The sequence below is a fragment of the Lichenostomus cassidix genome, chromosome 2, assembly GCF_008360975.1.
Source record: "Lichenostomus cassidix isolate B80296 chromosome 2, HeHo_3.0, whole genome shotgun sequence".
NCBI classification, from domain to species: Eukaryota; Metazoa; Chordata; class Aves; order Passeriformes; family Meliphagidae; genus Lichenostomus; species Lichenostomus cassidix.
The window spans coordinates 4607683-4679558 of NC_139482.1; the positions used below are offsets into that span (position 1 = coordinate 4607683).

At 46.6% G+C, this 71876-nt stretch overlaps 1 long non-coding RNA gene across 2 annotated transcripts; it reads right to left on the bottom strand.

Moving 5' to 3' along the window:
- Positions 1–31190: 31190 nt before the first annotated feature.
- Positions 31191–55168, bottom strand: LOC146440746 (uncharacterized). Of its 2 annotated transcripts, XR_014849657.1 has the most exons (5): positions 54969–55168; positions 49323–49493; positions 34767–34857; positions 33446–33778; positions 31191–32545 (listed from the first exon to the last, which is right to left on the bottom strand). It is a non-coding gene; the product is annotated as an uncharacterized LOC146440746 (long non-coding RNA). The 2 variants fall into 2 exon arrangements; XR_014849656.1 differs by lacking the exons at positions 31191–32545; positions 33446–33778; positions 34767–34857 and adding an exon at positions 42934–44511.
- Between the last annotated feature and the right edge of the window lie 16708 nt (positions 55169–71876).

The following is a 71876-nucleotide window of genomic DNA, read 5'->3' on the forward strand; positions in this document are numbered from 1 at the left end:
CAGCCCCCTCCTCCTGCCTGCACACAGCCGTGGCTGCAGTGAGGATTCAGATGGGGCACATTCATTCGGGTTTAAAAAGCTCATCTGGCTTTGCCTTAAATTTATGGGGATCACAGTGAATCAAAGAGCGCAAGGCTGGGAGTTTAAGAAGTGTTTTGTTCCTCTGAATTACATGAATCCTAAAAGATCTCTGGCATCAAAAGCACCCATTAACCCCAGCAACTTCGTTATTGTCATAAGGGACTTGTTTTTACTCTCTGTTGCACTTCCCAAAGCTTAAAGTCAACAGAGACAGGTCTGTTGACTCCGCTGCACTTTATTAGCCTGATAGCAGAACCCATGACCATCCTCTTTGGAGTGATTACAGAAGACTTGAGATAGAGGGAGAAAACTTACAAGAAGACAAATACGAGTAAATACAGGTAAAAACGTGAAAAAAATTACATTAGCCGGTGAATCCTCCTGGTAGTCCTTGTGCTCTTGCAGTCACAGTTTCTTTTTTGTAAAGAAGTTTTCCTTCCCACTTTCTTGAATGATGAAGAGGAAAAACTCACTAGTGACAGCCAGCAAAACAAGGTAGCAAAAAGTACTGTCCTATCCCATGCAAATAGAGAACAGAAAAAGCAATAGTTCTAATCCCCCAATTACTTATAGCCACAGTCACTGGCTGCCCAACATCTTTAAACCAGCAGCAATCCTGAAACTCAGATCAATACTTCATTGTTCTTCCTGGAAAAAAAGAAAAAAAAATCCAACATTGTGTTAGTGTAAACCAAAGAGTTGCAGGCAATAAAAGGCTGTTTTGGGGATGGCTGGCATGGAGGTTACAGGCGACAGCTGGTGGGTGTCTGATGGGGCTGCCCTTTCTAGCTACCATCTGGACTTTGCATAGGACAGGCGAGAATAAGCTACTTATACCTTAATAAGGAAAAAGCCTGTAAAAATGGGATGGGGGGTGGTGGTTTGGCCGCGAGAGCACTTTGTAAATAAACAGGAACGCGAGCTTGGGCTTTGCTGCTCCGCCCGGGCTGAGACAGGGACAGCAGCTGGAGACTGAAAGCACCTCGAAGTTGCAGGGGTATGTAAACGCTCTGTCCCTGATGAATTAGCGTGTGTGAGATCTGTTTAACAAATTAATTTGGTTGTTGTTATTGCTGTTTAATCACAGCAAGGACAGGAACACCAATGCACTGACAGGGCTGATTCTTCCACCCAGACAAACAAAAGGCAGAACTGTTGCTGCAGTCCATTGGAAAGGGGTGGATGGTGCCAGGGTTGAAAAGTTAGAAGGAAATGATGCAGGAGAGAAATGCAGGATCAACACCAGCACACACAGATGTCTATTTACTCTCCCTTTGGCAGAAGGGTTGCATTTAGGTGGACCAAATTTACTCCCTTTACTTCAAAAAGAGTAATTTTACTGGGCCTGGCATTTCCTCATAGCCACTTGGCACTGAACAAGTAATGTAAATTAGACATAAATAGACAGTAAAGTCACTTACATACCAGTTCTCCTGCAGGAGAAGTCTAAAAGATCACTAGGAGCTGTTGACTCCAACCCTTGGTTCACCTTGGCTTGAAGGTGACCAGGGTGAAGTTATCACAGCAGCAATTCTGAGAGCTGTCAACCTAAAATAGAAAGGTTTGGCGGATCAGCTCTGCCCATTCTGCCTGCAGATATTTTTCATTGCCCCACCAGCCCTGAGGACACTTGGTCCTGGCACTGGTGGCCAAACTGGTGGTGGGCTGAGTCCAGCCCAAGCAGCTGAGCTGTGGGTGCAGTTGCTTATCTGACAGCAGGGATGGAAGCTGCGACAGCTCTTCATGCCAAAGCTCATCTGTCATAGCCTAATTTGCTCCTCTGCATCCCTGATCTGCTCCCCTCCCCTCCCTGCAGCTGGCCAAGAGGAGGCAAGGCTTGTCACCGTGCCGTGGTGGCACAGCCCCTGCCTATGGCAGCCCCTTCCCGTGGGAATCCCCGGCTGAGGAATTGCAGGTGCTTTCCAGTCCTTGCAGCGTGGCCTCACTGGGAGCCTGGATGCACCTGATGTCCCTTCTCCAAGCTCCTTCATCCCATCCTGTCCCATTTATTCCAGAGAGCGCCATCACATGGAAGGCTGTTTCCCCATTTAATACAGATGCAGCCCTTTGTCTTTTCCAGTTTTAGCATTTTTGCTCCCTAAACCCTTTTCCATCTAAGTGAACACGTGCTGCCCTGTTGCAATTACCTCACAACGTCATTAAGACGCGGAAAGAGCAACACCAGCAAAACTTCTCCCTCCAGCAGTGCTTAAGCCACTGTCTCAAGCAACTCTCCTTCATGTCAGCATCCAGCATGACCCATTATCCAAACTCTCTGGGCCATAAACCCGAGCAGGGAGCAGATAACCAGCAACATCAGATGCTACTTAAGAAAGCATTTTGTTCCCGATTAAAGCCAAAACATGCGTTAAGAGCTACTGAGGGGAAGTCCAAGAGCATCTGATTTTTCTCTTTTGCTAACACACTCAGAGGAAGAGGTGACAAGTTTGTGGAAATGGCTGCAATTTGCAGTCTAACTCGGCTCGTGCATGAATAGGAATTGGAAGGGAGGAGACAAGCTAGCAATGCACTGCAATGATGCTGGAGGTTATGCAAACCAATTAGCTCCCTCATCAAAAAAGCAACTCCATCCCTATCACCACACTTTTTATTTCCTAAAAGCTAGGTGGTTGGGTTTTTAGTATTTTTTTTTAATTCCTTCTCGTTAAATTTCCTGGGAGAAAATGTACCTGAAGATCCAGACAATTGCTTCTCCATGCTCTCACATGATTTTGCCATGAAGTAAATTTATGGGTGTCAAATAAGTTGCTCCTTATGCCAATGTCACAGAAATACGAGTGTGTGGGAGGGCTGGTGGCTTCTGCTTAGTTGAGTTGCCAAAGATTGTGCTAATTAGCAATTGGAAAGAGTTACATTTTAGAGGTGTGGTGCGATCCAGGGAGGCAAGTCTAGGCTTGTCTGGAAACTTGTAAAGGCTGTTCTGCATGGGCCAGCTGCAAAGGGACTTTGGGTTTTTGAGGGACCTCCAAAAATTTTTCTGGCTTAGGTTCAGGTGTGTGTATCACCCAGCCCTCCGTGAGTGAACTGAGTTTGCAAGGGCTCTGACTGCATGTCCAGCTGCTGCTGCTTAGGAGTCAGAAGTTGATGGGAGCTGTTTTATTTTGTGGTCCCTTCACAGCTCTGGGCTCCTACTAACGCTGGTGCCTGTCTCAGGGCTGGGCTGTCCATCCTTTTACCTCTTGTGGTTATCCACAGTGGTGAAAAGAAGCAAATCACAGGTGAATGCAGCAGTGACAGAAAGAGGCTGACATGGACCTCGGGTGATTGGAGGGAAGTTTTTCACCAGCCCAGCTGCTGTGTGTCTCTGCCAGTGGTCAGCTGAAGTGGATAAATTTTATGTCCCATGTGTGAGCTGGAGCTTTACCTGCAGCCTGAACTTCCTCATCCTTTCCTACACCTCAGACATAACCAAGAAGGAACTGTTTTGTCTCGCTGTAGCCCCAACAACCCCCATGGGAGTCTCTAAGATGGGAGCACGCTCTGGAACCTTCTCCTTTGTAAAGGCTGGAGATGGCAGAAGGAGATCACAGAATCACAGAATTACCAGGTTGGAAGAGACCTTCAAGATCATCGAGTCCAACCTCTGTCCCAACACCTTAACTAAAGTAAACCATGGCACTGAGTGCCACATCCAATCTCTTTTTAAACACGTCCAGGGGTGGTGACTCCACCACCTCCCCAGGCAGACCATTCCAATATTTTATCACTCTTTCTGTAAAAAAGTTTCTCTTAATATCCAACCTATATTTTCCTTGGCACAACTTAAGACTGTGTCCTCTTGTTCTGTCAGCTGTTGCCCGGAAAAAGAGACCAACCCCCACCTCACTACAACCACCTTTCAGGAAGTTGTAGAGAGTGATAAGGTCGCCTCTGAGTCTCCTTTTCTCCAGGCTAAACAACCCCATCTCCCTCAGCTGTTCCTCACAGGGCTTGTGTTCCAAGCCCTTCACCAGTCTTGATGCCCTCCTCTGGACACGCTCAAGTATCTCCACGTCCTTCCTGAACTGAGGGGCCCAGAACTGGACACAGAACTCAAGGTGCAGCCTCACCAGTGTCGAGTATAGGGGAAGGATGACTTCCCTGCTCCTGCTGGCCACACTATTCCTGATACAGGCCAGGATACCATTGGCCTTTTTGGCCACCTGGGCACACTGCTGACTCATGTTGAGATGCTTGTTCCCCTGCATCACTGTGGCATCACTCCCTGTGGTGGTCACAGATCCAGAGCTGGAATTGCTGGGTTGCAACAGCTCTGACTGCTTAACATCTAAATAAAACCATCCCAATACCCCCAACACTAGAGAAGGTGTTTCTCTTTAGGGAGAGCAGCTAATCCAGAGTCCAGCAGCTCCAGCATGAGGGAAGCCTCTGGCCATACACATAGTCTGATGTGAAGTGCCTCATGGTGAGGGGAAAGCTGGAGCCCAGCTGAAAGGACAGCGCCTGAGGGAACACAGTGTGTCATCCAGCACATCCCCAGCTGCCAGAGCCTTTGGAAAGGCCCTTTTCCAGAGGATTAGCATGCTGATCTCAGCTCAGGGAGCTCTTCTGAGCTGAATGGGCTGAGGTCTGGACTCCAGAGCAAACCAGCAGCAGATTTGAGGTGAGAGGGTCTGTGTGGAAGGTGATGGGGGCAGAAAGAGCAGGTTGGGAACATCATCATCACAAGTGAATCCAGAAGGAGATGCATGTTGACAGCCTCAGTGTCTAGCTTTCGACAACCGATTTGGCAAATTTGGGCCTGTGCAAATAACTAAGAGCAGATGTGTCAAATGGTTTTTATTTCCTAGAATTAACACTAGACACAAGAACACCAAAGGAAGTGGCCTGCATATCCCTGCTGTGGGAGTCCCCTGACCCTCTCATACCTTCTCTTCGCCATTCCCTGACCTGATACAGCTCCCAATTGCACTGTAACAAATGAGATTGGCTGGAGCCACAGCAGATATCAACCAGCACACAGGAGAGCCGAGGAGGGCTGGCTCTTTTCACACCATTTGCTGTGTACACGCAGATAATGAGTTTGCCTGGGACTTGTTTTTATCTTCCTGCAGCGAGTCCTTCCAACACGGGGGGATCACCCTGCGACACCACATCTCCCCTGATTTCCGCTGGAACAGAAATGCTTTCGAGATCCCATTTATAACTCTGTTCGCACAAAATGTGACAGTTTTAGCTGTGTTGGAAGACCAGCCTGACCCTGGCAGCCGCTCGCACTGTGATCAGAATAGTTATCAGTCAAACCCTGGTGTGTGATGTCTGGTGGCAGTGAGGATGGATCTGCTCTTGCAATAACGTGATCCAAGCAGCGAGAAGCAGCGAAGCACAGCCCCACAGAAACAGACAGGTGGAGGAGGAATCGGCTCAAAGTCAGGCACAAGTCTGAGCTAGCCATCCTGGACTGCCCTGATGGTCCACGGGGAAAAACAGGTTCTCTCAGGGAGTGACTCATCTCGTACTAAAATAGGTCAGAGGAACTGCTCTCTGGCAGCATCTGACTCCTCTCCATAGGCTGTAAAGGGAACCCAAGGGGGTCTAGTTCAGATTTAAGGAAATTATTTTCACTTGTCCAGCGTTCATCGGTATGAGTCGCAGCCAGGCTGTACAAACTTTTCCGGAGTCAGTGGGAGTTGTGTCAAAGGGCTTTGGACCTGACACTTCATGGTCTGAGTCAGACGCTGCATTTCCCAGAAAATCCCTGGATTTAAAGAGCTGGGCAGGGCTGAGCCAGAAGGAAAACATGCACCTTGACCCCGTTTTCTAGAGAATAACGACAGGCAGCAAATACAAACAGGGAAATTCTGTCTTTTATTTTAAAACCTTGAGCAGCGTAAGACACCGCAGAGTTCGGCGCGGCATCCTTTTTTCCCCTGTTATCTTTCCAGTGAAAACGAGGTCACACTTTTCACTGTCACAATTCCTGGGGCTCTCATCAGCTTTCAGCCCGATGCATTCTCCTTCCTCTGGATTTTCCCCTTGATCTGAAGTATGTTGAAGTCAATGAAAATCGACGATGCTCGTAAGACACACCAGAATTCCTTGCTGGGAGAAGGGCACCAGATTTCTTGCTAACTCCTCCCCTCACCCTCCCTCAGCAGAAGCCGATGACAGGATTATTTTTTATCAAGATGCAGATACTACACACAACCAGCACAAAAGATCAGTGATTAGCCTTTGGATAAGCAGCCAAGATTGCTTTTCCCTGACCTTATCAATCTGGTATTTGAATTTCTATGGAGTTTTAGTGAGTGGGTTTTCTCGGGAAGCTGAAATGCTTCCTATTAACCCTCATGCAAAGTTCCTGCTAACTTCACTGGAATTAGTTTCTCATTCAGGATAAAACCAGATAGCTGTCCATGACTTGTCTGAGTTCAGGAAGGCCTTCAGGTTCCAGGGATTTCCTTTTCCTTCCTTTGCCCCACATTTCAACACAGCCCATAAAATGAGAACGAGCTATTTCCTGTGTAGTAGAACAGGAACAAAAATATCCAAATGCACGTGGCTCTCTACCTACAAGCTGCAAGTCTGAGCTTCCATGGGAGCTCCAGGGTGTAATTCTGCTGCTTAAAGGCAGACATCTGGTCCTGTCTGAGACGCCTGAGGGCATCTCAAATGTGTGCACAGGGCTGGCAGGTACAACACAGGAACTGCAGGAAATTCTTCTAGAAATCCCCACCATTTGGCAATCAAGCTCCAGAGCCCAAATAACCCATTTTTTAATTCAGCCTCAGCAAATGATGGTTCTTTTAGGCATCCAAAAGTGCAGTCTGACTGGGCATCTCCTGATAGGTCTTGAGAACCTGGTGATCCTGTGAAGCTACAGATCTGTGCAAGAAGCGAGAGATCTGATTCCCTTTAACACTCTCCTTAAAACAAATTTTCAAACTCAGCACTGAAGTGCTCAGACAACAATTTCTTAAACCTGCAAGGGAAAAAGGGATTTTTTTTTCCCCTCTCCCTGTGTCTCTCCAGTACTGTTTCACTGACTGAGCAGGATACTTTTAAAAACAATTTCTGCTGGGGGCCAAGGAGCCAGAAACCCACAGCCTGCTTTGGGTCCACATACCTAGGACCATCCTTGCAGTTCCTGGGGCTTTTTGAATGCTAAAACCCCATCAAGTCCACATGTATCAACCCACAGGGGTTTGGAGGAAGAGTATGGGGCATTTTGGAAAGGCAGATCCATGTAATGTGTTCTGTTGAAAGCCAAATTCATCCCTGTTGTCACGACTGGACCAGTGCTGAAGGGCTGAGCCAAGTCCACTGCAAACAGGAGCAGTGAAGCTCAGGGAGCTCAGCATGAGGCATTTTGGCACAAAGAACAACCTTTCACATGTTCACCATTCCACTTTCCACCCTCTGAGGTGCAGCTCTCCTCACAGCATCACTCCCAAGGCTGTGGCTGTGCAAGGCTGCAGGTCCTTTCTCTGGCAGAAGCAGATGCAGGACCTAGAGCTGGGATGAGCACTTTTCACAGCATTTGGTGTTTTTCTCACCTACTTTAACCCTAACTCTGCAAGGCAACAGGAGCACTGCATTAATTCTGGCCAGGCTTTGCCCCTTGGTCACTTGGGGAATCCAGGTGTTTTGTAGAAGGCAACAAAAGCATTGTGGGGCTCCCAGGGAGGAAATCCCACCAGGTCTGGGTGAAGCACGTGGATGCCAATCCCTGCTTGCAGGCAGAGGTGCAGATGAGCAGTTGGCTCTCAGATCTTGAGGGAGAAGCACAGGAGCAGCCACAGCAGGGTAGCAAAGGGAGCCCTGGCATGTTGTACAAAGGAGAACAGGGTGAAGCAAGCATTAAGAAGTCATGCTGTGGATATAGAAAAGAGCCAGGGGAGGGTTTGCTTTCCCAGTCAACAGGTCTTATCTGCACATTCTGCTTTGCTTCAATGTGGAGGAGCTTCCCAGTGAGCCCCTGCTCCTGTCTCCTGTGCGCAGGCAGTTCAGAGGAAAGCAATGTGTTTATTTTTAGCTTTGTGCAGCAATTAGGCAATGATGGGGGGGGATGTTCTCAGGAAGAAAATTTTTGACAGTTTCCTTAAAAAGATAAGACCTATCCCGTTCCAGGAGGGGTTAATAGCACAGAAAACCACTGGGGGATTTTCACTCCGTGTCATGTTCTTGTGAAAGTCACCTACTGACACCCTTGGATTTCGGCCAAGTGCCTACCTGAACAAGAAGAACCTTCTTCCAAATGGCCCATCCACCCTAGGCAGGTATGTTCCCTCCAATCCCTAGGGACATTGGAGACAGGTATTTCCTGGGCCTGGCTGTGATTCCCCAGTTCCATCACCTGCCACCTGGAATTCTCCACCCCACCCCTGCAGCTGCTGGTGGGGTCCTGTGGCCTCCTTGAGCAGCTTCAGATAAAACCAAAGGCTTTGCCACAGCTGGGAGGTCTCCCACAAAGCACATGAGTGCTCAGCAGATCCATCTACTGTGTGACCTTGGGGAGGGACTGGTAACGCCAGGGAAGGGAGGAAGGCAATTGTCTTGCACTGGCACAGCTGCTCGCTCAGGGAACATCTATTCACACTGAGGAGCAAACAGATGGTTTTCTCCCACTGGCCAATCCATTCTTTCTTTTCCTTCTGACACTGCCAAAAGGGGTCACAGCAAGAATGGTGATTCTCTGTGTCTCTAATGTATGTCCATTGTCCTCCCTGTCCTGCACAAAGCAGAAGTGACCGAAGTCAGATGGATAACAAAGCTGCTTGACCTATTGCATGAGTAAAACGTGCAGCTTTCCCTGTCCAGCCCTAGATCTGCTTGTGCCACGGCTGTTCCTGGCTGTTCCCCTGCAAGGCCATGCACGAGGGGAAACGGGAGGCTGGTGACAGAGCCAGGGGCTGAATCGTATTTCAGCAGCTTGGGCACATCCGTGTGCTCTAAGCCAAGAGGAATGCAAACTGCTCAGCGATGAGCAACTGCTCCAGCAGCCCACAGCCAAAAGGAGACACACTGGGGCACGTCAGGCACTGACCCAGCCCACCGTGGAGGGAGCTGTCAGACTGTGTTATCACAGGGCCAAAGCTGCCTCTTCCGCTTGGGAAATTAATGTCGCTGCTTTGGCGTGGTGCTCATAGAGAGGCAAGAGACCATTACCCGGCAATTACGCTCTATCTCACTGACGTTATCTCTTAATTGCACATTTGCAAGTGCTTCTCCTTGCTGGGTGGTTGCAAGGAGGAAGGTGAAGTGGGGTTGCCTATCTGGGAGATACGGAGTACCCAAGGGACCTACACCACTGCTAATTCTTGAGATATAGCAGTGCAGTTGCACTGCTGCACCAGTCAATAGCTATCCCTGCCTTTTCCCTGGAAAGAACTTCAGATTGTACAATTGGTGCAGACCTGGTCATCCAGGACTTGACCAAAACCCTCAGAGTGCCAAGGGCGATCAGACATACCTTGACAACATAACTTTTTATGAAGAAGCACAAGAACAGCCATTCACTGCACAGACACTTCTATCTCCTTCCTTTTCTTTAGAATTTTGCACCAATCCATGGCCATCCAGGAACATCTGGTCCATGATCACATTGCACAACATGCCCACTCGCAGCTTGACGTCGCCTGCAGAAACAGAACTCAGAACCACCCATCCTGAAAGCCATCTGACACTGCAGCAGAAGAATTGTCACTGGTGGCTGCCAGAACACGGCATATGACACATATTTTCAGGGCTGTCTCTTCCCAGTGTATGGCAGCAACACTCACAAACATCTGCTTGTGCATTACAGCATGGCTCATTTTTAAAGACTGGGCCTTGGATCTTGAAAGACAGTTTGGCACATAAATCTGAGGAAATCATCCAGGAATCAGGTCTCTGGGTACTTCAGCTGATGTGTGTGTGTGTTCCTTAATTCCATGATCTGTGCTCTCTCTACTAGACTTTGCCACCTCTCCATTTTTTCTGAAGGTATTTTAGGCCTGGAGCCACAGTTTCTGTTTAGGACATTGGAACGTTCTACAAAGGAATTAATTTCAATTTTTCTGAGTATTGCAATTAGCTGGGTGCCTTCAGCTTTGGTTAACTGCAAATCCTGATAGTTGTTTCAGTTGTACATTGAGTTTTCTGTCATCGGTGTTCTGACATTGGTACAAACCCATAATATAGGTGTCTGGTTAAAGGTGAGCCTCAGTCACATGGGACAATATTTCCAAACACTCCAAACCTGAGGCCAGTGTTGTTGTGATGACACAGGAAAACCCCAGAAACACCCCAATAACGAAATGGAGAAGGTGTGTTTGGCTGTCCTTAGCTCTCACAAGACTGAGCCCAAAATAACCTTGGCTCTGGGACCTGAGATTCCTCTGCTTGCAGAGTTTCCTGGTACCAAAACCACCAAGAGATGGGGACATGTCACACCAGAAGGATGAGGCTGATTGAAATTGTCACTAATGTGGCAAAAGCTGAGATCTACAAAATGGACTGTCATTATCAATGCTATTTGCTTTTCATGGTAACAGTGTTATTTTAATCAAACCTTTGGTGGCCTAGAAGATTGGTGATCTTTTCAAGTGCTTTTTGAGTTCAAAACTAAACTGAGAGCTACATACAGGCTCAGAGGGAATGATCTGCCTTCAGCTCCCTGGTGGGACATTGCCTGATGCTTCTGCCCTGGTGGATAACTGGTGTGGCCACACACCTTCCATGTTTCACTGCGCCTTAAAACCTCTCTGAGATGATAATAACCCTTTTTAGCTCAATTCTTTTGTTTGGTTGGTTTTTTCCCTTCATATGTTTGAAAACTAATTATGCTCAGCATTTTTTCCGCCGTGGTGCTATTGGAAATCTGGTCACTGCAGAGTCCCTGGGCACACGTCAGCGCCTCGTCACAACCTGGAGCGTTTTCTGCCAGGAATGATGAGATGCGACAGTTCCCATTGAAGGGTATTCCTCCCAGATAATTCCAGTTTCCAAGGTCCCGGGCTTTGAAGATAAACTTGTTGCTTGTTTGGTTTCCTAGCAACTTGTGCTCGGCGGCAGAAATGCATTCCTTGGACCCTGAGCTCGCCGATGCTTGGAGCTGGGATGTGCTCTGCTCCGGGGAAAGCAGCTGCCTGAAAACACAGGACTGGAGTGAGAAAGCTGGGGCTGGATCAAACCCTCTGATTAGATCCACTGGTCTCCCCCAGACTTTGTTGTTCGATAGAATTTTCGTTTTCAGTTAAAACAGCACATCTGGCCAGCTCTGAAGGTGGAGGTAACTTGGGTTTGGTTGGTTGCCTAGGTTCTTGCTGGGGAATTTGGCACTGATCCCACGACGTGGCTAAACTGAAAATCCAGAGTCAAACATCACAGCCTTTACTGGAGCTTTATCTTCAGGTGAGAAGCCCAAGGATCCATTTTGCCATGAAACATGATGAAGCAAATCATCACCACCAGTGAGATGTGAATCGAGAGAAAAAAACAGATTTGGTCACCTGTAAGGTACAGTCTTAGCCTTGGTATTTTTATAGAGATGTTGACAAGAACACAGGGCAAACCCACCTTAATTTGCACATTGCCTGGTTATCAATAATTATTTCATTCTTTTTTTCTTGTTATTAGAAGCTCAGCCCCACTGCAACTTTTAACTTGGGTGTTTCAGGTCAAATGTCCCAAGGAACCTTTCAAGCTCAGATTCAGTTTCATAGGTCTGCATCAAGGTGAACAAGGGGCAGACCTATAAGATACTGAATTTGATTCTTTGCATTTCTCTTGATGAGATGTTTTTGCAGGCACTGCTCACTGGGTGCCTGGTGCGAAAAGATCTCCCTGCCGTTTGTGTCCCTGTTAAGAAAGTAAAAGATGATCAGTTCTCCAGATGAAGAGAATAATAGCAAAAAGAGCAACGTGTTGGTATCAAAGAGCTTTCTAAAAGACCCTGAACATCTTGAGGTCTCAGTGTGTGAGGTGATGAATCAAGAAAAGGGAACAGGACAATCCTGTGCCAAAGCCACTGTCACCTAAGTAGCTGTAGCATGGAATGAAAAAGTCTCTCACTTTTTAGACAGGGAGGGCATTTCTAAACACCAGTGAGGTCTTGGGGCTGAACAGGGTCTTCTGAATCCCAGTATTACACTTTTATATAGCCACCTTTTCTGAATTTGTCTAATAAATTTAATCAGAGCTGTCAATGACCATAAGAAGATTTTTGTCCTATTTCAGTTAACCCAGGGCATTCTTTCCTGAGGGTAATCTTTAGTGAATATAGCACTGCATTGTAGTCCAGAGAACAAACTGAACGTATTGTTCAGTTTGAATTATAGCATATTACTGTCAAGGGTATTCCTTCAAAAAGCTGACACCTTTTAATTACATCTGTGAGACTCTGAGAAAAATGGTATCCTGGGGAAAAAAATTGCTTGGCACCCACTTTGTTAGTTTTAGCCTGATGTTCATTTCTAGCCATTCATATAGGGCTGAGTCATACAAGAGAAGCCTGTAAGGGAATCACAAACAATCTGTCTGGCTGGAGGAAATCGGGAGCCATTTCAAGTGTGCATTGCCTCATTCCATAGTTAGTGGCAGGGGTTATTAGAGACCCTGGAGAGTCTGAAAATAGAGACGGCATTTTTCTACCTGAATAGTTCTGTAGATAGACTGGAGATGGGACAAAAACAAGTTTCGTGTGAGAAAGACCATCCCAGGCAGAGCCAGAATCAGATGTACCATCAGAATCGGATGCAATCATCCCTCACCCGCCCAGGGCATCCCTAAATCTCAGCTGACAATCTTTTCCTTCTGTCTTTAGGCAACATTTTTCACCTCCCCTGAGCTAGTTTGAAACCCTTAATTCCATTCTGCCTGTTCTTCCAAGAATGTGGTGCGACAAGTGGAAACTCATCTCCACATGGGGGAAGAAGGGGGAGCACTGAGTGAATATTAAAACATTTGCAGTGTGAAATGTTGAGCTATGAACAATGACAGCACACCTTGGGCTAATAGCACGGTGCCAGGGCTGTGCTGGTGTCCCAGGAGGGTTGGCAGCAGTGCTGGGGAGGGGGGATGGATGCTCTGGGCTCAACAGGAGGTGATCCAGGACTGAGATGCTTTGGCTGAAGATGCACAAAAGCCCTGCGTGGTGCAAACCTGCCAGTGCAGGAAGCTGGTTCTCCCTGTACTGGTGAGGCTGGTGTATGCCTGGAGGCAGCATTACAATCCTTTTTAAACATTCATCCACTTTGTGTGCATGCTCTGATTTACCCGTGTTGCTCAGGGACCCTTTTCCTTCCTGGCCCAAAGAGCTCAGTGTGGTGGAGAAATGATTTTGTTCTGCCAATACCATTTGGTGGTGGAGCTGCAAAGCTTTGGTCCTGCTCTGCTGGCTGATGGTGACACAGGATGCCTGTCCTGTCCCCCTTGGCTGAAGAGTGGAAGGGAAGAGGTCAGGTCTGAGCAAAGCACCTTGTTCCTGCTCTTGGTGCTGATAAGGTACCAGAAAGGTTGTGCAAGCCCTGTCAGAGGATGAGAATGTGCCTGAGGCCGTGTGCTTGGTAAGCTCAGGGTAAAATGGTTACTGGGTGATGAGTAGGACATGGGGTAGTTATAGCCTTGGAGGTTTCTGAGGGGTTTTGGGCCGTCAGAGCTCAAAGGGGGTGAAATGCAGTAGATGACAAGGCAGAGAGCATCACTGCTGCCTTAGTATGGAGTGAAAATAGGACACAGAATGCATCCAGGGAACAGGAATGGAGAAAAATGACCCTGGCAAGTGCTGTCATTCCAAGAAATCTGAGTCTCTCCTTCTCACACTGCTGTGCTTCATATGGTCTTAGGCTAATTCACAGGAGAGTGGGCTGTCCAGTGATTGGAGTATCAGTGCATTTCACCAGGAATCTTGATTTTGGAGACCTTGCAACTTTAACCCCAAATCTATTACCCTAAGCCTAGATAAAAGAGCTTAAGATTTGTGGTGTGAGAAAGCTGATGTGCTGTAGGGAAACAAGATGAATCCAGGGTATTGGCAAACTTGGGATGCTCAGCTTCAGAGGAGTTATAAAGTGGAGTGGATAAAGGAGTTATAAAGTGGAGTTATAAAGGCCAGGAACATCTCAGAGAGCTCAGGCCAGGAGAGAGGACACTGCTGTGGTAAAGCATCTGCTACAGGGATGTCTTTGCCAAAGGTGAGATTTTGGGTAGGAGCTGTTGGGGCCCTGGAAAAGCACATTTCCTACTGGCTGCAAGCAGCACTTCCCTATTAAGGACTTACTCCAGCAAAATTGCAAATTCCTGCTGAGGGGTATCCAAAGGGACAACCAGACCAGGGTGCCTCAGTTTGCCAACAGTGCTCAGACCTTTGTGAGGGGCTATGATCCCTGCTCACAGGCAGTGCCAGGTCAGAGCAGACAACAGCTCTCATTCCCTGGATGGATTTGCCATGTTATTTCACTTCCTGACCCATTTCTCGTGCAGTGTCTGGCTGAGAAGACACAATATCCCTGGAGAGTGCAGTGGCTGGGAACTTGGATTTAGGTTGCCCTGGGCACAGCACTGCTCATCTGATGGGTGTGTTGGTCCTGCCTGACCACGGAGTTATGTTTCTCCTGGATGACTTTATGGATGACTTTATCACAGATGAGGGTGAGAGATGTCTGCTTTCTAAACACAAGGGGACGATTTAGACCTTTTGTGAGGGATGATCAACCACAGTAAATAAAGTTGGTGCTTGTGAGAGTAACAATTAAAATCCATTATAACCTGCTTAACTAGTCAGGGACTGCAGTGCCTGGAAGAACTTGCTCTGTCCTCCCTGAGTGCTGTTTTGCTTGGCCCATTTACCTGATTTGGGAAAAGATTGTGTTCTGAGGGGGTTAACTTGCAATTCCTGCTCTCATGACCAGGGCAGTTTCCCAGTTCCTAAGGATGACTGATGTCATAGCAAAAAATAAAAGTTTCCCAAGTGATCCTTCAGAATTGAGTATTTTGATTAATGCAACATGCAACACCTCGTGTTCAGGACAGACAACAACACATCACTAATTAAACCAAACTCTGTTTCAGACCAATCTCAGAACTTACCCAAACTGCCACTCCAAGGCTTTCAGTGGAGACACCTGGAAGAAGGATGAGTTGGTGTGACACCTCCATGCATGAACCTGCCTCAAGATGCTCGGGGGAGGAAACTGCGTGGGCTTCTTGCTGGCTGAAGGTTTGGAGAAGGGAAAACAGGGGCAGAGAGCCCATGTCTGCATGGAAAGGCAGGGTCTGAGCTGCTGGGGCCTGTGAGATGATGACTCACAGGATGGATTTGTGAGTGTGAGCCATGGAAACTGGCTGGCTGTCTATTGCCCCCACTGCCAGGCAGGAACACTCAAGAGCCATCTCAGCCTTATTTTCTCCATTTTTTTTTCTAGAAGAATACATGGCAGGGCTTATCTCCACTGATTATTGCTCTGCTGTCAAGAACTAGAAGGGAAGAAAAGCCATGTCTTTTCCTCTCCCTCTCTCTCTTTTCAGGAAGCCTGATCATGGCCACGTTTTTTGCATGCCTTCCAGATACCATCAGGTGGAATGGCTTTTCCCAGGTCTTTCATGCAGCTCAAGGCATTTCTTTGGCTTTTGTGGCGTCTTTTTGTGTTGCAGTGCTTTTATTTGGGGTAGCACTGGGACAGGTGTGGGGTCTGTCAAGGTTTGCCAAAGCCAAGGGGCCCATTGGGTCATGGCCACAGCATAAAAACAGGAGCTGGGGTTTGATGTGCCAAACTGTGTGCCCATGGGCTGCAGGGTGACCACATCCCATGGCTATTTGTCTGGTGTTTGGGGATGCCTAGAAATTTTGCCCAAGTGAGCAAAGTCCTCAGATTCCACAAGGATGGGAATTTAGGAAGGAGAAAGGGGACACATCATGAGGAGTTTCTCTAGCAAGGACAAAGCTTCCTGTGGTGTCCTGGCCAAGAATAACCCAGATTTTTTGCACAGCTGGGTCAGTGGGGAACAAATTTTTTCAGCACAGGTCCAGGATGAGTGGTGAGGTGCTGGAACAGGCTGTTCAGAGAAGTTGGTGATGTCCCTTTGCTGGAAGTGCTCAAGGCCAGGCTGGATGGGCCTCTTGAGCTACTTGGTCTGGTGGGAGGGGTTGGAACTGTGGGATCTTTATGGTGCCTTCCAACCCAAACCATTCTATGGCTCTGTGACAGGTGCCACGATGTCCATCCAGGTTCCCCTGCCACCACACACACACACAAAGACAGATGTTTAACTTTTCTGTGCTCTCCAGCACACTGACTCAAAATGGGAGAGGTGAACTTAACTTACACCCCATTAGCCACAATAAGACTGGCAGTCATTTGCTCCCTGCTCCTGGAGGAGAGGCAGCATTTTTCAGGGAGGAAAATGCCATCAATCCAAGTGTGAAATACATGTGTTGTAGATACAATACCTATTCAAGAATGGATGCTCTTGCCGAAATGCCATTGCTTATTTTGCTGTGGGAGGTGTTCACTAGAGGTCTGGTTAGTCTTCCCTCTCCTCTCTGTGCTCTCAGTAGCATCTCTGACATGCCCTGAATGACAAAACTCTTGTCCTCCTTCCTCTCCACCACATGAGATGAACCCTGAAAGGAGGACAAGCTGCAGGACTGAAGCTGAGGTGTGGGTGGGTCTTTCTGCTGGGCTCTTGCCCCTCCTTGCCAAGATGGAGCTGGCAGCCAACCAGAGCAGTGTGGAGAGAAGATGGAGAGAGGAGAGCTCTGTGGAGCTCTGTGGTGTGAGGTGAAGCAGGCCTGGACTCATAATGTGACCTGTTTTGTCCAGCACAGTGACTGGTGACACCACATGTCCCCTTGGCCACCCATGGGGGAAACCAGAGAGGTGGTGGCAGGGCCATCCTTGTCCCCATGCCATGATCCAGGGCTATCCATGTCCCCATCCCCATGATGCAGGATGTCACCTGAGCTTACCAAGTCCCTTCTCTCCCTGGTTTTAGCTCTGAGCTCACAGACCCTGAGGCTTCTGTGACTCCAGCAAAGAAGATGCTCAGATTTTTACCAGCTTGTACACAGCAGCCTCATGGCATGAGGGGTGAGCCAGGGACATCCCTGCAGGGCAGGCAAGGCTTCATTCAAGTGGTTTTGGTTTTTGGCCAATTGTGCCATGTCAGTCCCCTGCTAAGTATTGTGATGGAGGGAGCCAGCCTTCAGTTAAAAATAAATATCTTCAGTAATTAGCAGGCATGGTTGGGAGACTCCTGAGCACCATTCATTTCTCAAAGCTTGAATCACCAAATCAGGGCAGTTTTATCCAAATTGCTTTTGGTTACACATCCACTTTGCTTTTCCAGGGGGATTTGCTGCTGTTCACATTGCAGTGACATGGAGGTATTTATGGGCTTAGATTTCTGCTTATCTGACCCACCCCTGCCCTCACACTCCTGGCATGGTGCCAATCCTGAAACACTTTCCCCCCCTCTATTGGTGCCCCTCCAGAGGAGGTAATATCCAAACACAACAAAAACCAGGTAGCTCTCCCAAAGAGCTTGTGGAGATGATTTTTTTCTCAGTTTCAGCTGACTACAGAATAAGCAACACAGTGATTTATTCTCTTTTGTACACATTTTTCAAGAATAAACATCCTTATGGTGCTTAATACAGTGGAATAAAGCATCGCTGTGACCATGTCACCTCCACTAAGGAAATTTCAAGTGGGACTGTGGCTGTTCTCCTAACTGCAGCCAGGATCTGAGTTACTGTCCCACGGGGGCTTGCTGCTGGAAAATAACGTAATTGACTTTGTCCCGTTTCCAGTTTCACAGAGAAACGAGCTGTAAGAGCACACAGGGTACCGGGGCTGGCTGCTCCCTGGCTCTGGGAGCATGATAAATGCACTAATCAGCCCGGGAGTGCACAGAATGTCTCGTTGTGCTTCCCTCCCCTCCTGCCTGGGGACAGCATCATCAGGGGACCTGTGGCTGCCACAGTGGAGGCACCACTGCCCTGGAAAGCCACCAGCTCCCTCCCCCCGGGATCCCAGCATGGCTTTTAACCCAAATAGCTGACCTTTCATTAAAGATTACCTATTTTTACTGCTCCTCAGGATGGGAAGAAGAAAAGGCTGAGGCTTGCAGAGAGGCCAAGATGTTGTTTATAGTGGGAACAGGGAAATTTCTCAGGGCAAGTTAAAAAAATTAAACTTATGGTAAATGAAGGTAGTCCCCAGTTAAGCCTGGACATTATTCTATTTGATCTGTTACTAACAAAGCAGCAAAGACCCTGGGGCCCAAGGGCTGCTGGGTAATTCTACATCTGTGCTAGTAAGTTAAAAGTGCTTGAGACTTAGTTGTGGGCTCTCAGACCACAAACACAGAATGTCCGGTGTCCATTAAACCCCTTAAGGCCCTGAAATATGGCAGCCATATGAAAATTTTGTCTTGGGAATGGCTCCTGGCCTGTGCTAAACTGCAAACTGTCCTGGAGAGCTGTTTGGGACACTGCTGGCTGGCATGGGGCAGCAGTGCTGGAGGCTGTGCCCAGGAGCACACCCTGGCACCAGGGCACTTGCAGAGGCATCACCCCAGCAGATGAACCAGGCTAATGTCCCATCCCTTGGTAGCAGGAGAAAATGAGGCACAGAGAGATGGGGTGACTTGACAGAAGTCCTAAAGAAAGTCTGTGTCAGAGCAAGGACTGGCTCTTCATCTCTCTGTTATCCACAGGGAGGACAGGCTTTGAAAGTTGCCTTTGCCTTCTCCAGATGATCTTTTCAGAAAGGCACTGGATGTGCTTCCAGTTTGGAGATGCTCATCTGGGCCTTTGGGCATCCTGGACTCCACACCTCTGTAGCTGCTGGCACAGCACAGATCAGAGCCAAGCATGGAATTCCCCCTTTGCACCAGGCCCACATCACCTTTCAGGGCTGCCTGTGAACATTTGGGGCCAGCTGGAGGAGAAAGTCCATCCTCAGGGTGACACCCAGGAGATCACAGCTTTCCTGTCTTGTCAGACTGCTTCACATCTCCATTTGCAAAGCAGAGGTTGTCATCTTGCCTTGTGTGTGGGGCTGTGAGGAGTCAGATACAGCAGTGATATGCATCATTCAGGCCATATCTAGATTAACAGGTAATTGCTACAACCAGATTAGCAAGGCAGCAATAGAAGAGGATAAGGAGAACAAACAGGCTGGTGCTGTGGGCTCGAGATCTGCTCCATGTGTAGCCCACAGTGGTTACTCCAGGTCAGATTTATTCCAGTCACCTATATTGAAAATCCCCACCCTGCACACTGTCTGAGGCTGGCTGAAGGACCAGCTACTCATTTTTTACCTTACATTCCTAGGAGGGATTGTGACAGAGCTTCTGGTTCCATTTCCACTGGGGAAAAAAAAAAAAAGAAGATAAAAAATATTAAATTGTGTGCATCTGAGCTGTTGCAAACTGGATCACTCTGGAGTGGGGGAGGCCAAACCAGAAGCTGCTATAAAACAGCATTACTGCTCTGAACCAAAGTGCTAAGGCAGAGGCAGCCAGAAGCACCTCAGGCTTAATCCAGCACTCAGCAGAAAGATTCTCATTTACTGCAGCTCTCCCTGAGTCAGGCCCTGAGGGCTTGTCTGTACACAAAAATTAATCTGGATTAGGATGGGGCAGGAATTTAAGGTAAAGTAGCTCTTCTGGAATAACCTCACTTCATAACAGACAAGCCTCTGGACGGTTTGGTTAGGAAGCGTTGTGTTACATCACATTTGGGATGATGAAATGCATTCTGAAGAGAATGTCCTTGTGGCATTTGGTCACAATTGCGCAGGGAACACTTAAAAACACATCCATTTCCTGCAGGAGGAGAAACAGAGCTCCCTGCAGATTTGGAGTTCTTGCCAGAACAGCTCAGAGGGGTTTCATCGTTCCTCTGTTTCCATTCACACGAAAAAAGTGCACAAAATCTCCCTTGCCCAGCAGAGCAGCTGCCCTGAGAGCAGTGAGGACAGGTGGAGTATCAGCCCAAACATGTATGTGGTTGTTACTTCAGACCTGCTCCACACACACAGACTCCTGCAGAAGCACTTCAGAGAATCAGCTCAGAGCTGTGTCTGAAATAATGACTTCTGCACTAGGGTGGCTCTGCATGGACACAAATGCTCTCTCCAAGTCAGCCTGAATTGCACCCCACTGGAGTGCAGGTGGGTCCGTCTTTCCAGTGCCTGCACCTCTGCTTGCTCTGAGAGTCACACATCAAGTACAGAAAGACTAAATTATATTATTAAGTTGGACGTCATTGAGCAGAGTGATACAACCACAATGCCTGGAAAGACCACCAGGCCTCCACATCCCACTGCCCAGAGGACAGAAAGGCAGAAAATGTCTTGATGGTTGTGAATTTTCCTCCTGCACTGAAACCATTTTTTTATCCAGGATTTTTTTCTCCTACCTGACTGCTCTTGCACAGCTTTATTTCCAACCAGGTTTCAGTGGCCTGTTAAATATTTCTACCAATACACACCCCCTCCCAAAGACTGTGTTTGCGCTCAGCTCGAGTTAATTGTTCATAAGCAAGAGTCCATAGGCACAAAAGTTTCTACACATTATTTTTTTAGCTCCCTTACTATTTATTCTGTGGGGTGATAACATTGGTTTCTCTCTGGCTTTATCAGTCTTGCACAAGGACAAATGAGGAGTGAGAAGGAACCTCCCTTCTCTCCCGTGGTGTGGAGCCTAGAATCAACCAGCCAAGGCAGAGGAACAAGCCCTTGTCAGTCTGTGTACACAGCCTGCCTGGCAGAGTACATTTTCCTTAACATGCCTAATCCCACAAGTATGTGGTGGCTTGCTCTGCAGAAACCTCAGCTTTTCAGGTGCTAGAAAATATGCATGTTCCATGTTACTTGATAGTTTGCTCACATCCCTGTCTCCTGGAGGCAAGCAATTGCTGACCCTCTCAGCTTTAACCTACTCTGAATATACCCCTCCATGCAACACTGTGAGGAATAACAATGTACTTGTGATTTCTTTATATTTTTCTGCTGTAAATCCAGAAAATGAGACCTGAATTATTCTTTTCTGTTTGCAGTGACAGAGATGCAGTCCTTGCTTCCCAGCAGAGTGACTTGTGAATGCTGAACTTTTCCTCAGAAGGCTGGGAAGAACTGGTGAAGTTAGGGTTTGATAATGGAGCTTATCACAACCACAGAATAAAAAGTTATCATTGCTTCCCAGGTCCAACCCCCTCGGGGGTAGAGGTGCACCAGTTAGCCTACTGGGCAGCACTGGGAATTAAATGAGGGCCCTCCCTGTAGGTGGGAAGGAATTTTTCCCCTTCTTAAAAGCCTCTCTGAAGTTTAAAAAAAAAAAAGTGCTCATCCTGGGATGAGGTGGAAGAGCCAAATTGCCACATTTTTGTAAACTCCATGAAAGGGCTCACACAACTGCATCCCACTTTGCACAACAATCCCTGCCCTGTGCCAGACCAGCTCCATCCCCTGCACTGTCATTATCTCCTGGGTCTCCCACAGCCAGGCTAAAGGACAATCTGCAATCTCCCTCATCCCCTTTTCTTCTGGAGCTCTTCCACTCTGTATAAACACCACTCATTGATGCAGCTGTTGGGAGACTTCCCACATCCCAGGGGAGTGCTCCAACCACAAAATTATCCTCACCCTTGCTCTCGTCCAGTGGGTATTTAATTATTCTTACAAAGTGAAGTAATTCCAACTGAAGAAAACAAGAGGCACCCGGGTCAGAGTACCCCATCATTATCACAGTAGGGAGCACTCTCCTAGGACATGAGATTTCCCAATCAGGCGCTGAAAAACACCGGGGGAAGCTGGGAAGAGAAATGTCATTGTTTTCTCCTCCATTTTGTGAATAGTTCCTCAGAATTCGTGAGAGTAACAGGGTTTGAGATAGATATTTGTCTGTATGTGTATGTTTCTGGAAATGCTGAAATGAAATGCTTCAACATTTCCAATTTTCTTTTTTCATTTAATCCAAAAACATTTGAGAATATGCATCATATTTGGCAAATAACTGTGGCCACCCTGAAACCACATTTTTAGCAAATAAATGATTCACTGAGTAAATTTAGCTCATCTTAAATGTCTATTTATATCACGGGAACACACCCTGTCACTGTTGGGACTTCACCATGTTGAGCACTATCCAGAGCTCACAGCCAGACGTGCTCTACCACAAACACCCTGAGAGGGAAAAATAAAGCCCTTCCTATTTGCTTTTTGCAACAGCACAGATGGCAACCTCACTGTCTCAGAAGAGCTGTGCCCCATCCTATAAACCTACCCCAGATACCTCACATCATTTTGGGACTGGCAAGCAGAGCATCATCTTGCCAATCTCTCCACCACGAGCACAGCAAAGCCATCCATCCCTTTTTAGTTCCCTTTCCCCGAAAAGAGTCATCTCTGAGAAACCTTTGCCTTCCACTAGCAATATCCTGCGAATGCAGAATGGGTTAATCCCCTTTAACCAGCATCCCCGTAATGAAAGGTTTCACTCTTTGTCACCTAATGGTCTTGTGTCTAAAATAGCAGCCGAGCTGCCTTCACTCGAGATGTTTTTAATCATTGTGGAATAAAAACCTAGCCTGGCTAGTGCCAACCAAAGAGATGTTTGTCTGCTCAGCAGATTTTATCAAAGCTTCCTTGATGTCTTTGCCTTTGTAATGCTAAGCACTTCACTGTTTGGCATATTTAAAGTAGGATGCGGTACATGTGAAGCATTTCACAGAGTGATGATGTATCGAGTGTGCTTTAGGAAGTAATGAAAGCAGCAGACTCATGATTTTTGAGCTTTTAATTACTTATTAAGTGGCATGACATAAAGGCTACGGGGGAGATTTTTTTTTTGCAGCATCCAACTTACTGACTTTGAAGTCGGTGCCTAAATACCCTTTGTGCCTTTGAAACTTTCCGTCTGCTCGCAGGGGAACGTGCTGCTGCTCTGGGCTTTGTTTCCCGCTGACCACATTTGTTCGGGGGAGAGGAGCCGAGGGATGGGAGCCTGCTCAGACACAGGTCTGTGCCTTTGCCATGGTGGATAAAGATGAGGGACAGGCTAAATAAGTGTCCTTTGACAAAGGATATAGAGAGAGCCCTCAGCGCAGAGCCTGGAGCAATGAGTTCTGACCTGGCCTCAAAAATGCCAGCACTACGGGGGGCAAATAACCATAGCAGCCCCCAGGGTGCTTTTAATGAGCTGAATCACAGTCCGAGTCCAGCTCTCCATCACTCACAAGCCACTGCCACAGCTGGTTTTAGCAGATGTCCCCTCTGACAGCAAGGGCCCAGCAAAGCACAGTGGTTGGCCTCGCCACCATCTCCTTCAGGTCTGGTGTGACTGCTGTGACAAGAATGCCAAAGCTCCGGGAGCAATAAAGTCAGGAGAGGCCAGGAAGAAGAAAAGACCCTCAGATTCAGCTTTGGGGATTTGTGGGTACTTTAGGTTTTTGGGTTTGGTTTTTTTTTTTTTTTTTAGCATATTCTGAAGGGAAAGTAATTCTTCCCACTTATTCCATGATAAACCAGAAGTCTGTGGCCTCACAGAAGGGTTTTTCTGTGATAGTGAGGATAAAGTATTTTTTGTGACAGTGAAGATGAAACCAGATCCTTCCCTTCCCACCATCTTCACCAACACTCATCGTGTCACAGCTGGGATGTCCTTGTGAGCAAGGATCTCTTTGCTCAGTCACTAGGTGACCCAGTACTGAATACACCTCTATTTCACAAGTCCTACTGATTCCAAGAAACCCTCATGAACCATGAATCCAAGATGCTCACTCTGGATCCAGAGGCTGCTAAATTTCTGGGGGTCATGTCAAAGCTGGAGCCACATTCATGAGGAGAAATTCACCCTGCAGCTGCCCAAGGCACCCTCTCATCCTCTGGTCTATGAAAAATAGGTGTCATTCTGACATCTTCAATCAGTATCAAATGCTCCTTTCAAAGAGAAAGAAAACAGGGGAAAAAAGAAGAAAAAGAAGGGGCTTCTGTTGAAAATCTGCCCTCTCCACTGATGGAGAAATGCAGTGCCAGAAGTGCAACGTGTGTATTTTTATCCCCACTGATGGAAAAAAAGCAAAGCCACAACTTCCCATGTTCAGTAAGTGACCAACACAAACACACAAGGGCTCAAGTGCATTTCTACCCCCTGGAAAAGTTTTCTTTAATTAGGACAGACACAGTGCTCAGTCAAAGCGACATCAATGTCCAGGCACACAATTTGATTAACCCACTTCTTACAATCTTTGCTGCTTGTTCAGATATTCCAGAGGGGGAAAAAAAAAAAAAGAAAAAAAAAAAAAAAAAGAGTGGGAAAAACTAAAATCCACTCTGTTTTGAACAGTTGGGGATTTTTTTCTTTCTATCATTTTTCCCCCAAAGAATGACAAATACCAGTGTGATGCTTTTTTAATTTTCTGAGTCTACAGAATGTTGTCTCTAGCTGGATTTTTCTCAGTATTGGTCAGATCTGCACAGGGTCATCCAGGCAGGCAGCTGCAAGGGATTTGGTTCAGGAGTAGAATGACTCAAGCTGCTTCCCAGTATCACAAGCAGGACATGAAAGGGCTGTGTCCTGGTATTTCCCTGAAGCTTTATTAGGCCATATTATTTAGAAAATGTACTGCATAAAACAATAATTAGTTCTTAAAAAAAATTCCTGCAGTCTGTATTGCTCATGATAGATTAATTTGCAGGCCTATTTTGGGTATAATTATTTTGCATTTATTACTGCAGGTCCAATAAAGAGCAGAGGTGAGCGCTGCCTAAATCAAAAAAGTAAGGCAAAGGGCTGAATATTAACATCTTCATTTTACTACAGGGAGCTAAACATCAAAGAGGCTAAGGACCATGAAAAAAAAATACACAGAGAGCCTGAAGAGTCCATTTAGCAGAAACTCAAGTCTAAAGGTGCTGTGAGCATTTCACTTCTAGCTTTGTGGTGTTTTCTGGGACCCAGGGTTGCCCAGGGACATGGTCAGCTGGAAGTGGCCTGGGGTTTAGGTCATGATGAGCTCCTGAGCATCCAGAAATGAGCCATTCCTCTGACTAATTCCCCAGTGGGATCCCACCCACTCAGTGCTCCGTGCACAGGATCAGCCTGCCCACAGAACGAGGCACTGAGATCCCTTAAACCTTCCTGTGGTGTAAAGCTGGAAATCCCAGGAGGTGGGAAGGGGGTGTTTGATGTGCTCCACAGCCTGAGGACAACCTCAGCTCTCTCCATCCCAGCAGTGTCCCTTAACAGCAGGTCAGCAGGCTGGTCTGGGGGAGGACACTGCTCACCCACCTTTTGGAACTGGGATGGTGCATGTTAAAGAAGTGCAATTAGGTGCAAAGGATAAAAAAGGTGTTGGCTCTTTTTGCCCCTTTCACCAGATCTGCCTGGACTTTGGGGAGAGCTTCGTTCTAACAGGAGTTTTGGGCTCTCTCCTGTTGTTCCAGTCTCTAAAGATTAGGTGCCACTCTGGCTTATGTTGAAATATGGAGGATCTTTTATCAGACTGAGCCCCAAACAGCTTCACTTCTTGCCCTAAGTCAGGGGTACATGAGGGAACCATGAGCTCTGAAACTCGCAGCTAATGTGAGGGGATTTCTGCAAATTTGAACCAGGAATTTGTCCTCCCTCACTTAGAGTCCACTAACATCCTTTTTCTGAGACTCCATCACAGCATTGGGCTTGTGGGGGCCTTTCTCTCACCTGGGACTTTCTTAATAATATTTATGTAGTGGTTTACTTGTTGCTGAGGGAAGAGAAGTGAGAATTTCCCCCAGAAAGGCCTGAAGGAGAAGTTGGCCTCAGCACAGATTGGAGGGGTTGGTGTCATGGTCATGCCTGTCACACTGCAGGTGATGATGGGAGAGGTGAAAACCATGCAAAGGACATGAGCTGACCTTCACTGGAAGCAAGCAGGAGCAGTGGGAAAAGTTGCAAGTGGCTTTAAAACACTTTATTCTCACTTTTGCCAGAAGCAGTTCAAAACAGCCCCAGGAAAGCCAGGAGAGGAGCTGAATTTTTATCTCATTCTCAAAATCTGAAGGTTTTGTGTTTCCTTTAATGCACACACACAATTCATGCTATGAGTATGTCCTACTCCTGCCCAGTTTTCATCCACAGCAGCTCACCTGGACTTGCTCCAGGAGATCGACATCAGTGTAGCTAAAAGCAGGATCTGACTTTTCATCTCCTCCAATGAAATAAGAATCAGAGGGTTTAAACACTGATGGGCTATTTTCTTTCTCAGTTCTCTCATACCAACACAGAGGCTGAGGAATCCTGTCTATAAAAGAATTTAATTACGTTTATTAGAACAATGTATGGTTTAGTGGGTGTCAACTGGGAGCAGCTCCTCAGTCAGGCCAACTGCCACATGACAAATGAGCACAAACAAGTGAGATTACTTGGTGTTACCCACTGCAAGAGCCTGGAGCTCATCAGCAGCTTTCTCTGCTCCAATCTCCTGCATTAAAACTGGAAAACCAGGAGCGTGAAGCCTCCGTGTGTGGGAGAGTGTGTGCAGGAGGGGAGGTGAACCTGGCATCACATTCCCTGGGTATTTAAAGAACTCCAGAGTAGTTTCCCATGTGGACACACACATATGTTCACACTCCCACTTACTTCAGCGTCTCTGAAATGAGAGTATTTTTTTTTTCCCTCTCGGGTTGGTTTCTCTTTGGTGGCATTTGGAATTGAACGGTGAGGAAGTGGCTGTGATTCCCGAGAAATAGTCTGATGCCCAAACGCTCCCTTTAGATGGCTGTATCCAGGCAGCATCATCCAAACCAGTCACCCCCACCTGACTAGCTGTTAAAGACCAGCCCACTGAGGTCTGGAGCACAATTCATCTCCTCCTACAGCAGGTGACTAAAATATGCCAGAGGAACTGTACCCCAAAGTGACCATTCCTCTGCACTGACTGTAAGGATGTGTTTGTGCAGAGGATTCATGACAAAAGTGCCCAAGCAGGAAGAGACAATGTGCAGATCCACAGGGTCTCTCAGAAGCATCTGAGGCATGGGCTCTGCCTTCCCTGCCCAGATGGTTTGTGTTGTTACCCACCTTAAAATCGCAGAATCACAGACTGGTTTGGGTTGGAAAGGACCTTAAAAACCATCAGGTTCCAACTCCCTGCTGTGGGCAGAGATACCTTCCGCTGGAGCAGGTTGGTCAAAGCCCTGTCCAACCTTGAACACACCCTGTTGGAACAATAACTTGCATTACTTGGACCTAAAATACAAGAAAACCTTTCTAGTCCTCTTCAGGGTTTTTGTATTCACTTGTATCACTGCCGTGTAACTTCCCAAATACACAAGCCTTGCATGTGGTCCACTATCCCCAAAATCTTCCTCTGAGGAACCTTTGTTATTTTTTCTTTGATAAAGACAAAAAACAAAATCCAAAAACCAAAACAAAAAACCTCCCAAAACAAACAACAACAACAAAACCCATAAAAAACCCCAAAAAACAACACAAAAAAAACCCCAACAAAAAAACAACACCAAAAAAAGCCCCAACATGGTGTTCAGATGAGTCAGCTCACAGGATCTGGAAGTTCCCCTCAGTCCATGTGAACATGCAGCCCAAGAACTCACAATTCACACGAGCAACACCCGGAGATAAGATTACACAGTGTGGGCGAGCATCTGTAATCCTCCACTCTGACCCACAAAGAGGGTATCTTTTATGATCCCATCTCGAGGCTTTCAGCTTCAATAGGCTGAGGTTTGTACATCCAGAGGTTGCTGCCCTGGTTGTCTTGGCTGTAGCCAAGGTCTGATGGGGCAGAGGTAAGACTTTGAGGGATTTTTTACCAGGGCATGGAGTGATAGGATAAGGGGGAATGGCTGTAAATGAAAAGAGAGTAGATTTAGATTAGATATTAGGAAAAAATCCTTTACTGTGGCGGTGATGAGGCCCTGGCACAGGTTGTCCAGGGAAGCTGTGGCTGTTTCATTCCTGGAAGTGTCCAAGGCCAGGTTGGATGGGGCTTGGAGTAACCTGGGATAGTGGAAGGTGTCCCTGCCCATGGCAGGGGGTTGGACCAGGATAACCTTCGAGGTCCCTTCCTACTCAAACCATTCCATGACTCCACATTCTTTTAAGGCTTTGCCCCTGAGGGTGCATGTCTGCAGCTGGGGGGGGCACTGTGCAGCTCAGTTTGCAGGATCAGATATTTGCAGAATAGCAATTCAGCAGCATCTGAGAACTATTAAACCAATATTTAGATGGCAGCTTTTAAAAGAATCTTTCTGAATGCACCACAGGCATGAAGGAAGCCTTGCTGTCCATGCAGGCTTAGCTGTGAGAGTCCAGCCAGCAGCTCCAGAGCAGGTGACAAGCCAGCAGCCAGGACAGGGACAAACCTCCTGCCTCCTACCCCGTGCTGCTAACCACAAAGCATCCCCTCCCCTTTGTCAGGAAGGCTAATCCTGTAATGTGACTCTTGAGCAACGCTTAGGAGCCTAAATAGAGCTTCATTCCAAAATAGCACGTATGAAAATAAAGATAAGGCTCAACAAGTTGTAACAGATGCCTGTTAATTAGTCACTGCAAGGCACTTTCAAACACGAGCTGTGTGTCGGTGCACCAGCCATCCACAAAGGCTGCTGTCCCCTCTCTTCTCCTGGAATGAGTGAGGAGAAGGGATAAGCCTGGACACCCTTATGTCCCTCAAACTCTCAGTCTTGCTGCAGCAAGGTGATCCCTGCTTGTTTTCTGACAATGGGCTCAGCCCGGCATTAAAAAGGCAAGAATTTGGGTTGCAGGCTTGCACACAAATCCCAGCATCAGACAGTTCTATGGGTGTAGGGCAACCTTGGAAGAATCAGCCAGGACTTATGTGTCCTTATATAAGCACAGACAACACACACTGGTATCATTTTATTACTTTTGTCTTGATACTTCCATTTTATCTTCATTTATATCTCATATTTCTGAACCCAGCAATAAACAGTTTCTCCCTCTTTCATAACCCATAATGATACAGGTTGCTTTTTTCCCAACTCTTTCAGATTACCATTTAAATTAACTATATAAATCAGGCCCTGGCCTCTATTACACGGGAAAACAATTGGGTTCTGTTTAACTTAGGAATCTGCAGTGTTTATAGATAGACAACCCCGAAGGTAAGTTACTAAACTAGTTTCTAGTTGCATTGATCTGTTGCCAGAATACATAAATTATTAACTGAGAAGTAACTCCAGAGAGTGTTGTGTATTTAAGTTCATATTTGGTAGGGCTGGGGATATGTGGCTTGGCCATAAGTAGACACTAGAAATATTAATCACTTTCAAGTAGAATTCTATATTTTAATTGCCGAGAGGAGACTTCTTTCTTTCAGTGTCTGACTAAGAAACCTTTCCCTTGCTTAATTTAAGTTACCGCAGTGCAATCCTATGGGAAAACTCCCACTGATTTCCCTGAGGACTCCAGCACTCTGTCCATGGGAGTCTGACCATTTATTTTGGTTGATTAGGGTGTCCAGATCCCTCTGCCACCTAAATCTATCTCCTTTGAACTCCAGCTACTCAAAATTTAGTGTTCTGTCACCATAGCACTTTGTGGAGAGTGAGATAATAGTGCTTTCCTCCCAAAACGACACAAGGCACTCAAAATACTTGACAGTGCCAAGGTCTAGGTGAAGAACACTCTTTTCTGCTCTTTCGTGTTAACCAGGAGGCTGACCCGAGGTTAGCTGTTTTTCAAAGCATGGAGGGTCACAGAAAAATTTGAATTAGTTCCCTGGCTGCCTATTTGAGGACTGAGACAGTATTTTCTTGAAAATTAGGGGATGTCACTGGGCACAGCATGTGACACTCGAGAAGTGCAGGCTGAGAAAACCCACTTGCTCTCTGTCTTCCAATTCTCTTTTATTTCTGAGGTGTGGAACTTCGATCTTCTTGAGGTTAACAGGACAATGTGAGGAGTCCTGGCTGCTCTGTAGGGCCAGTCTGAGTGCAGAGGATGGGACTGTGAGGAATGCAAGCTGTCTGCATGCCACTCAGTCCCTGGGTGGATTCAGCACTAATTCCAGTTTGCCTCTCCCACCTCCTTGGAATAAATTCCTTCCCAGCTGAACTGCACTGCAGCCAGCAGCTCAGAGAGAAGGGAATGACAGCCTGAGCAGGCTTGGTCCCACCTGGGCAGGTATCACTCCACTGTTGCCCTGGTCCTGGAAGATCAGGGCAATTTACCTTGTTCTCCACAGCATGGGGTGTCAAACCACTTTTCACACAACAGGGAGAAATCCAAGAGTGTTGAGTGTCACCAAAATGAAATTATCTTGCAGGAACAGCCTGGAGCCATGAGGTGCCCCATCCCTGTGCTTGCAGCAGGTCCATCCCAGAGCAGCTCAGGGAAGAGCAGGGCATTTGCATGGGCAACAAGTCAGATTCAAACAGCTACATCCAGCCACACCTTGTCCAGGCACCTACATGCAGCATCCCTGCTGGGAGAGAAGGGTGTTCACCTTCTGTATAATCTTCACCCACGCCAGAAGAAAAGCACCTTTTTGGCTTTACAGGTGCCAGAAATATTTTTGCAAAGCTTTGTGGTTCTTTGCAATTCTGTGTAAGCTTTAAACTCAATAGAACTTGGGGTTTTTTTCTGCTTCAAACCCTTGAGGGGCTGAAGGATGAAACCCATTGCCTTTGTTTGCACAGTACCTAAGTCTCTGCCATCCTCCTGTGTGTAGATCCTCCTGCAGCTGGAGGCTGCTGCTGTCATTGAGCAATATGGAGCTGAGATGTGGATTTGAAGTGGATTTAAGCACTGAAATATCTTTAAGCAACAGGGATGTACAGATTTGCATGCTATCACCCAGGAAGTTCACAGAAATTCAAGGAAGAGAGCTCAGTTATTGAAAGACGTGTGACATCTCTCAGGCAAAATTTTTCTCACCAATGGCAAGACTGGCAAATTTTGTGGAGCTGAGTGCTGCAGGGGTCAGTTTTTGATGCCCTGGCCATCTTATGTCCTTCTCTCATGATTTCTTCTACAGGGAGGCCCAGTCTTCTCAAGATAGCATGGGGCTTTGACACTAACGAGAGAAAGGTCTTTCTCGTGTTAGGCATCTGTGGTTACTAGAAATTGAAATAAAATTGTACCTGCACATTACAGAAATTAAAGGTTTGGCTTTGCAACTCTCAAAGGCCCACAAATTCAGTTTGATCTGGACATTTTTATTATGTAATAGTGTGGGTGACATCTGACTAGAGTATGATACCAGAGTTTTGTGTTTTAGTTCTCTTCCTCAGCAGAGGTACCGGGGTAAAGTGGAAAGTTTTGTGGTTGAAATTCTGAGTACGTTGGTAGACACCCCCTTTGTGACCTTCTGCAAGTCACTTAACATCTCTGCAGAAGTTCTCCCTAATAAAACAAGGCATAAAAAACCCCAACCCTTCCCTGCACTAGGAACAGCTTGTGAAAATGCTGTCAGGGTGTGAGAGGTTCAGAGGCCACCGAGAAGAAGAATGGTCCAAGCGATAAGATCCACTCGCTGTGACTGAGGTGGAGCTGCAAACGTTGAGGCAGCTGTGAAGCTATTGTGGTCCTGGCTGGAGATGAAACTGAGACAGAAAACCTGACTATTGTGACAATTTCTATCTCGATCCTCCTGTTTGTGTCCCCAAAGTGCAGCAGCAGAGCTGTGGTTGGCGCTGTATCCGGAGAGCTTTTGCGGTAGTGAGAGAGCAGCGATCTCCAGAGATAAGGGGCAAGGCAAACACTCAGGTCTGTGAACTGCCTCTGCAGACAGCTATTCTCCAGCTCATAAGCTATTAATTACCAGATGTTAGAATTTATTTATTTTTCCTGAAAAGAATTCTGACAGCATAGAGTCTTTGGAAAAGAGCAGAGGGGGGGGAAAAAAAAGACTACTCTTTTAAAAATTCCTCTTCTCCCTCCAGTTTTTTAAATGCTGTTGGGTTGCTGAGCTGTGAAATACGATGTCTTTTTAAGAGTTCCAAGATTTTTGCCCAGAAGGAAGAAAATACTGTTCAGGTTTGTCTCTTGAGGGTTTAATGATCACATCGTAAATTTCTCTGGAGAAATGAATAAGCAGTCAGTGGGTAATATCCCATCTAATGCTGTTTTCTCCTCTTTTCTTCCTCAAAGGCCCAGGCTCTCTCTTCAGACCTCTGGGATTTTCTGCATAATGGGAGGATGCAGAGACACAGGGTGAAGTGCCCTTCACAAACCAATTCGACACACTCAAATATTATTCCTGCTCCAGCTTAAATCTTCCTGCTTGATCTAAACCCCTCTGTGCCCTAAAAACAACTGTGCTCAGAGTTCTCAAAAGCCAGAGCAACTGAAATAAGGGAATTTTTCTATACAGCTGGTGTGTGATAGCCCAAACATCTGTGTTTCTGCATCCCAGCACGTTTCAGAGGGATTCATCTTCTTACTGGAGGGACACAGATACTGTAGAATAAGGATTTCCATTTTCTCCATCAGCTCTGCAAAGCATGTGAAACCAGCCTGCTCCTTTGCTCAGGGAAGCCTGTATGGAAACCTGCAAAAGGATGAGACAAAGGCACAAAAAGGTGTTATTTTTTTAAACATCTGCCACCAGTCATAGAATCAGAGACTTGTAGAATATCCTGAGCTGAAAGGGACCCACAAGGGTCATTGAGTGCAACTCCTGGCCCGGCACATGACAACCCTAACATTCTCACCATGTGAGTTGAGCTGCTCAGCTTCATTCCTGGACCCAGGCAGAGCAACCACAATCCTTTTTGGATGCTGGGGTTTTTTCCAAGAGTCACATGTAGAACAAAGGGGAAAGTCCATTCTTTGGGATAGAAATACTCATCAGGCTATGGCCAAAATCAGTGTATTAGTGGTGTCCTCCACACTTTCTCCACCTAAACCCTTTTTTTCCTCTTTGGGGTAAGAGCTCCTAGTTCTGGTATTGGCTTCTCTGGGAGTGATGATCAGTATCTTTACCCACCCTGCACCCAATTTTCATCACAAATACTGCAAGATAAAGAGGAAGGATTTATTATCTGCAAGAGCATTGGTACTCTTGGGCTGAGGTCTCTCCCAACCTCAGGATTTATGCATTTTACTATTTCCTAACCACGACCAGCGTGTGACTCTCAGCCCTTTGTTTCCCAGGCGCCTTCAACTAAAAAAGAACAAGACTCTCTTGTTATCTGGTTCTTGCCTTGCAGCACAAGTCAGATTTCAAGGGAAGCCAAGCTATGCCCTGCTTCACCCAACAGCGTTTTTAAGTCACATCTCACCCTGTTTGCTCACCTTTCTGCTGGACAGGGTTTATAGGGTTTATTTCCACATGTAAACAGGCTGACCTGGCTACTCACAGCAGCTGCATTACAGAATACCATGGAGAAGGTGAAAATGGCATGAATGTTTGAACCCCTGCCCTGAGGTGGATGGAATCCTCTCTTACCCAGATCACCAGTGCTGGTGTGTGGTTTAGGGGCAGGAAAATGGCTGGATCCAAACTAGGGGGTCCCCTGCCCTCTCCTCACACCCCCTCAGTGCTGTGCTTCAGTTAGCAAGGCAGATGATGAGTGGGTTTGGTATCTTTGGGCAGATCTCTTCTTTGCTCTCCAGGTTTCCTTTTGCCCTCATAGTCACAAATGCCACAGGTTGTGTGCGTGGGCAGGAGAGGTGTTGGCTCCCTAAACAGCCTTCTCACAGCCTGATGGGCTCAGGGCAGCTCTTCCCTCCTTCAGCCCTTGAGGATTTGGTTTTCTTCTCCTTCTGTGAGTCAACTTGCCTGATGACAAAAATATTGTACAATATTGCTTTGGGAAACACAGGGCATCAGTGCTTATCCCACTCTTACTCCCCTGAATAACCCATATCTGCACATGGCACCTAGAAGGAGCTGTTGAATGTCAGTGTGGGACACAAACTTGGATATTATCTCCTGACCAGTGGCTCTGACCACACCTTAACACAGAAAAACAAAAGACACTTTACAGCACAGCTGGAGATGGGCCTAAGCCACAAATTCAAACATGAATGAAGACAGAAGGTGTTTGGCTCCAGGGTTTTGGTTCTATTCCTTAAATAAAGCACTTTAATTTAGAGCTCACCTGGCCCAGAGGAGCTTGTAAGAAGGAATGGAAATCCTCCACCAGAAGTTATGGGTTTCATATGGAAATCTGTGGAGGAGAGTCCTACATTGGGCCAAACCATCAGCACGGAGCCTTGTCATTTAAATCACTGCTGCAACACACTTTCACTTGACATTGGCACACAGCATCTCCATACACCTACAGAACTGTTTTATAAATATGCTTGGCCTGGCAGGATGCAATCCCAAAGGATAAATTAATAATAAGCCACATATACAGGCACGCAATACTGAGAATTGCATAACAGTTCCAGAGATGAACAATCCATATCAAGTTGGGAAAAACTACTCTGCTTCAGGTCCTCTGTCTATGGGCCCATTCCTACTTTGTGCTGCCAATATTTGCTGGATTTAGTGTGGCATGGATCGGATGTGACTCACAGTAAAACAGGCAAACCCTGCCCAAACTAGAAGCATCACATTTAGTGTGCTGAAAAGGCTCCAAATTAGCTATTTCCTCAACATTTGCATACTTTTTTTTTGCATGAAACATGCTTCAGGGTGTATTCCCTCTCTCACAATCTCCTGATTTATTAATCTTCATGGCACAGGCATAATTATTTTCATGGTTCTGCCATGGTTTCTACAGGCAACTAGCATCACCACGTCTAAACAATTGTATCACCTTCTTCTCTTGCTTCTTCTCTAGCCTCCCAAAGCCAGTGCTCTCCTTCTCTTGGCAAAGCCTGATTTCCTCCTTTCTGCTCCCAACCCACCTGAAAGGAAAGGGATTAAGAAGGAGACAGTTGTGCCGGCTGCAAGTCTGGCTGTGTGGTGAGGAGAGACAGGATGGCTGCAAAATTCCCACAGAGTGGAGGCTCCTTCCAGACAGAGCTTCTACTTGGCACCCTCCAGACTCAAGGGTGGAAAGGCAGCAGCAGCCAAAAGCAGCTCCAGTCTCCTGTGTCAGGGCAAGGAAGGAGGCCTGGAGAGAGACAAAGCTCTACCCAAGGGGTTCAGAATCAGTGAGGGTCTTTCTGCAAAGGGGTTTTTAGGTATTGCCAGTGGAAAAAGCCCCACATCCCCATGGCCTCACACTGTGCATGTTTTCCTGAATGCACTCTGGAGATTTCTTCCTTCAGGTGTCCCTGGATGAGGTGCTGGGAGCTGAAGTGACCTCCTCAGGAGCTACCTGAGGAGCAGGAACATGGGGTGAGGTCCCCTCACTCTTTGTACCCAACTGACATGGTCAGCTCCTTTTCCTTCTTCTGGACTGCCCTTTCAGCCTCAACACCACAATGCTGGCAGGGTCTCCAAATGGTCTCTATCAATCGACTTCAGCCCTGTTCTTAATTTTATAACATTTTGTCTCCTGGGGCAGAACCATGGATTGTGTCAAGATGGGTGTCAGGTTCCCTGTGTCTCTCCAGTGCCTGGGGATGAGTCTTGTTTGAACATATCAACCTACCAATGCCTGGTAGGAGAAGCCAGGCCATGTCTGCTGGCAAGCAGGTTGTTTCAGAGCCCTGCTTTGTGAATGTCTCCTGCCTCAACCTGCTGGCCAAGGAAAAACAGGAGACCAAACTCACTCAGGCTTCTTGTGCGTGGTCCCAAATGGAAATCAGATCGAGAAATGAATGCAGGGTGATGTCTGTGCCTGGAACACCCCAAAATCACACACTTTGAGTAATCAGAGCTCTCTTTACCACTGAGAAAAAAAATAAATTCACATATTGGCTAAAAGCCGAGTCGCAGTGTTGGCAGCCGGTTGCTGCTGATGCCAAACGAGCTGGTTTCCTGGCTGGCAAGAACTGGCTGCATTCCCATCCAGAAAGCCAAACTTGCACCCAAGAATCAGAGCAAGCATGCAGGCAGCAAAGCAGGGGACTGTGATCCCACTTACAGCGCGGCAAACACGAGTTGTTCCAGTGGATTTCTTCCAAGCTCCTGCCAATAAAACTAAAATCACAATCTGGCCTCTGGTCATTGCTTGGTTCTAGGGCCATGGAAATGTTTTCTGCTTGCTGCTGGGTGAGCCATCCTCACCGTGCTTGTCATTGGGAAATTTTTTTTGCCCCTTGCAGCAGTGCTCAGGAGAAGATTGCAGACATAAAAGAGAATCAGAGCTGTTACAAAAAAAAAGCCGCCTCTTCCCCGCGATTTTTATCGCAGGCAGACAGCAAACCCACACAGCTGGGTGCTGCTGTCTGCCCAGCCTGGGAAGAGGAGGGAAGGGCTGCTCTGGGCAAGGTGCCTACCTGTGCTGGCTGTTGAGGGGAGCACAGCAGCCAGGGCAGGAGAGCACGGGCTGCAGCACAGCCTGGCAAGCAGCAGCCCCCAGAGAGCTCATGTGGTGGTTTCTAACACAGCTCTCAGCCAATTCTGCACCATCCTGTGCCACCTGGATGAAACCATCCTCAGTACCCAGGGGATGGAGCTGCTCAGAGGGATGGACAGTGGGAGGTGTGTGGTCCTTGCCCAGTGTGCCAAGCTCTGGTGACCCTGTGGACACTTCAGGAAGAGAGGAAATGCAGTCTCAAGCTGCACCAGGGGAGGTTCAAGTTGAACATCAGGAAGAATTTCTTCACTGGAATGGTTGTCAAGCATGGGAATGGTCTGCCTGGGGAAGTGGTGGACTCAACATCCATGGAAGTGTTCAAGAAACAAATGGATGTGGCACTGGTTTCTGTGGTTTAGTTTGGTCAAAAGTTCCACTCAATGGTCTCAGAGGCCTTTTCCAACCTTATTGATTCTGTGATTCTGCAGTGCATGGGTGCACAGGGTGCCTGTTACCAACATCTTCATCCCTTTAGCTGTTCTTCCCATCACCTCTCACCTGTTCCTTCACAGGGCAAAGGCTGGAGCTTCAGTGTAGATAAAACCTGCCCTGAGGGTTTTCCATCACCACTTAGCCCTGGCCATGCTCAAATCCCACCAAGGCTGGCTGTCACTGATACTGAGGAATCTGAGCCCCTCTTCTGCCTCTCTGAGCTGGAGGGGTCAGGCTCAGGCCCAATGCAGACTCCAGGAATAAAGCTAGCTGTGCTCACCTTGTGGCAAGTTGTTCCCTCTTCTCCAGAGACCTGACAGTGCCATTAGTGCCACCATTTTGGTGCCAGGCAAATCTGCCCTCGGGCACCATTTGGGCAAGTGGCTCCAGGGTGACCTACTTCAAAGGCTTTTTCCTGGTTATTGTGCTGGCACAGTGTGCACTGGGACAGGTCAGGTAGCTGTAGGGCTGTCCCCAAAACCTGTCTAAGTGCAGTGGCTTGCACCTGGGTTGGCATTCTTGACAGTAAAATGAGTTTCCACGTCATTAGCCAACAAACTCTGAGCAAACTGCATCACCTCGTGCTACACATCTTCCACTCCAGGCTGAAGGAAACCTCCAAGGACAAACCCAAAGGAGGACACAGAGTGATAACTCTGCAAGGTGCTGCTCTAGAGAGGGATGAGAAATAATCCCATGTGTAAGTGACCTCCCTCAGTGCCCCCCATGCTCGCTGTCCCTGTGTGACATCCCTGAGACAGGAACCAAGGGTCCTTCTGCAGCCACAGCTCCACACAATTTGCAGAGCAGGGCAGCAGTTGTGAAAGAGCTTGGGAAGAACAAAAGCCCAGTTGGAAATTTCACTACCAATATTTATGACGCAGAGCCAAGAGCTCTCATCAGGATTTGGTAAGACAAAGTCCTGTCCTCTCCCTCATGAGAGCTCTGGGGACTTCAGCTGGTGTCTCTCCCAAGGCGTGACGCCAGGCGTCTTGCACGATTCCCAATTTCCACGTGGCTTTGCGCATGTTTGCAGACTTTTGAGAGTTGCAAAATTTCCCCTTCCACCGTCATCCTGAGGAGGGTGGACACCAGCACTGTTCCCAGCCCCAGGGTCAAATTGCTCAGCCTTTGAAGATATTTCCTTGGAGTCCTTGAGCCTGAGTTTCTTGGCCTCTTTGAAGTTTCCCCTTGATGTTAGTGCATCTCTGGGTGACTCAGTTCCCTCCCTCTCCGAGTGAGATGAGATCTTGTTTGCCAGCTTTGTCTTATGTCCCCCTGCTCAGATAACTGCCAGATATGTGCTCTCAGGCCACCGAGTCTCTGAATTCATGGGGGACTCTGCACACACCAGCATCATCTCTTTGCTTCTTGTCGGCAGCACATTCCTCTGGTTCAGGGGTCTTTGAGGCTTCCCTGCTTTCTGGAGGTGAAATCCCACAGCCCATCTTCATGGGTTCCAGGATTCCCACCAATCATGAAAACAGAGATTTCCAAAACCAGAAAATTACCCTTATCTGCTCCCATTTTTTATGAGTGGGACTGAAATGAAGTTGAGGGAGCCAAAACTCCTCTCCTAGAGTCATGAGGAAAATCCCTTTGACCTTTTTATTCCTCCTACAGGAATAACTCCTTTGCTCAGGTCTTTCCTGGAGAACTTTTGCAGCTGCAGTTGTTTCCTGAGGGTTTTCATGGTCACCTTCAACAGCAGGAATCAGCTTTGAGCTCTTCATGCTGTCCAAGGCTTGCATGAGCTGCAAAATTGGGTTTCAATGTCCATCCTGCAGTCAACAGTGAGCATGCAGAGTTTGCTACCATGCCGAGATAGGTTTAAGGGGAGTTGCCCTTATCTGACATCCATTGATTTAGGCCTTTAATCTCGGAAGGAATTCGCTGCAGGTCACAGGAAGCCAATGGATAATTCCACAATCCTTGTCGTGTCCCAGTCCTGCAGCGTCAGCCTCTCAGGCATGTTTTTCACCAATGCAGATATTCATGCACTCCTGGACTAGGAAACCAGTCCCTCAACTCAGTCTCCTTGCACCACTGACCTCTGAAACCTGGAACCCTTTGGAAAAAGCAAGGATTGAAATGCTAAAAGCCAGAGGGCAGAAAACAGATTCCATCCCTAGCTCTGCTGGCACTGCTGGAATTAAGTGCCATGGAGTGAGAAGGATGAGATGGGGAAAGAGACTCATATTAGCTCTGGTGACTTTGTCCCTACATGAGAGTAACCCCCCTGAGCTGGAGAACTGGACTGCTTGTGGAGCTACAACAAAGGATTCCAACGTGTTTCCTCTTGGAACAGGATGAAGCGATCCATCCGCAGCCCCATCCAGTGGGCAGGTTGTCATCCCCCCTCTCCCTGCCTCCCTCCAGAGCAGCAGCTCTGCTTCTCATCCACATCCACCCTGCCCTTTGAAAGCCAAGCTTCCTGCTCTGGGCTATTTCTGACCGCTGGAGCCAGGCTGCCAAGAGGGAGCTGGCCAAGGGGGGCTGCTGGGGCAGGGCAGGGACCTGCAGGGCCAGGGGTGCTGGGGGCACTTTTCTCATTGAAACAAGGGAAGATCACAGAATCAGATCACAGAACCATAGAATGCTTTGGGTTGGAAAGAACTGTAAAGACCATCTCCTTCCAACCCCTAAGATGCTTCCCTGGTCAGCCATGTCCAAGCGGACAATGCTTCTCCCACCCCTGTCCCAAGTCAAACTGGGAATTGCCATTTTTTGGCCCTCATTTTCAGGCATTCTGGTGTTTCTGCATGTGCATTTATTCCCTCCTATTCACACGGATGTATAATCAGGCAGCAGCTGTAATGTAATACCAGAGTCCTCTATATAACTCTGAAAACACCACTGGAGCAGCCCTATTATCGTGAGACCAATCTGAGCAGGAAATATTATCATTACCAGGGGGCATTATTTTTTCCAATCACACTTCATATCAGTTGTCATCAAACCCTGTGTTTTATATAGTGTTACAATAGCCACAGTTGCCATGAATTGTCTCTGGATGGACTGTAAGTATTAAAAACAAAATAAGAAGCATATGTTGGAATGTCTGAAACTAGCAGACAAAACTCAAGGCTTTGACAACGTTACGGGTTTTTTGGAAGGAGCCAGATTTTAGCAATAACATTCCACTTTTGTGAGTCTACCCACCAGCATCTAACCTGCCCTATAACATCTCACTCGAGTTTACAATTTCCTTCACCTCCTGTTCCTCTCTAATGTAAACTCTCTGGCTTTTCTCGAGCGTGTGGCTTGGAAGAGGAATAGCTCCAGCCTCCCAGGTGCCAACTGGAAATCTTCCTTCGCAGTGGACAAGCAAGAAAAAATGTACAATCTAAGGAAAGTGCTCATCCATAGCTGTTTTTTTTTCCCTCCCCACTCCTGTTCTAGCTGTAGCAAAATGTCAAAGGCATGATGCACACATTCCTTTGAAGCCATTCCATCGCCTGATGATCCATTTTGCTTACGAAAGGAATGTGCGCTCGGTGCTGTGATTTTTGTTGGAAGGCCTCAGCAGCAGTGGAATAACTGCAAGGAACACTGCCAGGTTTCCCCCCCTTCCTCATGCATTCCAAAACATCCATCCAGCGAGCAATAAATAGCAAAAAAATATTAATTACCCAAAGGAAGAATTCTCTCCTGAACAAATATTGGCTTTGTGACAAGAAGGAGCTTGTGAAATGTGTGTTTGCCTACCAAGCCCACTCAGTCTATTTCTGATTCCCAAAGAACATAATGACCTGTGTGCCAGATTTTATTTGGGCTTTTTTTTTTTTTTTTTGCATGGCCAGCAAGAACTGTAACAAACATACAGGAAGGAAAACACTCTATTGTTGCTTTTGGTCTTACGGTGGTTTTTGTTCTGTGCTTTTAACTGTGCTTCACTTCTGGAGCTGAACAGAAAAAAAAACCCCAGTTATTCTTTTTTAACTTATTCACCAGATCTCCCAGCTTTTCCCAAGCTCATTTACTGCTTAAAAGTGCTTGGTAAATGAGCTTGGAAGAAATCAGTTTTGAGCTATTATATACCACACATAAACACACAAGCACATGCATACTTTTGTAAATATATATATTCACAGATACTCGAGTGCAGCTTGATCCTGGGGCCACATGGGTTAATAAAAAAAATATAAATACATAAAAGACTCCAATCCACACTCCAAAGCAAAAATAATGATCTCCATCCTATGCACAAGGGCTGTGCGCAAGGGTCAGTCTTTGAGGAACTTGTAAATTGAGCTGAATAACTGATGTTTTGGATCTGATGGTGAACACCACCCACCCTCATCCCTGCCACCCAGCCTGCAGGAGCTCAGTTCTTGGAGCTACTGCAAAGTAGGAGCTGTGGGGAGCATGGGAGAGGTTGAACTGGGCCAGGAAAAAAGGTCCAGCCAGCCTAGAACCCAGCAGAGCCAGGCAGAGATGCCACAGGAGGGATGTAGGATGCTGTCCCCAGGGTGTCCCCCAGCCTCAGGGACTGCCTGAGCTGAATGTGGGGTTTCTGTGTCTAATAACCCTTTGCCAACAACTTCTCCAATCTCCCTTGAACCTCTAAACTGAGAAATTTCCTGCAGACCAGGAGGGAAAGGGGAGAACTGGGAAGAGGGAATGTTTCTGCTCCCACTTTGGTTTCTTTCTGCCAACAGGACTGTAGGTCACTCTGCTGCAAAACTCCCATGGCATTTCCCCAGCAGCTCCCACAACCTTCACACGTTATTTCCATTTCTAACAGGGTCAAATAATTTGGTCTAAGAGGAGCTAAAAAACCATATTGGCATTTGCTCCTTGCCTGACTTGTTTTGGGGCTATTCTTTTCAGAAAACAAACAAACAAACATACAAAAAACATTGCTTAGAGGAGACCAGGAGGGAGTCCAGGTCTGTGCAGCCCCAGGGCTTGGTAACCACAGGGCAAGGAATGCCAGCCCTCTCCTGCAGAACAGCACGGCAGTGACATTTGGAGTCTGAGTGAAATGATGGCAGCTTTCCTGAAAGCAAAGCCTGCTTCAAAACACTCAGAGGAGACCACCCAGAGAAGACATGCCTGGAGTTCCCCACGAGCAAATCTCTTACATCCTAAGCTATCCCTCATCTAAGTCGCCCAAGGCAGGACAAGATCCATTCATAGGTTGTGCCCTTCCCTGCTGCGGGGAGCCGGTTGTATTGTAAAGGCAGTCAGCAGTTAGGAGCAGTTACATAGAATTATTTATCCACATAGAGATCTTTTCATGAACAGAATAGTAAATCTTTTCATTCAACAATTTTTAGACAAAAGCTGTTTGTTAATGTGACATTTTTCAGCTGTATCAGTGCAAACATCCATCCATTTAGTTTTTCACACGCACAAAACTTCTTTCTTGCCATTTGCAAAAAAAAAAAAAGGGAGGGTGAATGAAAACTGGAGGTATTTTTGTTATTGTTGTTGTTTGGGGGATGTTTTGGTGGAAAATAAAAAAAAGGTAAAAATAAGATGATGCTGTGAGTCTTTAAATTAGGTGAAAGGTCCTTTTTAACCATCTAAAATCATTTGATTCAAGAAGTACTGCCCAGATCCAGTGTCATGCTAATCAGATTTCGGGAGACATTCAGCACAGCAGATCATGCTGCCATGTCTTATCAGCCAAACTAAACATTGTGGTTCCACCATGAGGAACATCACAACAGGAATATCCTCCACAGCTGGCTCTTGTAGGACCCTGAACAATACTGCTGGTTTTCTGCACGTGCTTAAAACCAGTTTTGTTCCTACAAGGAGCAAAAAGACAGGGAGATCAGGAAGGGGATTGCAATGATCAGCAGCATTCATTGGGATGTTTTGGGGCTGAGATCCATCCAATTTAGCTTCCCTTCCTCACCTTCCCCGTGGTGTTCACTGTCTGATGGGGGACGGATGCCATTCCCATCCTCTCTGTTTGTCCCGTTTGCTCTGAATTTGTCCTCTGGATTTACAATTTCTAATCATTGTCTTTTCCCTCCCATCCCCATCCTTGTCTACCCTTTCAACAGGATTCCTTTCCCCTCCACCAGCAGATGTGAGAGTGGATTACAAAGCGATTCAGCTGGAAAAATTGTCAGGAAATGAGACAAACAATTTATTAAATTGTTTTCTGCACAAAAATCCAAATTCTGGCTTGAATTTCTAGAGCTGGAATACCACCCGGGGGATTATGCGCAGTTATCTCCAACCGCTGGGCATTCATCTTTCCTCCTGGTGTGTTTCTCTGATCATCAGTGGGTTGCAGCAGAAGATAAATTCCTTTTAGTTTGATGCTATTCCTGGGGCTTCTGCGGCGTTCCCACACAAAACTTTAATTGTCATAAACACCTTGAAATTTGCTCCGCAGAAAGAAACGAACTGATTTGATAAACAACACTCATCGCACCAAGGTAAGCACAGGCTTGATTTCTATCATGCAAAATCAGATGTGGTGTCAGAGTTAGAATAGCAAACAGGAGGTTTCATGGGAAAGGCTGCTTGTTTGCAGCAGGTAGGATGCCTTTGAATATTTCAGGTGTGACTCATTCGACAGGAGCAGACACCCAAATTGCCCATCTGAGCGAGTCTCCCCAGTCTCTTCACAGTCACTGGAGATCTCATCAAGGGAGACTGGGACTCTTCTCCTCCAAAAACAGGCAGCTAAACCTGGCCTGATGCCATGTTTTCTCAAGCCTGACCACGGCAGGGTCCCAGGTGGTTGGCAGAGGTGCTGAGTTGTAAAGCGTGATGAGGTGAATGGGTTTTTTTCATGTTGGAGCAAATTCTGGAGTTCTGGCATGCTGGAGGGAATGTTAACAGAAGAAATGATAAACCCAGTCCTCGTGCCTCTGCACAAGAACAAGAACAAACCTCATGGTTCTGTGCCAGGTTTAACCCCATCCAGACTGGTGTTCAGTGGGAAGTTTTTCATTTGCTGCAATGCATTCATGAGCACCTGGTGGTTTGTGAGTCTATCATTCCCATCACTAGAGAGGTTGCACCCTCAGCTTGCTTGGGCTGTCTGCAAAGCCTTGTCTCTGCAAGGCAGATTTGGCCAAAATCTCACTATTCTTGGCCAAACCTGGAGCTGGCAGCTGGGTGTCTTTGGAGGAAGATGTTCCCCTCCCTGGTCCTGGTGTCCAGCTGAGTGGGGATTGTCTGCTCAGCACACCTTGGGCACTGGGGGAAGGACAGACACCCAAAATATAGACTCACGGAGTCATACAATGGTTTAGGTTGGAAAACACCTTTAAGATTGTCAAGTCCAGCAGTGCCAAGTCCACCACTAAACCTCATCCCTCAGCATCACAGTTGCACATTCTTTATGTACCTTCAAGGATGGTGATTCCACCACTGCCCTGGGCAGCCCCTTATGATATCTGACAACATTTTCAGCGAAGAATTTTTCGCTATGTCCAATCTAAACCTCCCCTGGTGCAACTTGAAGCCATTTCCTTCCTATGGTAGATAACCATGGTCATGGGGAAGGTGAGGACATGGAGCTAAGAACAGATGGATCTCTACCAAAGGATTAATTCCTCTGCTCCCCAGGCTTCAAAGGGAGTAACCTCCTGTCTTGCCAGCAGGAAAACATCTCTTTTTCGCCAAGGCAATCCTGTGAACCTCTTGGAGTGGTCAGGAGCTGCAAGGAGGAGCAGGTCTGGTTTAGCTGAAAAATGAATCACCATTCCCAGTTGGCCCCTGGAGCTGTCAATTGTCAATATCCCAACCCCACCTGGCATTTCTGACAACATGCCCAGTTTTCACCCATGCACAGCTTTGAAATCCACCAAAATGCATCCACAATTTCTGCTTTCTCGTGTGGTGTAAATCTGTATTTGAGCTGCACAAAGACCTCAGCTGTGCCATGTATTTTCTCCTGCTAAGGCAGAGACAGCCTGTCCTTTCCCTGAGCCCTACATCCTCTAACACAATGTGGTGTCACTACAAATGAACCTGAAGTTCATGTAGCATCAGACTTTCTAAAATCCAATCTTGACCCAGCCTTGTATTCCGAATAGATTAAGGGGTTATTTTGCTGGTGTTTTTTTTTTTTTAACAAAAGAAATCCTAACCCATTGAAAAATGGTAGAAGGAAATTGCAAATGTTATGCTTGTCTGAACAGGAGTCACTCTGGGAAACACACTACAGACATACTAATTTCTGAGAGATTCCCCCCCACCTTCCCCCCATCCTGTGTGTAACTCAGACAAGGAATGTTCTGGTTTAGCTTATTCCCATCTTCTAATGCACACACACTGCTTATCAGAGATGCACTAGTTAAGGTGGAGGAAATTAAGGTGACCTCTACTAGTTCAGGTCTTTATGCAATTTGAGATGGTCATTAGTCACATATCTTGGCATGCAGTGAATTAAGGGCTCTGACTTAAGGAGTATCTCAGACCTTTTGTTTTACATTTTGCTCTCCTTTGTATGACTGAACACCCAAGAAGGTTGTTTTATTCATCTGACTCTTAAAACTGATTAATTTATACAATTTAAAACAACAATATACAATTAAAAAATCTGTATGTCTTCTCTGGTATTTTCAGCTAATGACATGTGAAAAGTCCTTCCAGACTTGGTGGGAAAAATGTTTCTCAGCTATTAATCAAGCCATTGATTTAGGAATTTTGCTCAGGGAAAGAACTTAGCCCTCACACAGGGAAAAAACCATAAATCTGCGAGAGGAAGAAGTTCTGGGGCTCTGTTACTCATCCTCTTCCTGCCTGTGTGAATAGAGTGACTTTTGCAGACCAGATGCAGCAGTCAGCACCGCAAGAGTGGCAGGGAAATCCCTGCTTCCCTCTTGGTGTGAAGGAGACAAGATTTGACCATGTTTGGCTGCAGCCAAGGAGGAAAAAGCAGAAAACAAGGTAAAAATCACCCCTGGGGCTCTGCAGTTGTGCTGACACACACTCACTGATGGACAACAGAAAATGCTGCTGTTCTTAAAATATCCTGGGCTGGAAAGGACCCAAAAGGATCATCACAGGACATCCCCAAGAGTCACACCATGTGCCTGAGAGCATTGTCCAAATAATTCCTGAGCTCTGTCAGGCTGGTGCTGAGATCACTGCCCTGGGGAGCCTGGGCCAGTGCCTGACCACCTTCTGGGGGAAGAAACTTTCCCTAATAAAGTGTTGGGACACCCACACTTGTCCCACATTTGGGTCTAAATGCTGCCCAATGAGATGCCACCACACTTCCCTTTGCAACACACCTGGACCCACACCACCCTCCTAACCCCCACTATAAGGCTTCACAGACCACCTCCTCCTCCTCCACCCCTTCATCCCACCCTGGCCAGGGCTTTCACCGAGGCTGAGGTGCCCCAGGGGACAAAAACCCAACAGAAAAGCTTGGTAACTGCAAAAAGGAGCAGCCTTTTGGCTGCTGAAGGCCCTGGATTTGTGCCTTTATGGCTAAAAAGAGCTGTGCACAGCTGATTTGGGTGAGTTATCTCACTGTTAAACAAATCTCCCTGAGTGGGAAAACATTGCTCAAGAGCAAAAGGGCCAGTAATTGCTTTTAGAAGCTGATTTTTTGTGTGGGCTTACACACTTTTTGCCTCTGTCCTAAGAGGAACAACTCCCACTGACTTACTAGAAATATTAAGAACCAGTGACTCAATTTCTAAGAATAATTTTGGGTGTTTCTATTTATAGGTACCAGCCCTAAGCTCAAAAGCACTGGCAACACCCAATCATCTATTTTTCCACCACGCTTTGATATCACACTGAAATAGCCTGGAAATCAACACTTTCCACTGTTCCTTGTTTCTGGATATCTGCACTTTCCAATCCAGATAGCTCCCAGCACTTGATTGCTCAGGAAGGGACACGAGCCATCAACTATTTTCAGGAAGTGCCTGGAAGCCCAGTTTAAAATAGAAGGGGAGATGCTTGTGGACAGATGCAAAGTTGTCCTTCCGTGGTGGATTAAAGACATTAAAGAGCATTTCTGAGGGGCAGCTGGTGGGCTGGATGTGTCACTGGTGGAAAGGGTGTGGGGAAAGGAAGTTCTGTTGTGGGGCTGGGGATGGAGAGGCAGAGCATGGAGAGGTAGAGTTTGGAAAGGCAAGGCATGGAGAGGCAACCCTGAAGTTGTTATATCTTATGGCAACCAAAATACCTTCAGAATGTCCCCAGAGTTGAATAATCAGACCCACTCTAATCACTTTTGAGTGCACTTTTCAAATGTAACCCATGGTTTTTAGAGGACAGGCAGGATCATAGAATCACTAAGGCTGGAAAAGCTCTCTGAGATCATTGAGTTCAACCATTCCCCCAGCACTGCCAAGGCCACCACTAAACCATGTCCCCAAGTGCCACATCCACATGTCCTCTGAATCTCTCCAGGGGTGGTGACTCCACCACTTCCCTGGCAGTGTCAGCACTAAGCAGATATCAAAAAATTTAGGCTAGAAAGTCACTCTTGAGCATTTAGACTAAAGACATCAGTGGTGCATATCTGTAACCAAATAATGAAAATAGAAATATACACAATTGAAAAACTCTGCAGAAGGCAGAGATATCTACTTGTTACAGGAATCTCCCAAGCCAGTGAGGGCCCCTTTTTATGATTACATCACACCTGTTACTTTAGGGCAAAAAACCTGTTTGCTCAATTTTATTATTTAGAGGGACGATCCCATTGTGGAAGGATTAGCTGCACATCCCCCTCCACAGTGCTCAGCACGGCTTCCCCACACCCCCAGCCATTTCCAGCACACCGAGGTGAGGTTACAGGAGAAACTCTGAACACTCTCTCTCCCTCCTCTGTGCTGCCCTGGGCTCAGGGTGAGAGGCAGGATGCTGGACGTCAGAGTGTGACTCAGCCTCTGGGAAACTGAGCGTGGTGTGGCTTTCTGAGGAAAGAACCCATGAGTAAGGGCTTTTTTTCTTTTTTTTTTTCTTTTCTCATTCTCTTTTTGTTTTTTTTTCAAGGGGAATTGTGCAATGCACAGCAGTGGCACATCGATGAAGGTTACGTGAGGTTGCCAGGGAAGAAGGGCACTGCAAGAGCCCCAGTGCTTTCCCCCTGCTCAGAAGCCACAGAGATCACTGCTGTGGTTGGGGGATGTTGCTTTCCACAGGTTATGAAAGCTCATTTTGAGCAAAAAGAAATAATACAAAATAAAATGAAACTGTTTCTCAGGAATTGTTGTCTCTCATGAAAGGGTGGATTTGAACAATATTATTTTAATCAAGTGTTTGGCTGCTGCAGGATGTCATAAGGAGTCTGGGATACACATGGATCAAAACAGGTTTGAAACAGCTTTGCAAAACCAATGATGTGTATTTCCTTATAGGGCATCCTTTTTTTTTTTCTTTTTTTTTTTTTAACCAGTTCTGCTTAATTACTGGTTCACACGGCAAAACCAGTCCATCTCTGATTTTTGGGAGAGATGAAACAAGCCTTTCAGTAGCAGCACCTCCCTGCCACGCCAGGTGCTGTGAACCTGTTGCTCTTAGGAATTATTAGTCACGTAGAAGCTGTCAGTGTGCAGACGTGCCTGGATGGGTGATGCTTTTTGTGGGATATTTTCTGCTCAACACACTCTCTGAGCACCTTCCTGCCATCAGCCAGCCTGCCTGACCCAGGAACTGCTTGCTGACTGCTCCTGGGCACAGTGACACAAGTCAGCACAGTCCTAACACTCACACAAAGCTCATTTTGGCTATCACAAGTGACCCAACAGCCCCAAAATTGGGAGGAAAGTGACCTCCAAGAAGGGCTGCACTCAGTATCATGGGGAAGGCTGGTGGGACCTGGCATCTTCTGCAAGCAGGGAGGGTTTCAGAGGTGATGTGGCTCCACAGCTCTGTCCGCAGTCAGCTGGGGACTTGCCAAAAATTCCTCCCAGCAGCGTTCCCAAGGGAAGGCAGAAATAAAGCAGAAAGATGAGAAAAAGTCCACCAAGTTTTCTAATAGGTGGAGGAAGGCTGGAGTAGCCATTCCACCTGCACACATTACACCCATTGAAGGGGTTAAAAATAAAAAGGAAGGAGTCAGGGCTGGTGACATCCCTGTGACAGGACAGCTCCGGTTAGGGTCTGGGAAGGGGCAGTGTGACAATGTCCCAGTGTCCCCATGTCCCCCTACCTAGCTTTTGCAGGAGATGTCACCCTGCTGTCAGGGCTGGCACAGAGGTGGTTGAGCTTCATGCAGGTGTTTCCCTGTAATTGGCACTGTCAGAGACCTTTGCAGCCTTGATGACCATCTGGTTACCATAAAGAATGGTTTATGGGATCTCTTCCTGGCTCTTGATGACTATAGCATAAGCATTGAGAGCCTGTAAGGTACAGCTTCATAAAAATAACAGCTTAATAATGAGAACAACTTTCCCCTTCCAGAACAGCGCAAATTCAGGTGTATTTTACCCCTCCATTAGGATTGTAAAATGAGACAAAAGAGACCCAGTCATCTGGGAGGGAAAAAAACCCCCACAATCCCACAAAGTTCTTAAAACTTACAGCAATTTGCAAACACAGCTCGAAGCTGCAGGGCAGGACTGAATCCCAGCCTCCAACTTGAAGAAGGGGAAACTGAGGCACAGAGGTGAGAAACAGCTGGAACAGCATCCTCCAGGCAGCCAGTGGTCAGCATAGGCACCTCATCCTCAGCTCTCACTCCATGCTGCACTCCTGTAATTAAAGACATCAGCATAGCTACCCAAGGGTTGTCACCCCTTATCACGGCTCTCTCTTGATCTTTCAAACCCTTTTTTGTATTTCCAAAAAGCATTAACTGTCTTCAGTTCCAATTTCTCAGTGGTTTATAGAACATCAGGGCGTTTTGTAAATATATGACTCTCTCCTTTCAAGAAATGCTTGCTAGGCCTGGCCCAAAATGGTTTTATTTTCTCACAAAGGTATGGAGGACCTTCTGCTATGCATTTCTTTGGGACACTGAACTTTCAGATGTGTAAAATCAATGGTTTTGAGGTTTTCCTTCAGACAGCATTCCTCTCAAAAATATTCTCTGAACATACTCTTGCAAAAAAACCCCCAAAAACCAAGAAAACAAGAAAAAACCCCACAAAACAAAGAAAACAAACCAACAACAAACAAAAAACAAAACCAAAATGCTTCAGAAAACAAAACAAAACAAAACAAAACAACGAACAAAACAAAGAAAACAAACAACCCCCATAAAAACCCCAAAAAACGAACAAAAATACCCCAATCAACCAACAAACCAAAAAAAAAATCAAAAACCAAAAATACCCCAAAAGGTTTTCATGCAAGTATTTTGAAGGAATGATTGAAATTCAGGTAGCTGAACATTTACAGGCTACAGAAGCAGTAATTTCACCTGAAAACAGGGGTCTAGGACCATCCTTTGGAAGCACCTCTTTCTCCTGAAAGGTGGGCTGGGCACACAGCCCAAGGCTGACACTCCAAGTGGGAGCAGGGACACCCAAGCACCTGGTCCTTTCCCAACCCTTCTTTTGCAAACCCATCAGCAAAATTGGTGCCATCACAACACAGCTCCTGCCCAGGAGCCAGGGAGGGCTGGGGACTCCAGCCTGATCCTCACAGCACTCATATCCTGCTTAGATAGCACAAGGAACAGCCCCTTGCATGGGGGGCTTGGTGGTCCCAGAGGCATCACTCCCATCCTTGGTCTGCTGGGGAAAATTCCCCATTTTTTTATTCTTTTTAGAGACAAGGCAGCTCCTGATGTCCTGAGATGGGCTAGGGGAGCCCTGGAGTGGGCCAGGGCCCTGGAGACCACTGGCTGCACGTCTGGGAGGAGGTAGGGCTGGGATTATCTTTCTTATGCCTCCAGTTTGACCTCTTTGCCGGCAGATTGTTCTGATTTTCCACATGGAGGGATCTAGGGACCCTCTCCAAAGTTCAAACTCCCGGCGTCTTCCCTGCCAGCAGCAGAGCCCTGGGCTCCTGCAAAGCCCTCACAGGGAGCTGGGCTGCATGGCAGCTTCACTGACCCACATTGCTTCATGCACAAATTTGGACATTTCGTGTCTATTTCACACAGGACCACGCGGCCTTTCTGCCAGTCGAGTATTTCCATGGAAAAGTAGGAATTCGGGTTTGAATTTTTTGCTGCTTTTTGCCACCTCGCCAAAAGACCTGAGGGAAATTGCTGGGATGGTTTCAAGTCGAAGCAATTACATTTTTCTTATTGCAACAGAATTTCCTTGCAAAATTTGCGAGCAGCTAACAACCAAAAAGCTTAACAAGTGAAAACCAAGAAACAGTGTTGTTTCTTTCAGATTTTCCCCTAGCTCAGAAAAGCAAAACATTTCCATCTTTAGTCAACCTGAATTAATACACTTTTTTTTTTCTTTTTTTTTGCTAACCTGTTTGGGTCAGCCAGCAAACCTGAAAGATCAGCTCTTTGCACAGCTTCATCTGACAACCTCCTTGACTTCGTGCTGGTGCAAAATTCCTGGGCTTGGTTTAGCCAAGTGTTGTCCATCAGTGTAGCACAACACAATGCTATAAACCACATGGGAATATCCAAGCACGGTTCTTCTGCCCTTTCCAGCTCAAAGGAAGCACTGGGGCATCTAAAACCAGAATTTCCCAGCCCGTGGCTGGAGCACAGAGGCTCCACAATCACATATCTTAATAACAGGTCTGACCCAGCACAGGAGTGCTCTGTGGCATGCAGGTTATTGCTCCATCTGCCCTGGCTGCAAACATTTATTATTCTCTGTGACACACACTGTAAAATTGCACGGAGGGAACCACGTCTAGTTAGTAATTTCCATTCAGATGAGCTGAAGGAATTAATGAATTTGGAAGATCTCAGATCTTTGGAGATAGGGACAGGCGATGGCACGCTGGAAAATAATCACCCTCAACTGTGCACAAGCTTGAAACCACCCTGCTAATGACAGGCAGCCAGAGAGCTTATCGGGGCAGAGGGAGAGCTGGAGCACCATTCAAACTCTCTAATAATGGTAAATGATTCCGCAAACGCACGTGTTCAGGGCTCGGACTGCTTCCAAAGCTAAGTGCTTATGAAAACTTGAAGTGCTCCACTGGTTTTAAATCACTGTGCAGGGCTGACTGATTTAAACTACCAGAACACTTCTCTTTTCCTTGCATTTTCTTTTCCCCCCACAACCCTCCCCTTTCTTTTTTTTTCCTTTTTTTTTTTTTACGAACGCTTCGATTTGGAAGCAAGTCAAACACTTCAGTTTAGCGGTTCGAGACCATATTGAACCGATTTAGAAATATGTCAAAAAAAAAAAAAAAAAGAAACAGTAAATTACGGTTTAAAACCCTTTTGTTTCAGAGCATTTAAGCAGCAGAGGCTGCAGCTAGAGCTGGGATGTATTAGCAGGGGCTGGGAGACAGCAATGAAGGAAGGCATGGGGGCTTATCTGCTTGATCACATACCTACTGCAGGACAGAACTGCCCTGCACCTTTGATGTGTTGACTTTTTTCCTCTGATCCTCAGTGGCCCCTCACTGCAACTGGGAAAAATTCCTTCTGCTGGTAGGTGCAGTGCTAAAAATGGCCTGAAATTTCAGTGTTGTGCATGGAGATGGGAAAGGAGGCAGCCCTCATACGGGGTTTTTAAGTGAGCAGTGTTGGAGTCTTGGCAGCCTCCAGCTCTGACAGCGTCACAACCCGAAAGTGAAACTTTCTGGTGGATTCAGAACTCTCAAAAGACAGAATAAAACTGAAGCAGACAGCATAAATAATGGAAAAGTGAATTAGACTTTAAAAATTCTGTCCTGTTTAATAATTCAGAATGATTATAACATGCTGAAAGGAACTTTTTTTTTTAATTACTTCTACCCTGGCAATCTCCCATTAGTGCACACACATCTCCATCAAAAATCATCAGCTAACAAGAGCTGCATTAGTGTGAGACAAGTGGCAAAGTACATCCCTTTGGATGTTTATTCACACCAAGGACATGCCCTGCTCAGCCTTCCCACACCTATTTGGGATGGAGGAGATGCCACTGCCCAGGACCACAGCCCTGCCCTGGCTGCAGCCACACTCTAGCTTGCATAAAACATTCAAAATAAAGCTCCCTGGGAGCCAGCAAATCGAAGCTGCTTGTCACCAAGGCTGGGACAGGAGTGCAGCAGGAAGGCAGCTGAGTGCAGACATGAGCTAAGGTTTCCCTCTGTGTAATGTGGGGAGGTTGAGGGACGGATCCAGCCACAGCCAGTGGGGGAATTGAGGACAAGGGAGGATGCCAGGCTGAGTGCTGAGGGCAACCTCAGCAGAGCCTGAACGATGAGTCCTCCCTTCCTAAAAGGATGGCAATCCTTGTTCAGTGACTCAGGCATCCCCTAGGATGCTGTAGGTGGAGAGAGATGCTGCTGGCGTTGACTTGACAGTGGAGGCTGAAACACAGGCAGACCTTCAGCATTGCCATCACCAGGAGCCACGTTTTCCTCCCACCAGAGCAAGGAGCTGAGGTGATGAGAGCAGGGAAGCATCACCCGGGTGATGCTTTCCACGAGACGTGGAGCCAAATGGCATGTGGGTGAGGAGCAAAGCTCTGGAGATGTCAGCAAGGAGGAGAGCAGATGGCAGGAGAGGAGCAGTAGGTGCCATGATTGATAGCTGAGAGCTCTAGGTGGCTGAGTCCAGCTGAGTCACAAGCCCTGGCACGGCTGGAGGCAACGGGTCGGCGGAGAAGCTGAGGAGTGCACGCCTGAGGAGCAGGAGAAAATGCACAAAGGACTCTTTTGTGCTGGGAGGCAGAGTGTGGCTCCGCTTGCCTACTCAAACCTGTGGTCACAGGAGCCAGGCTGTGCTCTGAGGCTGCAGCCAGACTCATTTAGCATTTTGAGGGCCGTAATTTACAAGCAAATATAAATACTGGCCACCCACAGAATACCCAGCTCCCATGGTGGGTGGGGAGGCACGGCCACCCCTCAGCCACTGCCTTCCCCGTGCCATCTGGCTTGCTGTTGCCAGGCCTGGGATGGCCATCTGCCTTGGGGCTGCCATGGAGAAAGTTAATTATATTTTTTTGTAGAGTCGCCACGGCAGCTGGAGATGCCAACCCAGCATACGTGAGTAAATCACGCCCAAATTCCACTGCCAGAACTCAAAGAGAAGTTGTTTCTGTGTTAGCCATGCTTCAGCCCCACCACAGCAGCAAGGACAAGGCTTCCCAAGTGTTTCAGATGTGTCTCCATGTGTTCCAGGCACTGCTGCTGTGTCATGCTTAGGCTTTGCTGTGATGCCTCAGTGTGAGGGAAGCTCTCCTCTGTCAGAGGATGTGTGCTGGGGCAGTCTGCTTCAAATCCTGCCTGGACTTGCTGGGGGACAGGAGGAAACACACCTTCACCTGATCTCCCTGTTCCCACATCCATCAAGAGAACACAGCCATTCCCACTTCCTTTGAAAAATGCCTCGAGCAGGAAAAAATAGTGTGAGGACAAAGTACAAGAAAAACAGAGCTTTTGTGGGCTCTGTTAAAACACAGAGACAATGGAGCTGTGCAGGGGAATTGAATAACTTATTGGGCATTGAACAAATTATTTTCTTTGCAAAACCTCACCTTTTTGTACCAACCAATATTCATTAGCCACCTTCAGCCTAATCACAACTTGGACATCCTCACTGCCACCACTGGCACATTACCACAGTCCTGAGCCCAAACCAAGCATCTATCTCTCGGGTTGTGGGTGGTACAGAGGCAAATCCACACTCTTGCACAGAGGCATTCAGGGGTCCAGGTTGGCATCCCTGCACTCACCATCCTGACATAACTCTGCATCTTCTCACTTTTGCTCCATAGGTGAACCCCCAGGGATAAGACCTTTCCTCCCCTGTGATTTTCAGGGCACCAAACATATTCTGACAGACACTCAAGGCTCCTGTTTTCATTTAGGTCCGGAGGAAGCTGTGTTGTCCTCACACAAAAGAAGCACCAGGGCATGGATTAAACCCTCTCAAGAGACGGGAGTTTTCCAAACTGCCTCATAAAGGGAGCAGCACGATGTGAGAGAGAAAGCTCCTTTGTTTTGGATAGCAGCTGTAATCTCCACATCAAGCACATGCTGGAATTCGTAAGTGGCCATTTAGCCATACTCTGACAGCAGAACAAGCAACCTCGGGGCAGCAGCCAGGCCTATTTATAGAGAGGAGGTTTGAGGTAATATCCTTACCTTGGATGCACTGTCTCCACTTAAGAGCCCAGCTTATGAGGGAAAGTGATGCCAGACAGGCAGCCAGCAAGGAAGGAAAAGAGTCACAGCTCGCTCTGCCTGGCTCGCTCTGCAGCAGAGCAAATTATGTTTTACAGCAACAATAGAATTCTCTGAAAACTCAGTTTCTTCCCAAGCCTAACGAGAAAAGGGATGGCAGAAGATAAACAGCTGGAGAGATTCCTCAGGCCAAACCTGCACGAGCTTATCAGGTTAATGTATCACTGCTGTCGCAGCACGGGAGCGTTGGGAAATCATGAGCTACCCAGGAGGTCAGAGATCTGCCCACAAAATGTGCTGACCTTTTCCTTGTTGACGTTACTGATGACACCCAACGGCTTGGGAAAGCTCTTGGGACACTCACTGAGTGTCATCATGATTTGGGGTGTCCCCCCAAATTGCGTCAATTATCGATGCTCTGAGGCCAAGGTATTTGGTGAAGGTATTTGGTGAAGCTCAAGCAGTGACAGCTTTGGTGTCCCATGCAGGTGAGGTGGGATCCTAGCCCAGCTGAAATCACAGGGCTGATCTGGGACACCTGAGAAATGGGGATTTTTCCAAAATAAGCAGGAATCAGGAACCCATGAGAGGACACCAAGGTGGTGGTAGGACACCCCTGGTTGGCAGAGATCTTTGAAAGGCTGTACTCAGAATAACAGGCTGGAGATACGATAATTCAAGGGCAAACTGTAACTTGAAACAAGGCACTATGGAGTGAGATTCAGCTCGCAGACAAAAAGAAACCTAAATGCAGCCATTTCATTGCAATCCAAATTCAGCCATTTTGTTTAAATGAATTGCTGCACTACCTGAGGTCAGCTCCCTGTCTGAGCTCCCTGAGCTCCCTGTCTGCCTGCAGAGAGACCCCACTGGCCCCAGGTGGGTAGTGACCCTCAGGTATGTTGAACAGACAAAATCTTTATTCCAACACTGGCCAGCCCAGCACTGATTTTTCCAAAGGAAGGATATTCCTTTATGCTGACTGTTGAAACCTTGCCAGTGCACCTCGAACCTTCAGGTCACACCTGTAATTAACCTGGTCTACTTCTGAAGCTCCTCCTCCATGGCAGGAAGATGCCCTTCCAGTCAGCGGGCAAGTATTGCATTCGCCAGGTGAGAAAAAGAGGAATATATACAGGAATATGTATTTACGGGAGTATCAATTCTATCATCAAAGTTGCTCCAAGAAGTTTTCCCGTAGTTCCCACCAGCACATGGGAAATGGGGGAAATACCCCTCTGAGATACCTCTGAGTCCTTCTGCTCTCCTGCAAGTTAAAATTGCTGCTGCAGGGACAGCTGAAAAAATCCTGATGTGGGGAAAACAGGAGAAGCTGGCAGGTATCCAGCACCAGCTTCTGCCATGCGGGGAGTGTCCTGCTTTCCAACAGATGTTTGGCTTTTACAGCTCCTGAGCCCATTTCCTTTATCTTCCTAGGACATCTCCAGCTACTCCTTTGCTGCCTGAATTAAACAGAAGCAGGGATTGAACTGGGAGTATGCAGATTTTCTGATGTGCACACAAAAAGCAGCAGATTGAGGAGAAAATCCATGTTCATTTACACACACATGTGGGCAAACTACATGCAGGTTGAGCTGCTAAAAATGGCCAGTGTCCCAAGGCTGATATAATTTACAAGCCAGAAAAAAATTAAAAGGAAGAATTTAAGGAAAAACGTGACTGATAAATATAAATCCAGTGAAGCATGCCTTTGCCCCAAAATGCATATGTGAGCCACTCACAGAGTCAAACCCAGCACATCCAGAGGAAAGAGAAGCTTATTTTAACAGTAAGTAAAAAGGAGGAGTCAGAAATTGTAGGATATTGAAAAAGGAGGCAAAAGCACAGAGGGAAGAATTGTTCAGTGAGTACTCTGTGCTGTATTGGTGAAAAAACCTAGTGACAGGGGATTATTGTGTGCTGAAAATTAAATACCTCCGCTCCACCAAGACTTGTTGTGGTCATTAAGCAGCAAGTGACTCAAGCTAAATGGATAACTTGAACCCCAGGATTTTCACCAAGCTGCCCGAGGGCTGCTAGTATTGAATTTCATTATTTCCAGAGTGTCTGCGAGTTACAATTGGAGACTGTATCAATTCTAGCACAATAATAAACCGCTGATAAGTACATCAGTTCAAATGTACCAGATTAATAAAGACACTAATGTAGTCAATACCAATCAGCACTGGTTCATGGAAAGGAGATCCTGTCAAAGTAAACTTACCTTTTCCCCGTTGATAGGGACAACAGTGCTAATAGAGTTGGCACTTTATAAAGGTATCAGTAGCACAAGGTATTTTAAGCTGATTAAATCCACTTGGCATACGTAAAATCTGTTAAGAACTGGACATTTGATAGATCTCAAACTCTAATTGCAACAGGAGACAGTTCACTGAGCTCCTGTGCTTCTGGTGGTGCTTGGCAGAGTGGTTTTGGCTTTATACTTTAACCTCTTTTACTGATATTCTGAAGAAAAACACTTTACTATGTGTAAGTCATGGGGAAAATCTGGGAACTGCCAAAGAAAGAAGAGATTGGGATAGTGGGACCCTGGATTGGTTGCTGTGCTTATTGCAGGCAATCAATATTTAATATATATTGTACATCTATCTTTGGAGGAATGAAGATTTTTCTGTTCACAATTACTTTGCAGCCCAGTGTGCCAGGAAGCAAAAAATTTGGAGAATATCTTCCAGGGGTTTAGAGGGCAAATTGAAGAAGTGTTAATAAATTGAGAGAGTTACAAGACTGAGAAAAGGATTTAAATACATATGGCTTGCACTGAAAGGCTTAAGGGCCCTCAAGATGTCCAGAAAAGCAAGGAAATATTCTGCTTACCTGACATGGCATAATAAGATTGGACATCACAAAAATTAAGATGGACAACTCTCTATTGGAAACATTTATTTGTTTATTTATTTATTTTCTCAACAATAAGAACTGTCAATCCTAGGAACCAATTTCTAAAGTTTGTATTTGATTTTCCATCTCTGGAATTTTGTTTTTCCTGACATGCTTTCCATTTTTTACTAAATTATATACATTTAAGTGATAAAACCAAGAAATATTTCCTCCAGGCCTTACAATGAATAACCTTAAATAAGATATAAATTTTTTTGGTTTATATTTGCCCAGAATCCAAGAGATACCTAAAGGACCATAAGGTAACCCCCTCTGCCTCTTAGGCCTGGGATGGAAAGCCAGGATCAGAGAGATCACCTGATGGAAAATTCACAGCTAAATCAGTTCTTCTGCAGGTCAGTCTTTATCTGCCAGGTCATGGACATTGTCTCCACCATGTTTTTTTCATTCTGCCTTTCAGGTTTTGCAGGATTTTCCTGGATTCTGTGGTGTGCCTGAACTCCTGGATGTATTCATCCAAACAGAAGAACAGAGAGAATAAATCTGGAGTATTTCTGCAATGTCCTTTACTCTGCCTCTTCTGAGTCATCATTTAATGACATATTTAATCACATTAATGTTTTCCCTGCTCCTGGTGAGAGTTATTTGTGCTTAACTTTATACTTTACCAGGTTGACCTACTATTTAATGTAAACCAGGTACAACCTGGAACTTCCTCCCTCTGAGCTCAGATAAATTTATCTCCTAATGCCTTAATGGTTACTGTGTCACATGCAAGAGCAGAACATGATAGCTGGATTTTTTTAATTAATTAGTTTGTCAAGCTTATTTTAAAAAGGAGAAACCCGAGCCTAAGTTTGCCTGTCAAGCAAAAAATACTATGGCTAGGTAGATTTTCCAAAGCATGAAATTCAAGAGGAGTTAGGTTTCCTTTTGTGCCTTTGAAGAGCTCTCCTTCGTGTCCAAGAGCTTCATCTTGGCTAAAATGCTCCAGGCACTTCCCCACAGCCATTCCTGGGATGTTTTGCTGTTTCCAGGAGGCCCTGTGACCAAAGGACTCCTGTGCTGCCAAAATGTCACAGAGCTTATTGCAGCATCCCAAGGCATCCCATTTTTTCCCCCCCATATTTAAAGACTCAGTCACAGAAATGCCTTTGGCTACACACTGGGAATCAGACCACAACATGATGACTCTGACCTATTTTTCTGGCACAGCACATGTCTGGTTGACAGCACTGCCTCAAGAGCCCTGGAGTTTTCCAGCCAGCTGGGCTTGGAGCAAGGGCAGTGGATATTGGACAGTGGACATTGAGAGTGGCCTTCCCAGCCTCTTCAGTCATCCCAAAAAAACAAGATGTGAATACAAGCTGCTGTGGTTTTGATTAGGTAAGCAGGGTCTGGGTAGCTTGCACGTGATATCCATATAAAACATCTTATTTTCCCATTCTCAGCAGTGATTCCAACAAAGCTGCTTTGCTGCGGAAGGAAAGGGAAATTCTCCACATCACCAGAGCATCCCAGGATGCAAAGATGAGGGGGAAGCTACTGCAGTATGAGCTCAGATGTTCTTGGAGCAAAGCTCAGCTGAATGGTAGAAAAATGAGATACTTAGATTTATTGGAAAAACTAATTTTATCAAATGGGTGACAATTTATAGACAAATGATGGAAGAGAACTTACATGAAAATATCAAAACAAAGTCTGGAAATGTCTTACAAGAGACTTATAATAGAATCACAGAACGGTTTGGGTTGGAAAAGACCTTAAAGATCACTCAGTTCCACCCCCTGCCATGGGCTTCCACCCCCTTCCACTGTCCCAGGGTGCTCTAAGCCCTGTCCAGCCTGGTCTTGAACACTTCCAGGGATCCAGGGGCAGCCACAGCTTCTCTGGGCACCCTGTGCCAGGGCCTCCCCACCCTCACAGGGAAGAATTTATTCCAAATAGCCAATCTTAACCTACTTTCTTAGTTTTAATTCCTTTTTCTGCTGTTGCTGGGGAGGACTCTGATTTGCTTTGCAATCTCTATGAGCCTTGCCTTGTACATGTGTCTTAAAACCTTCTATTGTCCTTCTGAGAGGGCATTTTCAATGTCAATGCTCCTTATAACATGAAAATCAACCTCCAAAACAACCCTGCAGATGAATCCAGATGCTCATCATGTATCACACCCTCCCTGATGTGCTTCTTTTTGTGTTCCTTCTCCCTTTTTCCTTTGCCCTCATGAAAACTGAAATGCAGAATCCAGCCTGGAAGCACAGGAGCCACATTTTGCCATCTTGCTTAAAGTAAATCTCCTATCCCTCTGCAGAGAGCCCAGCCAGCTTCAGTGGAGTTGTGGGGTGATAAAGACAGACCCCCAAGTTGGGAATTCCTTCAAACATTGAGTACTCACTCCGTGTCCTAAGGAGTTTCCAGCCAGGACAGAGGAAGTGCAAGAAGTGAGATGAAGTGCGGCACAGGCTAATTCGTTCAGTGAACACTGATGTATCATGTATATTTTATTATTCCCGCTTTGTAGGATTCTCACAGGATTTCCTGGGAAAAAAATTATGCAGCACATGAATATCCTGGGCTTGTCAGCCTGCTGAAAATGCTCGGTATGGATGGGCTGAGCACACAGAACATCTGTGGCTGGGGCAGGCTGAAATCCCAGGCAAATGTCTGACATCCCAAACACACAGAGCCTTGATCTCCGCTTGGAGACACACGGGCTGGCTGGGAAAACCTGGGGAAATATTAACCTCCCCCATTCCTCTCTCCTTTTTATTTCCTTACTTTGATGTTTTATAAGGAACCAAGACATCAGTTTTTAAGGATTTTTAGGGGGGAAGGGAGTTCATTGTGACTGGCCATAGCTCAAGAAAGGCTTTTGGCATTAAGAGCCATAGCTGAACTAATGCTTGCCTAAACGTGATGCTAATTTAGCTGCCTAATTTTCTTTTAATATGGGGTTTTTAGTCTTTTTTTCTTTTAATATGGGGTTTTTTAGTGTTTAGGAGCCATCTTTAACTCCAGTCAGGAGCAAACCAAGCAGGGCCAGATTGACCCAGACCCACCTGGCCCTAACAATGAGTACAAGAACACAGCTCTTAAAAACACAGTTACCTCCTCCCTGACCCTTCAAAACACCCCACAGAGTGGTCTTGCCTGTCAGGCCACACACCCTGGCCCCTGCAATGCCCTGAGCTGTGCCCAGATGGGAGACTGAGCATGGGCCAAAAGCGATGCCAGGGAATGAGACTCCTCAGCTCTTTTGGGAGGGTGTTTGATGCTGTGCCCAGGTTCTGGGGAGGTACCAGAGCATTCAGACCACCTACTGCCAAGCCTCATTCAAGTGCTGCCATCACCTCCCTGCACGAGGCTGGCAGGAAGCAGGAGCAGGTCTTTGATCTCTGAGGAGAAGGTTCCCCAGTGACAACACGTGAAGGCAGCCTGGCTGTGACCTGAGTTCATCTATCGCCAGCCTCTCCTGATAAGCCATATCTGGGACAGGGAGGTGTTATTGCCCTGTTTATACCTGATGGAGATCACATGGGAAGGCAGACAAAGCCATCCTACACATCTCTCCACCTCCCTACCACCTGTGTGTTGCACCAGGTGGGTTCAGTCCTGCTCTGTTCCCCTTTGCAGCTTAATCTGGGGGTACACAGCAGTGACTTTGCCCTGCCAAGATGATGGAAACACTCTGCCCTGAGGCTCAGTCTACTATTTCTTCATAATATTTTCCAGTGGGAATATTTATTAATATGCCACCACTGCCTCTATTGTGTTTTGGAGTGGGGAGACGGATGTTGTGTTTTCATTTCCAGTTAGACATGAAGACTCAGCATGAAAAGCTTCAAACTTTTAATCTCTGATGCCAGAGGAGCACAGAGGGGTATTTTTCAGAGCCAGGCTGGCTAGGAAACCTTGGGAATACATGAAGCTATTTCATTACTTAGTCAAGCAACTTTCAGATATTAAGGAGAATTTCTTTACCAGACCTTAAGCTGTATTTTCTATCTGACCTCTAAGAAAACAGAACCTTTTATTTTTAGGTTTCAATTTTTGACTTTTTAAGGCTTTTGTCTAGTAGGATGCACAATGTAGAAATAGCTTGCACGGCTTCTAAAGATGCCAGTGTTATATGTTAAGTTTTAGGCCCTTTTCTTATTTAATGACAAAATAAGGGTTCAACCTGCAGCTGTAACTCCATCTATTCTGCCCATTTGCACCCTGCTACAGCAGCAGGGTGTGGTTGTTGATGTGTTAACAACGTACTGGCAATTTGGATATCTGTTCTTCTACTGCTTGTTTTTGTGCTTCACAAGATCTTGTGAACTTTATGTTTTATTGATGACTTTTTGGCCTTTCTGAATGTGGAGGAAAGCTCCTTAACCTACCAGGGAGTCATCTGCAGCCTGAAAAACCAGAAGGCAAGAACAGAATTTAAAAGTTGAAGATTTTCCTTGAACAGCTTGTGGTTCTTAAGTCAATCTTTTCCTTTCAGGGGGGCTCATGAGGCTGAGATCGGACACAACCACAGGTGGGTTTTGCTTTCTGTGAAGACGATACAAGGAATAAACTGAATATTTGCAAAGGGGTGATCTGCTCCCAGCCTCACTGCTGAGGAGAGGGACAGGATAACTCAGTTCTGGCTCATTATGGACTCGATGGTTATCTGCCTTGTGCATTACTAAACCCATTTTGCTCATTTTGCAACACATCAATTTTATGGCTGAAGCTGAAGTATTTACTCGTCCTTGGGGTTTGCAGTTGTTGAGATATAGGATGGAAAAGCAGCCCATATGTAAAATGTGGCTGAACTCTGCTATCCATTCAACACAGAGTCAATAGTTCAGGAGTTAATTCATGAGAAGAAGGGAGTAAAAACACACCAGGGTCAGGATCTCATGACCCACAGGCTGTCTGTAGCTCCATCTGAAAGACCTTGTAATAGATAGGTATGTGGCTTGGAAAATGCATAATACTGTGGTTAAGGGAGGCATTTCACAAGTTTTGTCACATCACACTGCTGGCAAACCTTCTTGAGCACATATCACATTCAGATCAGAGCTCTCTACAGGATGGGAAACGTTAGGGTGATGAAGGTTTTAAATCTCGTGACACACAAATTGATACGCCAAAAAGATATTTACAAGCTGGTGAGTGTCCCAAAAACTCCCACCAAGATTTTTCTCTTCAGGAGCTGTGCAGATTCACACCAGAGCTCTGGTCCTCTCCATACCAGGGAGTGCCAAGCCCAGGAAGTTTCTCCCAGTTACCCACTTGCTGCTCCTCCTCACAGCACCATGGGGTTTGTGTGGGGTCAGCACTGACAGCCAATTTCCTGCCTTTCCCTCAGTTCATGGCTGGTGTGGTGCAGATAAGGTTCAGGTTTCCAGCTCTGCAGATCCCAAAGTGCAGGAGGCCAACCTCCAAGTACAATTTCCAGGCATCCTTCTTCCTGCCTTGCCTTTGAAACACCAAACTGCCCCAGCCCAGGAGAGAAGACTGCAGAGAGCCACCACCTCTCTTGTGAAATCTAGATGTAGTGAGGCATGAGAGCAGAGCTGAGCTCTGCAGGGCTGTGTGCTTCCTGCCTGTCCAGCTGGCCCTTAGCCTGGAGAACCTGGGATTCCATGCACCAACCTTGCTCCAGCCCATCCCTTGCCAGCTGGAAGAGGCTGAACATGGTCTAGGACCTGTCCACCATCGCAGTGTGGACAGTGGGTTTGATCCCTAAAGGCTGCAGTGGTGGCACCCAAGGAGTTGATGGCATGGTCACACCTGGCCAGACCTTCTCTGCCATCCCTGAACTGGATCCACTCTCCTAACTGGCCCTGGGAGGTGACCTGGCTTCAGAAAATAAAGGGAAGGGGATGGAAGACAGGGTTTCCTAAATCTAGACAAGGTCCTTGCACAAGGAGAGAGCAGAGAGGGTGGGAAGGAGGGAGCAGGGAGGATGGGAAGGACTGCTGCTCTCAGCCACCACTGCCTCAAGCACTTGTTCCATGATTCCTGAGGCTGCTGCCAGCACCTTGTGTGAACTGGGGTAAAATCACTGATCTTCCATTCCTCTTGTGCAGGATGAAGCTTTTTAACTTCCCTTCAGACCTGTCCTCTTTGTTTGCAGCGTGGGACAGATGTGGCACAGAGTGTCTCTTGCTGTGTGCAAGTGCACAGCTCCCAGCAGGGCAAACTTTCTTCAGGTCCTGGAGGTGTGGCTGGAGAATTAATTCCAAGGAATATTTGCACCCCAGCCTTCAGTGTAGCCTGTGCCCATGGAGAGCCTCTCCTTTTCCACTCACAGGTTTTCCTTGCAACCATTTGAAAAGCAAGGGGTAGGAGGAGGGAGGGAGAGAGCATTAATGGAACAAATGCTCCAAAAGCAGTTCCAAAACCATTTCCATCTTCCGGCAGAGCAGCAGCTGTGGCATGTCCTACGCTGTGTTCAGTGTAATGGTCACCAGCTGTGAGGAGCTGCTTTTTTATTGACCAGAGCACTTCCTTGGGGCTGCAATGGATACCAAACACCTCTAGCTCCAAGTTTTGCAGGTGCCCAGAGCTGGCTGTGCCTCCCTCACATTTTGCCAAGGAAAAGGGGCTGAATTCTCCCCGTGGCACCCTCTGCCCACTCTGCCCTCCAACCTCCAAGCAGCAACAATCTCACCCTGGATGGGAGAACTGGTGCTGAGCCCCCCTTTCCCAATGCTCCCTGAAGCCAAATGTACACCAGTCCTAAAGCCACGGTAATTAAAGGACATTTAATGAGGTAATACCCAAGATAAATCATATGGCAATAATAATTTAAAAATAATAAAAGTTAAGGCTTTTATTTCAGGAAGATCTTTTGAGGAGGGGGGCTGGGTATAATCTTTTTGAGTGCTCTATTATAGGCTCTGAGTTATAAATAAATCCATATTTTAACATCTGGGATTCATAACATCTTGCTGACAGTCAAATCTCATAAAAGATGTGGTGACTTCTACAGATGTGGGAAACCTCATTCAATGAGCTGCATAACAAAGGAAATCTAGTTCTTTTTCATTATTTACTGTTAAATCTGTGTCTCTCTGGCTCCAGAGAGGGAGAGAAGCTTTGGGGTCACCCGTGCTTAAATGCACCCTTGCTAGGAAGCTCAGAGCAGCAGCATTGTCTGAAAGCCAAGGGTGAAACCAGCACTCTGGGCTGCCTGCAAAGGACAGGATTTTATCTCTGCCTGATGCTCCAGGCTGGGTGCTCATCACAATCAGCAGTCCTGGGAAGCTTGCAAACGGTGGGGGGTGAGAAGGTAAGCACTGGTGGGCATCAAAGACACCAAGATTGTCAGGAATCCCTTCAGCCTCACCGTGGGATTTTAACAAAGTGAAACAAGGGAAAGGTAGAAGAAGGGAAAAGGCAGGACACCTCATCTCCCCATCTCCAAACTCTCATAAGCAACCAACTCCTCAGTGAGGATGAAACTAATTGAGGCTGCAGCTCCAACACTTTACAATTAGCTACAATTCCAAAGGAAGGAGGGGAAAATACTGAAGCATTTTGCAGCAAAACTTAACAGCAACCATATCCCCACAAATTACACCAAACACTTGCACTGTCACAGGCATTACAGCAAACTGGAATCTCCTTTCTACTGGGTAAACCCAAAGAAAGTAAACAGTTTATTATGGTCACGTTTAATTTGGGCTTATACAAAGTTGGAGCACTGCAGCCTATGTTTAATGCATTTGTGGTGGTGGGGATTTGTTTTTTTCCCTCCCCAAATAGCTCATTATTGATTTTCCTCTTAACAAGTGCTCTTGTTCTGACAGTCTGTCTCACTCTCTGCGTTCAGACTAAGAGGCTGTAATCTCCACCTTGGTGATATCTGAATCCTGTGGCCATGGGCATGGTTATGTTTTCACTAAAATAGGATTATGACCTATTAATCAATAAAGATGAAGTGGGTTAGCCGAGCTGTGACAAAGACGTGATTATTTTGCACAGCCCTGGAGAAGCAGGCAGGTGCCAGGCATGAATGAAAACAGCATCTCAGCAGCATCATCCTGGGTTTTCTGTGTGTGACAGAAATGGGTGGTGGAACAAAAAGTCACACAAAGAGCTGCTGTTGGACTTTGAGGGATCAGTCTGCTCTTTTGTCGAGACCCACACAGGAGGAGATGCTTCCCTGCTCTTCTCACAGCCAAATCTCAAAGCGCTTTACAGCAGAGAATAGAAATCCCTGTATTTGACAGAGGGGGAAATCAAGGCAGGTAAAGGTGGTGGGATTTGTTGGTGAGCCTGTAGGAAATGGGAGCCAGGGCTGGATAACAGAAAATAGGCTTCGTGAGCTTAGGGAGTCCAGCCCAGGTGGCTGCGTTGTGTGCCTTGCACTAAGGGGCTGGCAGGACTCTAGAGCTGAGCTAAAGCACTGGAACTATGAACTTCCAAGCTTTCAAATATTTGGATAGCCTATAAAAATAATTTTAAGCTCCTAATCCCTCCCTGTCAAATGGTATAATTTTTTTTTTTGTTTTCTTCTTCTTTTTGGTTTCAACCTTCCTTCTCTTTTGGTTTTGCTAAAGCAGCCTCAGCTCTGACATCATCTGAGAATTTCATTTAACAAAATGTTTTGAATCATTTGTGTTGGTTCTGGTGACTCTGCCAATGGAAACATCCCCTGCAGCCAGTGATTTTAAACCTTGAATATGATTTTTTTTTTCCCCTCCTGTAGTTATATTCAGAGCAATACTCTTCCCTTGACTTCTGGCCAGCTGACCCAGAGGAAAGGGTCACTCTGGAATATCAGGAGAACATGGCTTGCACAACCTGGGAGAGCACATCTGATGGGCTCTGTTCCCTCTCAGTCCCCCTGGGTGGGTAAGAGGAGGACGAGCAAGGGCTGAGGGAATATTTGTGCATTTCTGGGGGTCTGAAAATGGCCCTGGTGCTGCATCACAAAGTGATGGTGAGACTCACTGCTGGTAAAGGGAGGGGGCACAGCTGGGAATGAAAGCTCTGACAAACCACACTCTGCACCTACCAGTGTTATTTTTTATTATTATGGCAGTGTTTGCATGTTCTGTTAACCAACACTTCTCCAGAAACTGATGTCCTTGTATTGGGCTCTCCTTCATCCTCTTTTTAATGGTCATGGAAGTAGGAGCATCATGTCCTGGAGCCAAACAAGGCAGCTATGCAGGGTCCTACCCCAGAGGCCACTTTTAATACTCAACAGCCTTCAGATACCAAAAACAAGCAAAAAACACCAATGTGGCCCTCAGATACCTCTGATGCACAACTGCCAGATGGCCTCCTTGTCATGAAACACAAATATTCAGTGCTTGAGGTCACCTTTAGGAAGCAGAAATGTCCTTTGCAGATCCTTTGCCCTCCACAATGTGTCTCTGACCTACCAAACCCAAAATACACACATTAAAAGCCTGGCACTGAAAGATCAGGACTGGGGGAGTGAAGTTATAGGTTATTCCCAAACAAAATGCTCCCTGAGTCTTTCTGTGCACCAGAACCACCCCATGAAACTTTCAGGTGAGGCACCTCTCTTCCAACAGCAAGAGAAGCTCCAGGAGGGGAGATGTGGGAGATTTTATGGCACCATTGTGGTTCTAGTGATATTATCTGAAGCAAATGCAAACACACTCAGGCTTATAATAAGAGGGTGTAATAGATAGTAAGTGCAAATGACTCATTCACCGAGATTTTCCAGGATTAGACAGCAGCAGAAGGACAACAGCTGTGTAAAACGGACTTGAAAAAATAATCTTCTAATAAGATTTTAATAAACCTGTTAGTAAATTATAATGCTTGACTCCAAGAACTATTTCTCCCCTGCAGTGTTTCTCTGAGGAGTTGAAGCTGTGGTGATACAACCTTGACTGCAACCAGGGCAGAGCTGGGCAGGGCAGGGATTCCTCAGCTCCACGGATGAACAGAAAATTACACCTGTGGAGAGAAGTTGAGTCCTGAAAAGCCATTTCAGGCCTCCTGCAACATTAACCATTTGAATTAAACTCAACCTCTGTTTTTATACTACTCTTGCTGACTTTTTCTTTCTGTTGCCTTGAGTGGACTCGTTTAAAAAATTAAATAAATAGTGTTTTATGAAACAAAACTCCTGCTCTTTTCACTGCACTCCAGACTGCATGTAGGCAATGCTGGCTTACCAAAGCCTCCCCCTAAATCCCACGTCTGGACACACATGTGCACATTGCCCATGCAGGGAAACTGCCCCAGTTTTGGTCCTTTTCTCAGCAGTCTGTCTCCTGGGCTCAGCTCATTACATGGAAATCTTGGCTTTTGCTCAGAGGAGAGAACTCTTTTTTGCAGCTGCCACAGTTTAGGAGAAAATCCTGTATGTGCAAATGTTTAGGAACTCAAAAACCAGAATGGAAACCAAACGGACTCACGTTTATTTCCCTTCCTTAATCCTCTCTGAATTGCAGCATGGTCGTGTTTAAGCTGGACTGGCCAAGCTGCTCCTATTTCCTATGAGTTTGTGGGTATTTCAACAGAACGGTGTTCATCTCCATTTCTCCCTCTGCCTCTTGTTAAATGAGGTGTCAGTCATTTATCCTGTTGTCTTACAGAGGTTTCTCCCCACCACAGATGTCACCACAATGTACACATCATGTTAATGAGTGTATCTATAATTACGTATCCTATAACTTACATCTTCATTTTTACTCTTTGGGGAGAGTTAAGGGGCAGAAGCATAAAGGCAGCTCCTCAATTTTACAGGATGATTGGGGAAAATAACCTTCAGGTGGGGTGAGATGTATCAAACCCCAAATCAAATCACCCATCCTGCTGCACTGGGGGCAGGTTACCTTGTGGGGCTGTGTGGCTCCCTAAGGCCTTTGCAGGGTTAATGGGGTGCTGTCCGAGCCAGAAGGTTTTGCTCCCTAGGACTGTTATCACTGCAGATTTTGGAGATGTACATACCCCTGATGGAGTGTCCCAAAAAGAGAGATGTCCCCTCAGGGGCACAAGACCAGCTCAGCCCAGCATTGTCCCCAGATGAGACCAGAGTCACACTGCCACCACCATGACATTTTCCATCCCTTTTGTGGGTTTTTAATTCATAGTAAAGAGATAAATGGCTCTGTCAGAGCAGCCCCAGAGAGGCAGAATGTCTCCCTGTGCCCCAATTTCTGTCCTTCACACCCCACATGAGGCTGGGGGGTGCTAAGATAATGGAGGAGAGGCAGATGCTTCAGGTCCTCTGAGGTCAAGCCTCCAGGTTTTGAAGGTCATCTGTTTTGTCTGGCAATGAAATTACCAAAGGCTCAATATTTTGCCATAAACTATCCAGTGGGAGTTTTCCCTTGCAACCTCCACCTTGCAGGGTGGTGCTTGTCCTGCCTGAGGACCTGTGCTCAGCAGGTGCCTGCAGTGAGGATTTAGGATTCCTACAGAAACCCCTGAGCTCCTGCATGGGGCAATCCAGAGTTCCTATTTCTGGAGCTTTCCCCCTGCACTGACACCAGAGCAGCTTGGCCATCACTGGCTTAGGCTCAGCCTCAAAACCTGGAGCCTGTGCCCATCCTTCTGCCTCAGTTTCCCAGTGGTAAAACAGGGGGTAAGAGTCAGGATCTGCTCCCCAGGGAACAATGAGGGTGGCACAGTTACACTGGGAACACAAAGATCCCTGGACATGGCAGGGAGTTAAATAGCTTTACAGCAGAGGAGAATTTGGCTCAGAAGTGCCAACATTGACCACAAGGACTTTGGGAGCATGGCCTGCCACCAAACCCATAAAGAACACGCAAAGGCAAATAATAATTAGTTCTCTGTACCTAATTCCACACAGTTGCCCTTTCTGGAGCAAGTTTTTCATGTCACCAGGGTCTGACTCTAAAACCCAGTGACCCTGGGCATCCTGCAAGTGTCAGAAGGATAATAACAGCTCACAGATAAATCCAGCACACAAATGTGGGCCTGGTGCCCTTTTGGTGGCTCCCAGTTTTAAACAAGCACCATCATCTAGAGCTCTGGCACTGAAGAGAAAGCACTGAACCACCACCTGTAGCCACTGTGGCCACCACATGCTGCTCCAGCTCTTGGTGACACAGGAGAAGCATTTTTTTAGCTGAGAGATTTGCTGTGAACTCTGTCAAGTAAAATAAAAAAAGATGCACACACTTACTTGTATATCTATAATTTTCATGTGTATTTTACTGCTGTTTCAGTCCAAATCAAGAACCATAAGAGCTGCCCAGGGGGACCAATGCCCCTGCCCCATACTGTGGGCTTGCAACAACCTTTCTTAAAGGAGAAAAGTGAGCTTTGGTCATGCTGTTATTTTTAACGGATTTGGATTCTGACTTCTCTGCTATGATTTTTTTCACTCTTAAGGAGCTACTGCAGCCCTCTGCTGTGCTGGAGGTTCACCCCAGCACTCAGGGGGCAGGTGTGTGGCACCCCAGATGTTCCCATTCACAGTCCAGCCCATTTGCTCCAACTTTGCATCAAAATAGGATCATGCTGAGATCCCGGAATCAACTCATCAGCCTTTGCTGGAGGCAGGGGGGTAGTAACTTTTTCAGACAGCTCAGGTATTTCCTCCAGAGCTCGGGTCTGTCACATCACTGCAAATATGTCTGCTCTGGATGGTTTTTGCTGGTTTAGAATGGGGTGTGATGAAGGCTTTGAGGTGCTTCTTGCAAGAAGGGCAGGGGCTGGTGGGGGTTTGCAGGCAAAAACCCAAACAAAGCAAGTAAGACTGGAGCTGTGATGTTGCCACTGTGAGCCACCAAAGTGACAGGGTGTCTCCAAAGCTTACCAGAGCTCACAGGGAGTCACTGGCAAGGGTAGGAAGTTAATCCCCAGTGGTGTCTGGCCAAACCCTTTGCCCTACCCAGCACAGGGTCTAGAGCAGCTTCACTGCAAAGGGACAAACAGACAACAAAAATGGCTTTTTCTCTCTAAATGCTGCCAACAGCCAGCCTAGCAGAAGTGAAATAACCCTCCCACCCAGTATTCCCCATAGTTTCTGATAAAGAGCCTTTTGTTGCAATTTAATTTGCAAACTTTCTCTTCTCTGCCATTCTCATGTGCCACAGTTCCGGAGACTCATATAAGTATTTTTACAAGAAACGCTTTCAGACAAATAAGTCTGGGGAGGTTTGTAATTTCTATTACCTCATGGCGACTCCATTGATAGACAGCAGCACACCTTGGGAGAATTAGAGAGCATAAAGTAATGGAGGTTTTTGTCCTCTCAAGACAGAGCTGCTAGTGCTGCCTGGCACAGGGCCAACACCACCAATTACCAACCTGGAGCAGGAGACAGGTCCTAGCGCTGAAAAATTGCAGTTTTCCAACAGGCCTGGTAATGATGGAGCTGTGCTGTGAGCTCCCATTTCCTCCTGGGCCTGTTAGGCATCTAGGACTGTGGCAGGTTTTGGGCCACCTCAATATTTAGGGACAGCTGTTGTCCTTTGGGGGGAAAAGGATGGAGTTTGCATTGCTTCCTCTTGCCTTTGCTGCCACTCACAACTCTTCCCTGGCTTATTTTTACAGAAGCCCTTTCTGCCAGGAGACAGAACAGCCGAGCATAAAGAAGCAATTTCGGAGGCACTGTCATTGGCAATTATGCTTGAAAGCCAGAGATTTAATTATTGTGTGAGAGCGATACCCTTGAAAGAGAAATTGCAGCGGTCCCATCACTTGAGACGTTTCAGCGCTAAAACAGACGACTCACGAAATGTCAAGGAGTGAAAAACGCAGCACTCCTGAGCTTCCCACCTCCAAACCCTGGTGTGAGCCCTTTCTGATGGCACCAAAGTTAACTGTGAGCTGGGTTAATCGAGGACACAGGTGCCCCACTCGAATCCAGCTGTCTGCATAACGTGGGGTTTTGTAATCTTTATTTTCCTTGCCTTTTTTTTTTGTCATCCTTTATTTCCTTGCCCGCTAACCGTCTCTGGCGAGTGGCTGAAGCGACACGGCGCCTTCACAATTCCCACTTTGTGTGTTTTAAATTAACACTTATTCGCTCAGGGTGATGATTTTTGTGTGTTT